Source organism: Protopterus annectens, chromosome 6.part0 (genome assembly GCF_019279795.1).
Source record: "Protopterus annectens isolate FY-2018-M chromosome 6.part0, PAN1.0, whole genome shotgun sequence".
In the NCBI taxonomy this organism is placed as follows: domain Eukaryota; kingdom Metazoa; phylum Chordata; order Ceratodontiformes; family Protopteridae; genus Protopterus; species Protopterus annectens.
Genome location: NC_056737.1, coordinates 1,154,844,106 through 1,154,916,194, shown reverse-complemented (window position 1 = coordinate 1,154,916,194; position 72,089 = coordinate 1,154,844,106). Strand labels below are relative to the sequence as shown.

At 38.4% G+C, this 72,089-nt stretch overlaps 1 protein-coding gene across 2 annotated transcripts; it reads left to right on the top strand.

Annotated features, from left to right (window-relative positions):
* Nucleotides 1–21,534: 21,534 nt before the first annotated feature.
* Nucleotides 21,535–49,240, top strand: GCG (glucagon). 2 transcript variants are annotated; one of them, XM_044073751.1, is made up of 6 exons: nt 21,535–21,654; nt 27,706–27,867; nt 28,532–28,539; nt 38,745–38,874; nt 43,211–43,351; nt 48,814–49,240. In XM_044073751.1, the coding sequence occupies exons 1-5, from the start codon at nt 21,560–21,562 to the stop codon at nt 43,344–43,346; spliced, it is 531 nt and encodes a 176-aa protein (XP_043929686.1). In that variant the 5' UTR covers nt 21,535–21,559; the 3' UTR covers nt 43,347–43,351; nt 48,814–49,240. The 2 variants fall into 2 exon arrangements, with proteins under 2 accessions (XP_043929686.1, XP_043929685.1); XM_044073750.1 differs by lacking the exons at nt 27,706–27,867; nt 28,532–28,539 and having other exon boundaries at nt 38,740–38,874.
* The last annotated feature ends 22,849 nt before the right edge of the window (nt 49,241–72,089 follow it).

The window sequence follows — 72,089 nt, the reverse complement described above, 5'->3', positions numbered from 1 at the left end:
AATCCCCCGAAGTAGCCCTTCAGATAACCTAGTCAGTGAAGGCTTAATCTACCTTCTCCACAGATATGACATAAAACCTTTGTCTACTTACATCCACTGATGGATCTTGCTAGGTAGGACTCTTTGGAAAACTAACCTACCATTACTGACACTTTGGTATGAGACTGGATATACAACTTAGATTTGTTGTTTAGTTCCTTAACTCTAACTGTTTGGGACCTCAAGGACTTTAGCACAGCAGGCTAAGATGCATAAGCCTTTTCACTATGACTTGGTAACAGCTGAGATGGGGCAACTAAAATAATTTTCTTCAAACACAGATGTTAGTTTACTCGCACCTTTCTTTGCTTTCCCATCACCCTTTATGCACTTTATTATTAGCCATCTGACATTTAATACTTACTTGAGTTTACTCTCTCTGCTTAGTACTAACTTGTTATTCATTTTGAACTGATTTTGCATAACTTACTCTTGCATGTTCTGTGCTGTATGCTCAATGGTATATTGCAGAAATGTCAGAATATTGTTTCTTGCAACCAGTTCCTGGTGCTCCCATTTCTAAAGAAAATATTTTGCAGAGGAAGTTAAACAAATTGTATGTTCACTGCGGGGGCTGCTTGACATGTTTTTCACTTAATAAATAACAAACTTATTTACTTAGCACTAAACTGAGTTCTCTTCCATTCACTTCCTGTGCTAGCTTGACATTTTAACGATAATTGCTTGTTTCTGTTTCATGCGAGCAGCTACAGAATGTACTGTCCGTTGTAATTCCTGTTTTTATAACTGCCTAATTCTGTTTATTCATCATTTTTATTTTTATTTTATTCAATGCTGGCTTCATTGTCATAGGTTTCATTTAAAGTAACTTGTGTTCTTACTTTCTGGACTTTAATAAAACAAATAACGATCAAACACCTGTAGGCGACCCCCCCCCCCCCAACCAGCCTCCAGCATAACGTGCTTGTATCACTCCACTGCATTAGCAAAATCTGACCACCTCAGTAACGACTCCACGTTTATATAGTGATACTTATTTTTGTCAAAGAGCTGAGAACCTTACTTATATCATACATCACTCTGCTTTCCCCAGTAATTACTTTAAGGTCCAGCACTGCACTTTCCAATGCAGTCCAAAGTATTAACTGTGGAAGGTTTAGTGTTAATAGACCTAAAATCCAGGAGAACAGATAATGTCAAAGATCACTCTTCCCCCTTAAACTTTTTATTTTTCAGGCCTCCCTTACAACTCCCAAAATTATACCTCAGAGAAAAGGAAATATTCTAAAAAATGACCATCTCGGATTTAGCATATATAAGTTCATTTTTTTGTCCAATCAGTCTACATGTTTCAGTATTCACTATAGCAGGTCCTGACATCTTAAATGGTTACCCCTTTTATACTTGTATGCTCATCAGGATTTTCAGTATATAACCTCAAAATGATTACTGCAATGTCTTGACCAATCTTTAACAAAAACACAACCATTGTTTTAACTTTATTCAGCAATCTGCCATCATTCATTTACTTAAATTATGAGTATAGTAGCATCTTCTTTCGGTAATTTACATTGTTGCTTTTGCCTTTTTTTCTTCCATCATTTCATATTAATATCTATTTGTCAATGTGGACTTCATTTTCTGAAGATAAAACTAGTGAAAGCGCTTACAGTTAATAAATAGTCCGTGCCGTTTTTTACCAGCCTGCTTCCGCTTTTTTGTTGTTTTATTAAGTTTTAAGTATTGTCTGATTATTTGAACACTAGTGTCACAGATCTAATTGCTGAGTTAAATATCTTCTGATTGCATGCAGTGTTTTTTCATTTTCATTTTTTCAGGGCACATTTTTTGAAACATTATTTAATTGAGTTTTTCATTAGCTGTGACTGAATGTTACTCCTCAGTCATGCTGGCATCATGAAGGATATATGGGCATCATACTACAGTGCCATCCTTTTACAAAATGGGCTTTCTTCTACCTAGGCTTAATTCCACCACCCAAGCATGATAGGCAATAATATTAATTTGTTATAAGCTCCCATGCTTCTAAGCTATATTATCCACTGCAGAATCACTTGGCTGCAAGGTAATTAAGCATGGAGAAAAGAACCAACTATTCATAGTCCATCCTTTCCAGCCGTCTCCCACTTAGCTCTTTGTTCAAACTTAGGTCAGACACATCGTGCAGAGAGAAATTCAACTTTTGTAGCAGAGAAAAGCCTACTGGCTGTAACCTTTTGTCAATGGCTTATATAAAACAGTCTGCATATTATAGCCTATTCCAAGGCAGGTGTAACCACTTTTTTATCCACAACAACAATTCTCCTATATAATTCAAAGTATACAGTTAATACTCATATGATCTCTGCGCATTAATTCTTTAGTTCATTCTGAAGTCAACTAATACAAATCCACAGACCTGTGTTTGCGGCATCCCTCTAAAAACACTTATCAAAACAGAACCAGTGCCTTCCTTCTTGAAATTTAATTGCAGTTTCTGTCACACTACTAGACTTCCAGGCCATAGGTTATACCCGTTTCTACCCTTAAACACTCCAGATGTTCCATTTTCACCCAAGATACAACCGGCAGTTTACTTCCACCCTTAGGAATGCTACAGATTCCATTTTCACCCACTCAAAATGAACTGTATGTTTATTTAGAGTGAACATCGCCTTGTACCATCACCTTACCATCATCCATCCCATGAATTTAATATTTTTACCTGTAGGCTATACTTTTTTTTCTTTTGGATTATCCTTTCTAATTGTAGCGGCTTTGTCAATGAGAAATAATCTATCTATGGCCATTGTAATTTACGTTTTTCACAGGGATAATTATCTCCATTTAGAGCTAAGTATGGACAATATAGTTAAAAACTTAGGAAAGAAATTCATTCCCTAGTTTAGCTCTACTGAGCTCTCATCAAGCGAAGTCAATGGAAATCTGTCACAAATCACAAACCTATTAATAAGCAAACTACTTTCAGGTATATTATGGTAAGAGGAACAATTTCATTTTAGAAAGTGACAACTAATTTGCACAAAGTCTTTGACAAGAAACTGCAAACGTTTAAACATTGCTTGGATTCCAGTTTATTTTACATACAAATCAATTTTTGTGGAATTATTTAAAGGACTACTTACAACTGCTGTCTGGGCTGATCACCTACAAAGCAAAGAATAATGCTGAGATGCAATGCCAGTCCAATGGCAGGCAGGTGCAGGCCAAAGATAGACTAAACGCTAGTAATGAGTACTGATTTATGGGATTAATAATTTCTCCTCAGTGGTAGAGAAGGAGCTGATTTTTGTGTGAGAAGTTAAAAAGGACAATCTAGAGATGGCAAATCTTATTGTTCTGCAGAACATTGGTCCAGGAAACAGACGTGTTGAAAAAGAGTGACTTCTATCCTATGCTGGAGGTGACTTCCAGGAAAGAGTCTGAGTGGCTGTGGGGATGCTGCTAAGGCCTTGGCCTGGTACAATTTACTTGGAGTTTGTGCCAGTAAATGAAATGGCAGCCTCAATGAGATTTATGTATTTATTTTGACATTTCTTGACCAAATTAGTCTGACTGAGCAGCAGCCCTTTTTCAGTGGAGGCCCGAGGAGAAAAGCTCCAGATGTATAAGTAAAAAAGGTGCTTGCATGAAATAATATGACATAATAAAACAGAAAATAAAAGTAATTACATACAGATTACATAGAATTTAACAAGAAATATGCTCAGGGTAAACTGCAACATTTATACAAAGCAAAATATTTGTAGTACAGCCTATTGTTAGGAGCTAGAGCAGGATTTATACAGAAGAAGGTAACGGATAGAGAGGATGTGTTTGGAGGTAGAAGCTGGAAGAATGTTATGTATCATTAAAGGTAAGGACAGGTTACGTGTATTGGAAGGGAGGGGAGTTTAAGATGGGTTGGGACATAAGCAGCTTTAGCAGGCTGTCTTTTAGAGATTTTTTGAAGCAGTTAGTATGGAGATAGCTCTTAAACATAGAGGCAGTTTATTCCATGCATTTACAACAGAGTGATTATAGAGGAGTTTTCCTATGTTTTTATTAGGTTTATAAATTTCCAAGAAGTGTTAGTCAGATCTTCAAAGTGTACAATTGAGAGCGTAGAGAGAGATGAGGGTTGAGAGAGTAGGACAGAAGGCGGGTTTGTTTAGGATGGAATGAGTCAGGTGTAGCTGAGATAGCAGTAGTTGGTGGAATTCTAGCCACTGTAGACCTTTCAGAGATAGGCAGTGGTGAAACTGATAGGGTTGATTTGCTGCAAATCTAGCAATTTTATTATTATGGATTGTTGGTTAGTCAGAACTGGGGCGGCATAAAATAGGCTTGCAAGTAGGAAAGCTTGTGCCGGAGAGAGTTTAGATTCATTTGTGAAGAATTTATTTGTGCCGGTAGAGCAAGCCTAGTTTTTCATGAGCCTTTTTGATGTACTATTGAATGTGGAGACTGGATTTTAGTCGATCATCAATTGTGACTCCTAGTAGTTTTCTGTGAGGTTCTACCGTGATAGTTGTGATATTGAGGGAGGCAACAGTGAAGGTAGTTTTGTGCTGTTGGAGAGATTTTGGGAGAAAGAAGAGGAGTATGGTTTTCTTAAAGTTGAGTAGGAGTTGGTTAGTTGTTATCCATTTTTCAACTAAGTGGAGAGATTCTTGGGTAAGGGTGAGAAGATGGGAGAGATTGTTAGAGCAGGAGATAATTGTAGAGTCATCGGCATATTGTATTAAAGAAGAGTGGGGGCAGGATGTGTATATGTTGTTAGTAAAAAATGTTAAATAGTAGGGGTCCAAGAATTTAGCCTTGGGGAACCCCTGTTCAGACTGGGAAGAAGGGGAAGAGGCAGAGAGCTATTTAATGGACTAAAGTCTGTTGGAGAGGTAGCTAGAAAACCAGCAAAGTGCAGAGATGGAGAGATTAAGGCTAGTTAGTTTAGACAGAAGTAATTTGTGAGAAACAGTGTGAAAGTCCTTAGAGAGGTCAAGTAAAAAACAGGAGACTAACTTATTGTTGTCATGTGTTGTGGTTAGGGTGAAAGCCATGTTGGATGGGGTTAGAAGATTTTCTTGTAGAAGATTATCAAAAAGCTGCTTATGAATGCACTTTGCAAGTATTTTTGATAGGGGAGACAGAATGGCTATAGGCCTGAAATTCAAAGTCAAAGTAAAAAAAAAAGTTATTGTCATTCAGAACTACACAGCAGTGTAGCTGAACGAAATTACAATGCTTCGTTCTCAATGCAGGAAACAGCTGCACATATAGACAGAAAAAATAATAAACTATCACAGTAGAAATTTAATAAGTAGCAATTAGTAAGTAAATTAGGACAGTAGTGACCCACACCCATCCCAGAACAGGAGACAAGGAAGACAAGGAACACTATGAAGGTAATATTGTCAAAGTAAAATTGAAACAATAGCAGCATATCTATGATTAGACTGAATTATTGCACAGTTTGTATGCACTTTAGAGTCCTTCAGTGTGTAGGTGAGCTACCTTAGTATTGCACAAGGTTATTGCACATCCATAAAATAAGCCACTTGATAGACTAGTGATGTAACAGAAGTCATGGTTCATTTTTCCCAAGAGTTCAACAGTCTAAAGGAGAGTGGAAAGAAAGTGTTATTTAGTCTGGTGGTCTTACAATGCAGGCTTCTGTATCTCCTGCCTGAGGACAGGCGAGTGTACAGACCATTGGCAGTATATGTTGGATCACTGGACATCTTTTTAGCCCTGTTGATGCACTGACATTTCTGTAGATCTTCCAGAGGTGTAAGGGAGGTGCCAATGATTCTTTCTGCCAGCCTTACAACTTTCATGAGAGCCTTCCGATCCTGATTGTTACAGCTCTCATACCAGACTGTAATGATGTTGCTCAGGACACTTTCAATGGTGCCTCTATAAAAGGTCTAAAGTATGGAGCTTGGTAATTCTGCCTTCCCTAAGTTTCCTTACAAAGTGCAAGCGTTGCTGAGCTTTTTTAACTGTGCTGGATACATGGACTGACCAGGATAAGTTCTTAGTGATATGAACATCCAAGAACTTTGTACTCTTGTCCCTTTCCACTGTCATCCCTTTCATCACTAGAAGTCTGTGCAGTACTTGAGATCTTCTGAAATCAACACTCAGTTCCTTTGTCTCGCTGACATTCAGTGCTAGATTGTTGTTGTCACACCAGATCAGTAGTTGATCAATTTAATTCCTGTAGGCGTCCTCCTCTCTGTCTTTGACCAGGCCTGTAACAGTGGTGTCATCCACAAATTTGATGATCTTATTCATCTCATGTCTGGCCATGCAGTCATGTGTCAGCAGAGTGGAAAGGTGAGGGCTTAGGACACACCCCTGTGGTACTCCTGTATTCAGGATGATACATCTGGAGCTGTTGCCTCCCACACAGTAAGGAAGCTCAGAATCTAATTGCATAAATGAGAGTCTATGCCCAGTTGAAGTAGCTTCCAAATCATAGGTTCATAGGTAGGTACTAGGCTATCGGCCCTGGGGCCTATACAAGCCAAGCCAAAAAGGTACCCTGGCTTTTGCCACCCAAGAAAATTATCTTCCTGTTCCACTGTCGAGCAGAGCCACAGAGGTGATCCCCGGGGGTGAATTTCCTATTTCTCATCCAATCATCAAGATTTTTCTTGAAGAGTGCTAATGAGCATCTTTGTTTGATATAGATAGGTAGTATATTCCAGAGTATGGGAAGTCTCTGGGACAGGAATCTATCCCTCCGGCATGTTCTGTTTATTGTTTTGACAAGGTTTAGGTCCCTAGAGCGTACAGATTCTGACAGATGACAGTGTTGAAGACAGAACTGAAATTGACGAATAGCAGTCTTGCATAGCAATTTTTCCCTTCTAAGTGAGTCAGTGTTTCATGGAGAGCTAGTGAGATGGCATTCCATGTACTGCGGTTTGTCCTGTATGCAAATTGCAGTGTGTCCAGCGTCCCAGGTAAGATTGAGGCTACATGATCTTTGGCCAGACTCTCCAGGCACTTCATTACAGTCAAGGTTAAAGCAACTGGTCGGTAGTCATTCAAAGTTGTTGGCCGTGCTTTCTTGGGTAGAGGAATGATAGTCATCTCCTTGAAGCATTTTGGAACATTGGCTAAATGGAGTGTGGTGTTGAAGGTGTCAGTGAGTACTGGAGCCAGTTCTGTAACACATTCTCTTAGTACCATGCCCATGATGTTGTCAGGACCAGCTGCTTTGCTCAGGTTGACACGTTTTAGGGTTCTGGTGACAGAGATTGTATTGAAGCTCAGCACCACTGCGTCCTTGTCTTCAGGGATTCTGCATGCTGTTGTTTTGTTGTCAGCATCAAACCTACTGAAGAATTTGTTCACTTGGTTCAGAAACTCGATACTGTCATCACATGAAGCTGATGTAAGCTTGTAGTTGGTGATGGTTTGAATTCCTTTACATAGTCGCCTTGTATCCTGGTCCCTGAATTGGCTTTAGATTTTTCTGCCATAAGATCATTTCACCTCTTTCATATCTGTGTTCAAGTTTGGCTCTGGCCACATTTAAAGCTTCCATATCTTGGGATTTGAAATTGGAGTGGTCAGTAGAATTTCCACTTTGTGTAAGGATATGATGTAGAATTTCATCCAGATTTCTGGGACTGTGTTTTCTCAGACTGCTCTATTGATTAATATGGGGACAGGATATGCAATAGAATTTGCAGCAAGTTTAAGGAATAGAGGAAGGAAGTTAGCAGATGGTGAGCATGTTTTAAGTTTGCTGAGATGTGATCTAATATAAGCTGTAGGGGTTGCCTTAAGAGAGAATGAGGTTGTGTGGCTAGAGGGAGAAATAGGGGAGTAGGTATTATTATCTTTTTAGCTAAATTGTGGATTGAATCTATGAAGAAGGAGTTACGAAAGGTGTCAGTATCTATGGCAGACCTGTTGAGGCAAGGGTTTGGTGTAGAAGGACTGCCTGGATGTAGTTGCTTGTTTACTGTATGCCAGAATTTTTGGGGGGTTGAAGTGAGGGTTATTTAGTGGCTTTTGGTAGAATTTTTTTTATCGATCTTGACCAGTTTTTTGGTTAGGTTACAGAGTTTCCTATAACTTTGAAGATTAGAAGGGGATTTGTTTTTTTTTTCCAGTTTTTACAGGCACTATCTCTCCTGATATAAGGTTGCAAGTGGATTATGTTAACTAGGACAGAAAACTGGATTTTATTCTAATTTTCCTGATGGGGGCCGGGAAGTTTAGCGTGTTTAGGAAGATGCTATTAAATTTTAAGACAGCTTCTTCAAGGGAGAGGTCATGGAGGATGGAGCAGTTTATTGAGGACAACAAATGTTTAAAGGTATCTTGGTTGAAATTAGAGAGTTTGTGACAGTCTTTGTATCGGTGGGATTTGTACAATTGGAGGGAGTGCCTTTGAATCAAGGTGGGAAGGTGGTCAGTTAGCATATCAGACAGTATGGTGGAGTTGTGGTATAGGTTAGGATTGGAGGTGAGGATCCAGTCAAGCGTAGTGATGGTGTGTTTGTTCAAACATGTGGGGGTAGTGATTAGCTGGGAAAAGCCATAGAGGTTAATACTGGTGTTTGGAGAGTCGGTCGTTAGTGCATTTCAGTCTATGTTAATGTCTCCCAAAGTAATAGTTTCACAGGAGATGGCTTGTGAGATCCAGAAGGCGAATAGTTCAAGACTTGGGATGTTGTTTCCTGGAGGAATGCAGATAGTAGCCTTGGCTAGTTTACAATTTACAATAAAGACTTATTCTGGGTGGAAGTTAGGAAGAGATATTGGTAGAGGGTAGAGAGAGAGTTGTTCTGAGTACAGAATACGTCCCCCATTTTTCTTAAGTCTATCCAGGCAGAAGATATTGTAGCTGACGGGAAGGATTTCAGTGTCAAATTTGTGGGAGTTTAGCCAGGTTTCAGAAAGGACCTTTAGGTAGAGTCCCTGCTAGGTGTGCAAGCCACAGAAAATTACCTAAAGCTACAGCCAGAAAAACGCAATGCAGTTTTATAATTCCACAGTTAGAATGGGGTTAGGATGCCAAGAAAAATGCATGCAATGTATTTTAATACGGTTCTTGTATGGTTATTTTTTCTTTTTTACTTTATCATTCTGATGGCCAGTAAATTCATCGGTATTGGGCTGGCAGGAGTCCATTTGGGATTCTAGAGCCTTTAACTGGTCTGCGGGAGTAGGTCATGCAACTAGAGGACCTAACTAAAGAACAGGGTAGAGGAAAAATATTAGATAGTCTTTAGAATAGGTAGTGAGGGTGAAAAAGAAAAGAAAAAAGAAGACCGAGTAGGGAATAGTAATTTGGACATAGAAAGAGCAAGTATTAGAAAATATATTTGTATAAAACTAATATATGGGATATGTTGAGAGAGCAGAGGGAAGGAGAATCAGGATAGTAACATCGTGTTTCAAAATGATGCAGCTCATCAAAAACTGTAGAATACAGTTCCTGTTAGATAACTTTGCTCCTAAATCAGTTCAAACATTGCAGTTCAATAGATTGCAGTTTTGATTAATCAATGATTCTTTCAAGGCAGTTTAAGGATTGCTGTTTATTAAACAAAACAACAAAAACAAGAGTGCACTTCTAGATCGATCACTATTCTGCCATAGGACTTGAAAAGGATATAGTTCATCAAAAATGGTAAGCACTAGGTAGCCTACCTACCATGAAAGGACTGGTTTCTGGCCCAGAAATTGTAGTTTATTGGCTGTTTGGGTAGTTTTTCCATCTCTTTCAACTTTCTGGTTTAAAAGCCCACATCTGTGCTTGTTTCCCACCTTTTCTGTAACTAGTCTAGTCCAGATACAGATTTGCTGTATCCAGGACTGTTTGTAAGCTTCTGAGCAGTGCCAAAACGTCTGCTCTTCAATTTTTCCCTTAGATCTGCTAGTTCTCTCCTCTCCTGCACTTTTAGTAGCTTATTAGTCTAGCACTTTGCCAGACATCTTGTAGCAATTATTATAGCACACAAAAGTGCTATCAGCACTAAACGTTCTACAAGGAAACAGCTCCAGTACTTATTATTAATGCCCACGCCTCCAAGCATGTCTAAAGGTTGGTTCCCTGTGCTTTCTCCTATTAATCTAGTGAACCTGGGCATCCTGAGGCAATGTAGCAACTGCCTCATGTAGACTGACAAATCTCCCAACACTCAGACATGCAAAGATGCACTTATATATCCAAATTGGAAGCCACGCACTCTCCAGCCAAGACCAAAATAGCTGGCCAAGAGGAGAATGTCAACAGTGGCACCACACCACATGGAACACATAGCCCTCCAGAACACACACCAGCGCTGCCTTCACATAAAAATACAAACCGCACACCCACCTTCGCGGAGGCTCTCAATAAAAATCTACCCAAACAGCAGAGACTTCCAAGGCAGAAATGCACACGACCAGCACAACACTAATAATGAGACACATAACTCTCCTAAACAGTGTTCCCCTCAACCAAAGCTCCTAAGGCAAAACAGCATGCCCAATACACTAGTCATAGGTGACTCGATAGTGAGGCACATTGATGTCCCACTTACTAGGTTGAATAAGGAGAAAGCAACACTCAGTTGCCTGTCAGGTGCCAGGATCCACCACATAAGGCATGCACTCGGGTCCCTCACTAACAGGTACAAATATGACTCTGTTATTGTACATGTAGGTGTGAATAACCTGAGACATACATCCCTGGACTACATGAAAAGAGACATGGAGTAGCTCTCGGATTATGTAGCCAAGGCAGGTATGACCCTATCCCTGAGCAGCCTCCTACCATCACCCAGAATGACACCACAGCAGAAAATGATTGATTTCAACAATTGGCTAAGTTTCTGGTGTCATTCTAAGGGGATCCAGTATCTGTCTGCCTGGATGACATGATTAACAGACCTCAATGCTTTGCTAGAGATGGCCTGCATCTGTCACACTGGACCTCTGGATACTGGCCAAGGCTCTTGCCACCCCATACTGCCTTTTTAGGCAGTGTTCCAAAGACCAAATTACCACTGTAACAGCTACAAACAAATGCAATCCGAGGGTCATGCTGCTCAATGCTAGAAGTCTAAATCTCAAAAAGCACTCTCTTGAAGCACTTCTTAAAATGGAGAACTTTGACATTTGTGCTGTAACACAGACCTGGTTCAAGGCAGCAGAAAGCACCCCTGTACCACCAGGCTATAACTCATTCCACACCTTTCGGCCCCAGAACTTGGATCGAAGCTCCAAAGACAGTGGTGTTTTCATATTCATAAATGATGCACACACCTCCAGACTGATAGCCCAGCATAACGCATCAGAGATACTTCAGGTGCAGCTAACATTGGCTAATACAGCCATCGCCTGATACAGGTCCCCAACCATGTCCTAAGACTCACACTCCACGTTCCTAAACACTCTAGAGAATATTAGGGTCCATCTTAACAGTCTCATAATGGGCAACTTCAACTACCCCTCCATTAACTGGGAAAACTACTTATGTACCAATACAATTGCCCAACATTTCCTGGAATTCATTAATTCTGATGCCCTGGACCAGCTCGTTCTTAACCTCCACTAGAGGTAGCATCATCCTTGACCTGGTCATTACTAACATGGATGACCGTTGCTCTACACCAATAGTCAACTCCTCCCTGCTTAGATCTGACCACAAACTAATCAGCTTGGAAATCCACATCCCTCCCAACCCCCTGCAAAGGTAATCACCATGAAAAACTTCAACAAAGCTAACTTTGGGCTCCTAAAACAGAGGTGGCTAACTTCATGGCACCCATGCAAATGGCGAATAGTTGCATGACCACAGAATCATACACCAGTGCACTGTACGAGCACATACACAAATGCATGGATCTCACCATACCCAATAGAACCAAGATGCTCTCCTCCAAAAAAAGGAAGCCAATCTGGTGGTCCCCTGCCAAAAACAAACTCTACAATAGAAGGAGGAAACTGATGTGGAATCAGGTAAAGTCCCAAGACTGGAAAAACTCCCTTTTCAGCCTCAACAAAAAGTTGAGATCCCTCATCAAATCCTCTAAAGCTAGCTATGAAAACAGAATTGCAGCAGATAGTAAAGACAACCACAAGGCCTTCTATAGTTATGTAAAGAATCTCCATGTCAATACCCAGATTTGCTCTGAGCTACTGCACAATGGTACCTCCTATACCGAGCCAACAGATATTGCCAATATACTGGCCGACAGATTCACTGCCAACTTTACCCCTCCCCTAGCAAAGCACCAATCACAATACCAGTAGATTGCCAGGCACCCAGTATTACTGCTGCACAGGTTAAAACAGCACTGTCCAAGGCCAACAATAAAGCTTCGATGGGACCTGACAATATCCCTGGCTTTGCTCTACATGAACTATAGAGTGAACTGGCACCTCACCTGTGTGCCCTGTTCAATCACAGCCGCACATCAGGCTTTGTCCCTACTGAATGGTGCACTGCTACAGTCATCCCTCTCCACAAAGGAGGAGCGACTACAGACCCTGGAAACTATTCCCCCATTAGTCTGATGAATCTGATTTGCAAAGCTATGGAACATATCATCATGTACCTAATAAACAAGGATAAAGGGAATCTCCAAACTCTGGATCCCACACAGTTTGGTTTTGTGAAGGGTAGATCATGCCTGCTCAACCTGGTCAATTTGTTTGAGTCAGTCACCAGAGCTGTGGATGAAGGCAAGGTGGTTCATACAGCCTACCTTGATCTGGCCAAGGCCTTGGAACCATTCCCCACTCATAGAAAAACTCACTAAGTTAGGCATCAACCCCTATATCACTAGATGGGCTGCAAACTGGCTCACAGATACAACCCACAGTGTGAAAGTAACTGACTCCAAGTCAGACTGCCAACCCGTCACAAGTGGAGTCCCACAGGGATCGGTCCTGGGTCCTCTTCTGTTTGGTATCTACTTCTCTGAAGTCCAGGCCAAAACAAAGGGACTCTGGCTGACAAAGTTTGCAGATGATTGCAAGTTGGGAGCTATTATTAACTCCCCAAGTGATGTTGACATCCTACAAAATGGCCTCACTGAGACCAATAACTGGTGTCAGAACCATGGATTTAAGCTCAATGCCAAAAAATGTGTCATCACCCCCTTTGGGAAAAACCTGCTTCCCATGAATTATCACATTGATGGTAGCCCACTGAACACAGAAGGAGTTATAAGAGATCTGGGAGCACAGGTTGACAGCAACCTCTCTTTTGACTACCACATTGCCACTGTGGTCAGAAAGTCCTTCTATGTGGCACATCTCATTACTAAGGGTTTTGCATCCAGGAAGAAAGAGGTCATTGTCTCCCTCTACTCTTCCCTCATTAGGCCAGTCATTGAGTACAATGCCCCATTTGGCATGTACCTCACTAAACACCTGCAACAACTGGAGAGGCCACAAAAGTACTTCACAAAGAGGATCCTAGGCCTTAAACACTTGTCCTATATGGACAGACTCAAAAAACTCCAACTATTCTCTGTCTCATATTGCCTACTTAGAGGCGATCTCTGCTTGACTTACAAATCCATGTCTGACCCAGCTCTGTTAGAAATGCTACATCTAAAGAAATCCCAATCCCTCCACACCACATGCTCCAGAGGCCTCAGCCTCATTACCACAATCAACAGAACATGCTGGAGGGACAGGTTCATAACCCAGAGACTGCCCATGCTATGGAATAGACTTCCCATACATGTCAAGCAGAGCACCTCACCGACCCTCTTCAAAAGAAATCTTGATGAGTGGATGGGAAATAGAAAATTCACCCCGGGGATCACTCCAGTGACTCTACTCAACAGAGGCACTGGGAACTAAGGTCGGGTGGCACGATGCCAGGGTAATCCTATGGGCTAGGCTTGTAAAATTTCCAGAGCCATTAGCCTAGTACACACCCATGAACCTATGAAACTAAAATGCAGTTTAAGTGTTTTTTTCTCTCAGAGGCAGTTAACCAGTTTACTAATACTAATGAGCAGCTTAACCAGTTTACTAATACTAATGAGCAGCTTAACCAGTTTAATAATGCTAATGACAGCTGACAACCTTAAATCTTTCATATAATGACTACACATAAGATTTGTTCATTTTAAGACTAACTAAAGGATGCAGTTCATCAAAGATATAGTGAAATTAAGCAACTTTTCATAATAAACAGTTGAACAGGTTACCAAATATTATCAATGAGCACCTTGGTCTGTCCATTTTATAACTTAACACATGGAGGCTATATGCTAATAGTGCAAAGGCCTGAAACTATAGAATGATATCGCTATTCAGAAAAACAACTCACTAGTCCTCATATAAAGCTAGAAATAAGCACAGTAAGACTAAGCACAGGCAATAAATAGGATATTAATGATTTTATTTTAGCTAAACAACTTAGAAAGCTTTTTAAATAAAATAAAAGATAGTATCTTAACTGTCGAGCACTGCATGTAGGGGAATAATCGGATGATGTAGATTTGAAATCAAACTCAAAAATGGTGCCCGGGTAGGAGACCAATATTTATCATTTCAGGTCAGATGGGATCCAAAGGAAGCTGAGAGCCAGACTGGCCAAAAAACAATCAGTGAGAGCAGTTCAGAGTTGGTCAGGTTTGAGAAAATAGTGAGCAGGTAAATTATCAAAATAAACACAGCAAAAAATTCTACTCAAAGCCATTATGTTAAATTGTAAGTAAGGGAGTCTGCTAATCAGAAATGGTAAGTGTTGGCCAAGTGTATATAAACGAAGAGGAATGTAAAGCAAGTAGGGGAGGGGTGAATCGCTAGGTAGAGTCCCTCTGCTATAAGAAAAAATAGGTATATTAGAAAATATATTTTTCAAATCTCTATCTTTCTGACAATATTACAAAACAGACTTTAAACATTCTGCATATAACCACACCAGCAAAAGCAGACAAGGTAATTAGTTCACCAACTGTAAAAGAGTAAAGTCCAAGCACATTAATCAGAGTGACCAAACAATGGCACAGATTCCTATTAAAGCACACAGTTCAAATAAAAGGCTGAAAACCATTTATTGTGAGCGCTTTCTTAGTTAAAGAATACCGCTTCATCAGACAAAAATGCAATGCATAGAACCAGTTAAATACATCAGTCAACCAATAAGATCACTCCAACTCATAATTGGGTAAAATAATTCAACATATAACATTTAAAAAACATATAAACAAGTTTAAAAAATAAACAAAAGCTCATAACTTTTACTCATTCAAAACACTGGATCATAAAAAACACAATCGCATGTCCAGCTCTGCAATATTCCCATCAGGTAAACTCCTTGTCATATGATCTGAATGAAAATTAGCACTATACAAACAATTATTAGAATTACCAGGTTTGTGATATAACTTTGTTTTTATAGCCAACCTTTCTTATTATTACATCAAAAATGTTTTTGAATATCACAATGATTAGTAAAATTCAAACCAAGCCTATTATTTTTGAATCATAAAAAATTCTTTAAAGGTATCATAACCAATTAACAGTGCCTTCTTTTACTATAAAGTGTCTATCATCAATAAATCAATAATATGTAACCACATAAGTTTTAAAAGAGGCATGAACATAAATCTCCTTATAAAGATATTGGAATAGTCATGGAAGTATGTCAGCGATGTCAACTTGTGTTTAGTGGACAGGGAGATATGATATGGCTGTGTACCATAGAATGCTCTGTGGAAAGTGTACCTATAGTAGGGTTTTCATGACCAATGCTGTATACTGCTCATTCCCTGTACTTGAGGAATGAGAACATTTTTGACATTAGGTTAAGAATTTTCTAGGTGGGTGTTCATAGGTTCATAGATTAGTACTAAGCTAACTGCCCATGCAAGCCATTTTAAGCCTAGCCAATTATCCCTTGTGAGACTCAAACCCTGCACCTTGTGTTTGTAAGGCAAACACCTTAACCATTAGGCCACCCTCCTAACGACTTTTCTCTCCTCCTGATTGTGATTTTTCTAAAAGAAATATCTTGGTACAGTCGAAGTCTGAATAATTTCCAGTTTGGGGATGTGAAAGTTTTATTTTTTGTTGTCTGCAGATGATGTTGTCCTCATAGTCTCTCATGCGTTGGACTGACCAACTGCTGAGTTTGAAGAAGCATCTCCAAAATCAAAGATCATGGTTCCCTCCCTCTTCAGGACAATGACCTCAGGTGGAAGAGAGACCATTGGAGCAGGACTTGAGAGACAGTACCAACTACAGATTCTGATCATCCATCTGTTCTTGTCATTGTCCCCCTCAGACAATGGCACATCCATTAGATTCAAGATCTTTTTAATGTGATTCTACCATGTTTTGTTTATATATCTAAGAGTTTTGTTCATTAGTGAAAGAAGGGAGATTAGGAGACAGAGCAATAGGAACCTGACGCAACAGTACTAACACAGGGGCACTTACTTACTGCAGTGGTGAACTGAGACCTGAGTCACAGAACAAAGTTCTCAAGTTGCCCGACATTTATGCTGTTATTCTGATCTATGGTCATTAGCTTGGAATAAAAGCTGAAAACATAAGATAATGGATGCAACAGTCAGAAATGAGGTTCCTTTGCTAAGTAATTGGGGTACCCTGCCATGGTAGATTGATGAGCTTGGCAGTCCAGGACAATCAGAGTACATTCAGTGAGCCTCACCTCTGTGTTGAGATGGAGTCATTTGAAGTGCTCTGGCCACCTTGTGAAGTATCCTCCTAGGGTCCTTGCATGGGAGGTTCAGCAGGCATGGCCCACTGGAAGGATGCCAAGTGTAAGACCTAGGATAAGTTAGTAGGATTAGATCTACTAGATTGATTAAGAACAACTAGGAATAATACAAAATGAGAAGAAAAATGTTAATAAAAATGATGATGTCTGGTATACCCTGCTGAAGTGCTACCACCATGACACTTATTAGGATAAGAGGTTTTGGTAATGGATGGACGGATGGATGGATGGATGGTTGGATGGATGGATGGATGGATGGATGGATGGATGGATGGATGGATGGATCGATCGATGGAAGTTGGCAATTGATGGATGAATAGAGGGACAAAGGACCTGAATTACAGCTGCCATTTTAATTGCACTGCTGGTTGTTTCATGATGATCCTTTCAGGCAGTTGAAACACAGAGACACAACATGAGGAAAATTACGAGTAATAAAATAAGGTCACTACATTTCTCTATCTTATCAAGCTAGTTTATAATTAGTGAAATGCAGCCTTTATGATGAAAATTAAAATCAAAAACAAGGCTAAGATTATGCTTCCTTTCCTTATTATCAGAAAACAGGTTATTGTGTTAGTTTGCTTACAGTGAAACAACCCAACTGTTTACATGACTGATGTCCATAGACTGTGAGATACCTTGTTCACAGATTAAACATTTAGAGAGATGGGTTGTCTGTCTGGTCAGCTTTTCTTCCTTTATAAGATAACGTTATAGGCTAGGCTAAGTGGATTTAAACTCGCTATCTCTTGGAAGTTACTACTGCAACATGTCATGGCAAAATCAGAGCAGGTACCTCACAGCTGCATCTGAATGTATAAATACTTCAGTGGTACTAGTGCCAACTAAAATTTAGACACGTGACTAAAAGGAGTGACCCATTAAGATAATGGCACTTGTGTTGAACACATACTATTGTCAATCAGAAATACATTGTTTTGGAACATTATGAATTTTTATTAAAGGTACTTGTAGAAATGTTAAAAATATAGGACAGTCTGACAGAACAATAATGCTGCTGCCAGATGTTTATACTAGGAGGGTAACAGATTTTTTACTTGCTTTAATGTCACTCATACAATGGAATATGAAAATTCTTTTAAGTTACACTGCTATCCATTGGGCTATCAGATTTGGTCTTGGGGCCTCTACTGTTTGAGATATATTTTTCTGAGGTGCAAGCTAAAACCAGTGGTCTGTGGCTGACCAAATTTGAAGATGACTGCAAGCTGGGAGCTGTCTTCAATTCCCCTAGTGATGTGATGTTAACATCCTCCAAGAGGATCTTACCCAAACTAATGACTGGTGCCAGAAGCATGGCCTAAAACTGAATGCCAAGAAATGCATCATTATCCCATTTGGGGAAAATGTCATCCCCACTTATTATCACATTAATAACAATGGTGGTGGTGTTGCGGTAGCGTTGTCACCTCACAGGAAGACGTTGTCCTGTTCGATACTCAGCTAAAGCGTCTTCTGTGTGGAGACAGGCGTGAATGGGCATACCTTCGTTGAAGATTGTGCATCGGTGCTGGCAACTCAGTATGTAAAAAATCTACTGCCAATCATTAGCAGACTGGAGCTCCACTGTGGCAACCCCTAACCGGGAAAAGCCAAAAGATACAACAACTAAGCATGCAATCAGTCATGAGGGACTTGGGCACCTAGGTTGATAGCAGCCTGACTTTTGACCACCACATTCCCTCCATTGCACAGAAGGCTTTCTACATGGCCCACCTCATAAGTAAGAGTATTTCATCCAGGAACAAGGAGGTCATAACATCCCTGTACTCCTCCCTTATCAGACCCATTATCGAGTACAGTGCCTCATTCGGCATGTACCTTGCCAAGCACATGCAGCAGTTGGAGAGACCACAGAGGTTCCTGACCAGGAAAATCCAGGGTCTCAAACAGCTATCCTATACAGATAGGCTAAAAGCCATCTCCATGTCAAGCAGAGTACCTCTCTAGCCGTCTTTAAGAGGAACCTGGACGACTGGATGGGAAACAGAAAATATACCCCTGGGTTCCCACCTGTGTCCCTACTGGACAGGGGAAACAGGTGATGACTTTGAGGGTACATGGGTGAAATTCTTGGCTAGGCTTGCTTATAAGGGCCCCTGGGCCAATAGCCTAGTATATTCCTATGAACCTATGAACCCAGTTGCAAACTATGATAGGAGTGAAAAGTTCTAGTTACATGTCCTCACCATTTAGTTAGGTACAGGATGCAGTACAGTGTGATGTTGGTAAGTGTTTTTCCAAAACAGAAACAGTTCCTAAGATACCACCTAGAGACTTCGTCTCCATTCCTCCTGCAACAGAAAAATGTCAAAAGCAGCAGTGAAAAAATGGCTAAGCTGGTGAAAGGCCGGATCTGTTAAGAGTACACTGAAAATTATCATTTTTAGAACAAAGTGAGTAGTGATTTTGCATAGTACAATTAACTCTGAAAAAATGAATAATTTTATAACTGAATAAATCATTATAAACACATTCAAAATATGTATTTTATACTATAAGGGGTATACTGTGTGTATGTGTGATTCTGTTCAGTTAGGCATCAGTAGTATGGTTTTAGAATATATATTTATATATATCTTAGCATATTTCTCGAATGCCCCTGATTTTCATAATATTTCTAATTTTGCCTCATATTTTTTTACCCCAACCCTCATATATATTTTTTTATTTTCTGGTAAATCACTAAGGGTTACAGTTAATCAATAATTCTACCTCTTCTTGCTCAGAAAATGCATGTTTATACAGATTGCATTGTTCTCCCAACTTTTTAAATGAACACTTAAAGGAAAATTAAAAAAATTTCCCTCAGTTCGGACTGTTGTTCCCCCAATACTTTTGGCTTTCTCCAGAATTCTTGAGCAAAAAAAAGTTGATTGTTATGTATATTAAATATTTCTCACACGCATTGTGCGAGATATTGGAACAAAATGGCCGGATCTGGGAGCAAAATAATTTTTTTTTAATCTTAAATGAGATTTAATTCAAAATGAATTAAGTATTAATACAGAGACATAATATATCTGGCACATGTAAGTACACAGACTCACACACGCACACACACACACACACACACACATATATATATATATATATATATATATATATATATATATATATATGTGTGTGTGTGTGTGTGTGTGTGTGTGTGTGCGTATTTTATCTATGTGTATACATTTTAATATCTTTAGATATATCGAGATATATAGGTTCATAGGTTCATAGGTTAGTTATACATATCTTGTATGTATGCATGTGTATGTGTGTGCATGAGTGCACATATGACACTAATTTGGATTAAATGACAGTAGAAAGGTAAACATATATCACAAACATTTATTTTTTGTCCAAGTATTTCTGCCTACCTACCTGTTTTCCTTCTTTCTTGTCTATCAAACTGCCCATATCTGCCTATATTGCTGCGTTCTACACCTTTGTACATATCAATTTGCTTAGACATTGTTTGTCTATCATTTATCTCTCAAACATCTGTCTTATTTATTCATTCATCCTTTATCAACCCATCAGATATCATTTTCATTTTGACAACTGTTTCCTGTTTTTTTTTTATTTTTTATTTGCTTGTCACAGTTTTACATCTTATCTCAATTTGTCTGCTGGACCAGGTTAAGCAATCAAATGTAAAAGACACAGCAAAAATAGAAAGTGAATCAGTGTCTGCAGGAAAAAGTTCACGTAACCTGTCAATGATGCACTTCTGTTATTACCTAGTTGAGCTGAAAAGTATATAAGCTAGGAGGCTGCAGGCAAATTCATAGAACACAGCACAAGGCACAGGACGCCCATCAGCAAGTAAGCAGTTCTTCTGTGTTATTTCCACTACAGTACTTTGGGGTCATAATATTAATAAACTGGTAAGGAAGACATTTTTAATGATTTTACAGCTTCAGCTGGGACCAGAAAAAAAGCAGTGATATGTGTTAGAAATATAATTTTTCCATTCATTTGAAAATTAATTCTACTTGGTAACTAATACAGAAATCAAAATAATGCTAAGTTTATTTCTAATTAAAATGATGATCAGGGAAATATTAGGAGCTAGTAAGCCAATGTAACATGCAAACAGAACAGCTTCATTTTTTTATCTTACTGATTTGTTTGCCAAGTAAGATCCACTTGACACAAGTGTCTCTTTCAGTGGTAATGTGGGTGCGCTCTTTGGTTGAGTGATTTGTTAATCATCACGCAGTATGCAAGCTGTGCTAGAGTGAATGAAACTAGGGGATACAAGATGGTGATTATTAGCATCTCATAGCCTTAACTGTCTGTGATAAACTGCTAAATTCTGCCTAAGTAACTATATGTATGTATAGTGCATGCAATATAGACAGCAGCAAAAAGTCTGTGCTGTGTAGTAGGAGATATGTACTAGAAAATACAGCTTGACGGAAAATATGACCTAACAGAGCAATGACACGTCATTTGAAATAGTTTAAGATTAAAATGCCATGAGAAAAAAAAACAGACAAACAAACAACAACAACAACAAAATAAATAAATAAATAAAAATACAAATATTTATGGTTAGCAAATATAGATTTAGAGACAAATTGCATAAAATCAAAATTCATTTCACTGCTGTGATTATAATGTTAGTTATCCCAAAACGTATCAGTATTTTTCTGGTGCAGTCTAATGTGCTCATTGTATCTTACTACATAAATAGCATTCATAATACAGTAGCATATGCTATATATTTAATTCAGAATGTCTCTGTATTGTTTCAAGTTAACATTTCTTGTATGTTTACATTCAGAATATAGCCAGCCCTTTTAACAAGAGAACAGTATGAAAAGCATTTACTCAGTGATCGGACTGCTGCTTCTACTGCTAATACAAGGATGCTGGCAAAAACCTAGTCAAGATGCAGAAAAGGAAAGCAGGTAACGTATATGCCTAGTCTGGGGAGACTATATATCACCTTTTCTGTCAATCCAACTGTTTCTGTTCTTTCTTTGTAATTGCTCTCTCACTGTATCACTGTTGAGCTGCAAAACCTGGATAATATCCAGCTATATCTATATATAAATATGCAGTGATATGTGTTAGAGGTATAATTTTGTCATCCTTGCCTGGTAACCTATACAGAAATCAAAAGAATGCTAACTTTATTTCTATTTAAACAATATATATATATATATATATATATATATATATATATATATATATATATATATATATATATATATATATATATATATATATGTGTGTGTGTGTATATTTATATATATATATATATATATATATATATATATATATATATATATATATATGAAGACTTTATAATCTCAAAATTCTGAAATACCGAATTTCAGAATCCAGTGGTCATAAAGCCAAAAGTTCTAAATACCGAAACCCCAGAAGCGCAAATTTCAAAATCCCGATGTTTGGAGATGTTGAAGTAGTGCTTCTGGTATTGCGGTGTTTGAATGGAAGTTCAGGTAAGTGTATGTATGTTTAAGGGTGTTGGTTAGGGGCTTTAGTGTGTGTCAGTGTGTGCTGTGACTGTGATGTGTGTGTGCAAGGGGAATGTAGGTGTGTGGTGGTGTTTTCGTGTGTTTGTCTGTGTAGTGCGACCCTGGAGTTAGTATATTTAATTGGGGGGGTGTGAGGGGTGCAGCCCACCACATGGGGAGTGCAGGGGGGGCTTGTCCCCCTGCTTGTATGTAGTGTAGGTTTCTGTGTTTGTGTGTGGGGGGAGGTGTGTGTTTGTGTATGTGTGTGGTGTCTGGTTAGTGTAGGATTTGCGATTTCAAAATTTGCGCTTTTGGAATTTCGGTATTTAGAGCTTTCGGCTTTATGGTCTCGAAATTCTGAGATTCGGTATTTCAGGATTTCGGAATTATAAAGTGAATCCATATATATATATATATATATATATATATATATAGAGAGAGAGAGAGAGAGAGAGAGAAATATAGATATACATAAGGCACTATTTTTGTCGAAATGTATGTTAATATCTGTTTAGGCGACACAATTTGGTCAACTAATCAGACGGTTGATACCTGTTGACAAAAGTAGCAGAATTTGACCGTTCCCAGAGAATTGTGCAGTCTCAGTTAGAATATATAATTAGCGGAGGGCGCAGGGGGCTTACCCCTGCAAAAAAATATCTTTTCTTTTGAATTTTGTTTCAAGGTTGTTGCATGCCCTGAAACTGATGCTCAGTGCATGCTTAGTAGTGTGCTGATGTATATAATGTTGATCATTTGGTGTTGACACATCGATATTAGTACTATTCAATAAAGGTAAGGAAATCTGTATAAATTGTTCTTTTAGTAGTGGTGAATTCAGCTTGAGCAATGCAAACAAACAAACATTCTGCTAAGCATTATTCTGAGGGCCAGTTTCACAGCTTCTTTTAATATTTGCATACGATTGATAGATAAGTATTTGGAAATTACTATAGAGATTATATTAAATGTGAAACAATTATTAATATAATGTTAATGTAACATCTGGAGCATTTCTCCCAGGCCTCCGCTGTAAAACAGGCTCTGTGGAACCTAGTCGGACTTTCCCGGTCAACAAATGATAAATAAAAAAAAATAAAAATAAAATATTTAATCTATATAACATAGACAACATTATGGTATAATAAAGTGTAGTTATTCGAGGAAAACAGCTTTGAATATGTTATAAAATTAAATACAGGTAAAAGTTTTCTATCTACATGTAAACCTTTTATAATATTGTTATAACTTTGGTTGTAAATTACTTAGGTGTGCTCATCCCAGGCTCATTGACAATCATCATTTGGTTAGATCTACAAAATCAAATTAACACAATATGCTCACAAATAAAATAATGTAATGCAAACAAATACATGTATTAATTCAATAACTTCATTGCGATTTCAAATGCAACTTACTAAAAAGTTTATAGCTCAGGTTCTTATTAAGAATATTAAGATAAGGAACATTATTGTTTTATCTGTGGTTGTTGTTTTTACTTGTAGAGATAGTCTGCATGGCAGGCAGATCTAAGACCATTAGCAAGATGGATGAAATTGTTTGAAAATTGCATATAAATATGGGTTAAAATGACAAAGGGTGGCTTCCTTGGTTGAAAGATGGATCCTCTTGCTGCAAAATTAAAATTTGTCTGCATCATAATGTTAATTAATACACCATCACATCAGTAAGTTCCCACCACTGTCTTCAAAGGCCGATGATTTGAGGCAGTTTTTCTTTGAACTGTACACAGCTATTAGGTACTTCATTTGCTTTATTCCAGAGTAAAGTAAATGTGAAAAAATGTTTGAAATTCTGTTTTCTTATAAACAAATATTTTTGATACTATTTTAGTGCTGAAACCAATACTCTAACCCTCTACAAGCTCCTTGAACAATGAGCTAGTATTGTAGTTTTGCTTTGGTAATTTGTCTCCTCTGTCATTATTTATTCTTCATACAGTTTCTTTTTACTAATGCCTCTGTAATCATTTGCATTTTGTCTGGCCTCTTCTACCAGCTTTAGGTTTAACTCTTTATCTGAGCTCTTGTTTGATAACATATGATTTCTACTTTATCTGTGATTTCATCATTATTTCATTTTGTGTGTGAAAGTACCTAGTGTTATTTAAAATGACATGTTCTTAACTAATCTCATCACATGGATGTCAATTTTTCCTGAAATGTATTTTATGCTCAAGGCATGGTCGCGAGAATAAATCGTCATATTTGTACCTGTTGCATTTCACATTTAATCTTTCCTGTATGAGGTGTAAATATCACGCCTGCCTTGTGTTAGTCAAAAAGGCATTCCTTTTTTTTCCAAAGTCAGTTATTATAAACATAGCAAAAAACATTAGTTCAAACTGAACCATAGAAATCACAAACAAAATAATATTCAACAACCTTTAAAACACAGTTTGGCTTATTTCAGATTTCTATTTTACTTAAACTTACAAAAGTGCAAACAGGCTATTAGTGTTACTGCCTTTTAACTCTTTTGTCAATATTCAATTCTGGGCTCCAGGTGTTATCTGATTGGAGTGCATATCTTCTTCCTGTATACTTCCAGGTATTCTCTAGGCACCTGTTTCCTCTCACATCCCACAGGTACATTGATTACCCAATCAAAATAAAATAAATAGCAACTGCCTTTGTATTGGTGATGTTGTATTTCCATTTATCGCATACAGATTATTCTAAAATAAACTTAATCAATTAATATAAGTGTGTTCTATAGTATTTCTATAATGTTTTGTGTCCAGAAACATAAATAAATATTTCATTTAAACTTGAAATATGTTTCCTTGGTTGATAAGCAAGACCCAGATTCACTAAATGGTGCTCTAGTATCTAAAGACTTTCATAGTCATAAACATAATTATCACTGTGGTGAATTGTTGAAGTGGGACATTTCTTAGAAAACAAATGTTTTTCTAGGCCCTCAGATAAATTGGCGCAAGAGACTTGTTCCACTTTGTTTTCCTCCCACATCCCAAAGACATGCTGCAGGTGGATTAGACACTCTAAATTGGCCCTAGGTGTGAGTGTGTGTGTGTGTGTGTATGTGCCTTCTGTGGAAGGTTGGGTGCTGGGCTGGCAACTCGACACTGTAAAACTCCACTGCCAATCATGAGTGGACAGGTGATCTGCTGTGGCGACCCCTAACCGGGAAAAGTCGAAAGAAGAAGAAGAAGACTTGTTTCACTTTGTAATCAAAGAACAGCATCCATGCTGCAGAATATTAATTGTGTCATTATTTCTTATCATATTAATATATTCGCTCCAAGATATATTTGTTTTGTGCAGTGTTTACATGTGTTCCACTCAAAGCGTTTTGCACACAGCAGATAGGTTAGGTACGAATTTATTTTTTCTGCTACATTCACTTGCCCAAACAAGCACACTCCTACCAAATTCAGAGTAGGTGTAACCTTTCCCATCACATAAGTACATATTGATGGTTGTTCACAATAAAAATAGTGTTCACAGATTAGCACTATGCTAACTGCCCTTGTGGGCCATTTTAAACCTAGCTAATTACCCCATGTGAGAATCAAACCCTGCAGCTTGTGTTTGGAAGGTAAACACCGTAACCATTATGCCAACTTCCCATCTGGTGCTCTTTATTTTAAACATTGACTATAGACATATTTACATAAAAATAAGGAAACACATATATAGCTAGTATATAAGGCTAGTGAGTTACATGTAAAAAAATCATTATTGATATCACTACCCTTCCCCCATGATATGTACCTCATTAGAACACTATACATAAAAGTTTGACTACCACCAGCTGCTTAGCTATGGGAAGGCACAGCATGGCCCATGTTTTTATTAAGTATCTGATTAAATATCTGATATACCATGTTTAAAATTTCTGGCAAGAAATCTCAGATAAATTCTGTGATGCAGAACTGGGGAAGGAGCTCTAAAACTAGCACAACTGGTAGGAATTATAAAATTGAAACATGTCCTGCAATGGGGTAAGCAAATGATTTAGAGCTTCTAAATGCTTAGTGCAATCCCTGAAATAAAATCCACTTTGAGTATATTAATGCTTATACTGTTATCAACATAACAAGAAGTATTAGTATGAAGAAAAGAAGCCCAGGTATTAATAATAAATTATTCAACAGACCCCTGACAAGGCAAATTATGAAAGTATGGAAGCCATATGCATTGCTGTATGACTGCACAGAGACACATCTTCATGGCGCAAAGCTTCACAAAATACTAATCAGACGAAAAGGTATTAATATCAGTAAGGAGTTATACCACAAAACTAAACGGTGGCACACATTAAGGAGCATGTTACCTATTTCCTGGTTTAAATTATTTTATGCATATAATACTGGTTTTGAAAGATTTTTTTACTGTTTAGAGCCACGTGTCTATATTTTTGAATATTACTAGTTTTTGTGTATTAGCTGATGTAGTGTTGCACCTCTTGTGGAAATGTTTCATTTGCCAGTGTTTTGTCATGAGAAAGAACTACTAGACCAGTATAACATGTACACTGCTTGCTTTAATTAAAAACTTGCCTCTTGTTACTGAACGGAATATTTTTCTTATCTGTGGTAATTCCATCACCATTTGCTAACTGCCAATCAATCTAGACAGCTGGGGGGCTTTTATTTTGGTATGATTATGGATAACCTGACAGGGCACTGTGACACAGCATAACTTACATTCCAAGTCTGAAAGTAAACGTAAGTGACATAACCAGAAGCTTGAGGCCATAGCTTTCTTTTTCAAAAGAATAATTAATAGCCTTTTATCCAGTGCCAGAAAATATGTTTTAAGTGCAGCCTGCAATACAGAGATGAAATACAACATTTTTAAGTTTATATATTTTATCAAAGTAACACTTGAATACCAAGAGTACGTGTGGCCACCTGCCTGTATACTTTTCACATGTTTGGAAAGGGGTGTAGGAAATGGAATGGAAAACAATAACAATGGTAAAGTAAAACTGTCTGTACCAGCTGGTACTGAGTCTGTCTGCTATGACATCTTCTACCTTCTTTGCTCGTCTGTCCGGGTACTCCCTCCAGCCATCTCCCCACTTCCTCCTCTCTCTTCACTCCGTTTTTTTTAATTAGGATGGTATTTAGAGATGATGTGCCATGACATGCCTAACTTAAAGCAACAAATACAATTCTTGTCTTTTGTTTTTCCAGAACCCAAAATGAACTTTTATTGTAAGACACAAATGGAATGGCTGTAACTATACATTTTTTGTTATTACTGTTATCTTGGTTATTAATGAGAGTTCTGATATTATCCATCTAATCGGTGTTTAATTAACAGCAATTTAAATTGTGCCATACTGTTCATCTCTTCTGCATTGTACAGTAATATATAAATGTATGCACCGACTCCTATTAATTTTAATAACAATAAGTATATGCTGAAAGCACTGTATACATTCCCAGACATATGTTAGTTTGTCATAAAATCGTATCGTTGACAGGTTACTCAGTACTTCAGAGATGGAAGCAGTAGATGAATCTAGAGAACACACAGAAGCTAAGCGTCATTCACAAGGCACATTCATGAGTGATTATGCTAAATTACTAGAAGCCAAACATGCGCTAGACCTTGTCCAGCGGCTAATGAGCACAAAGCGAACTGGGTAAGTGCATAACGTAACAATGTAACAATACTAACATTACACTCACCAGTCACTTCAGAGTGTCGCTCTTCTAAAGTGCATTTTCTCTACAACATCAAGCATTAAATAATAGTAGCTACATACGAATGTTAAAGTAAGTGCTAAACTTAGGCTGTCTGAAGACATTAAGTGCTTTTATATCAATAAGGTAAGAATAAATCAAAGCATCAGAGCATACTCTCTCAGTTGTTCAGACAAGATGGTTCAGTTCTTAGCTAAAGGGCAAATCACAAACTCTGTGTAATCCAACCCACATCATTCTTCACACTGTAAAAGGCTTCTTTGCTGCATCATATTTTTTCTTTATATTCTTAAATAAATAACATGATGGTAATGTGTTAAATATTTACTGCTGCTAGATCTGTCCAATGTTTAAAGCAATCAGCAGTGTTTTGTCACCAGTTTTTGCTAGATCTTTTTCAGTGTAAAGAAAAAGTTTAGTTCAGCCATGACTGCCTTCAGCTCCTGCACACAAAACACACTTATTTAAATATAAAATATTCTAGCTGAATGAACATGTTTGTAATCTGTCACTCTCCCAATGTTATCTAGCATAAGTTTTACAGTAACCCCAGTGCAGTGTCGTGAAAATGCAGGATTTATCTGCTTTCCTGCATAGGTCTAGTAATGACAGTCCTTGTTGTCTTTGTGTGAATATAATACTCCGGCACTCTTACCTGGTTATAGCCTAACTGCATGCCCTCTTTCTCCACTTTCTCTGCATTGGCGAGGATTGTTCTCTGTATGAATAAAACTGCTTTCTGAGCAGCCTACCTTCTGTATCCTTAACATATTTTACATTTTGCAACCTTCTCCCAATTTTTTGTGTTCTTTTTTGTTTTAATTTTACTATGCTGTAACATTTGTCTTTTCTTACTGTTTCTTACTTTCTCATGGATGAGAAGATAGTTTATGCTTTTCATCTTCTTTTCTTGCAAATTAAAGAAAACTTCCAAACTGTTTTTTTACATGCCCTTAATCTCTGTGACCTTATCAAAGCATATCTGTTTAACACAGTGGTTTTGTTCCTCTAAACATTTCTTTATTTCTGTCTTTCTTTTTCTTTCTTTCTTTCTTTCTTTCTTTCTTTCAAGTTTTCTAACTTCTCATGTATGCAGGTCTTTGTACCTGACCATCTTCCACTTTCGGATATAATTCTTTTTTCTATCTTGCACTATGTGAGTAAATACGTCCTATACTAGCCATTAATTGTGCTTAATACAATTTCCATTAATTCTCTAATTACATGATTAATCCAATACAATGTCACGGGGAAATGGAGCCCAACCCAGTTCTCAATATGTGCAAGGCAGAGAAACTTATTATAGATAAGATACCAGTCTATTGTAGGACGAACACACACACACACACACACACACACACACACACACACACACACACACACACACACACACACACACACACACACACACACACACACACACACACACACACACACACACACACACACACTTATTTTCAAATGGCCTTGCCCTTATTAGAAATGTGGATGTCACCAGTTCACCTATGGCATGTGTGGGAATTTAAAGGAAACCAAGGCACCCAGAAGAAAAAAAAACTTATTATTACCACAGGGGTGACAGTCATGCTATGAAAAGAAGGCAATCCAACTGAGAAGTTATCTGAAGACCCAAGCACTGTGAGACAGTGATGGTCTCTACTGTGCCAGTGTGTTGCCCCCTGACATGGTCAGTGATGCTTTCTATTGTGCCAGTGTGCTGCCCCCTAGTATGGTAGTACCATTTAAGGACCACATATGCTTCTTGTAAGGATATTCCCAAGTTCATATAGCAATATAAAGCAAAAATGTGTCATTGAGTAAAGTCAAAGCAACCTGCTTGAAGTACACGATGTCCAGTATGATTCAGACGCTAACCCCAATGAAAGTTTACTAGCAGCATTTATATATACCAGCTGAAATATTTCAAATGCCTTTCATCATTCCTCACTGAGTAACATGGAGATGGGAAGTGAATGCTCTCTTCACAAAAAAATAAAAAAAATCCATGTAGCAGTATATGCAAAAGAGCACTGTTGTTTTCAGCAGGTCCTTTCTTGTCCTCAAAATGAACCTTCATGGTAATATACAGTAGCTGTTAACTTCAGGAGTGCAAACACTGTTAAGTCCAAAATTACACTCTTTTTGAAAAGTGGAATTCCCCTTTTCCTGTGATATAGTGGCCTGATCTCCAAGTTAATTATATCAAGGAAGAGATCAGAGGAGCAAAATCTCCTGCAATGAATGTGTATGGGGTGATGAGATGGGGGAGCTTCACCTTTATATAAAAATTGCATTTAGAATTCCTCCTCGTGTTCATTTTTTCAAATTTAAGTTCAATTTGAAATCATGTCTTTTGTACTCATACCAGAGAACAAAGTATTATACAAGTACTTCAGCGTCCTTATGGTATAACGGTTTTATAAGTGCTTATTTTTAGTTTCCAGTCATGGTATGAACGTATCAGCTTGTTGCTCATCTGAATTATTTTCTGTGGTGTACAGAAAATCAAATTTATATCAACTTTAAACCATCTATGTTTCCTATAGCCCTGAATATTCAGACAAATCAGATGAAAAGAATTTCAAGTAAGCATAAAAACAAAAATATTTATCTTATTATTTAAAAATGTTTTACCTTATTTAAGAAATCATACAAATATTTTGTGCACTCATAAAGTATTATAGAATACTAATTTTGCTGAAAGACATAAAACAATTATTATATCAGGATATTTTTATAAAGTACAGTGAGTAACATATTTGCAAGTTTCATACTGCAAAGAATATTTGCTGGGCTAGTCACTTTATTAGGTCTCTACTTGCTATGTATACAAATTTGGAGGTCCAGTGGAATTTTTCAGACAGTGTTTGAGAGGGTATTTATGGTCAACATGGGGATTTTGTCCAGAATTCTAAGAGGAGCTCTCCTGTTGTCTGGTGAACACAGATCATGTGATCTCTAATACCTACCTGAACTTTCTCCAGAATGATCAAACTTGATGTCACTTTAGCATCACTTTTGAATTCTGCCATGTCAGAAGTGTATCTATCCCTTCATGCTACACAGAGCCCATGGCTGTTTTATCCTCAGCATGAAAAGTGAGTGTATTGCATATATTGTTGTGGAGACATGATTCAAACTATACACTACATGATGCAGTATCTTATAATGGAGCACAGTACATGGAACTAACAGAATCCTGGAACTTTCTAAGCACACAAGGCTGTTTGCATAAAATGTTTCATTGAATATTACGACTTAAAGGACGCTTGAGAGAGAGAGAGAGAGAGAGAGAGAGTGCATAATAACAATCTATTAGGTAGTATTTTCTTTGACAGCAACAGATGTCTTCTTCAAGGCGTGTTATCAGGTATCAGAACAAGGACTAAACATTCTGATTGTTACCACTAAGTACTGTTTGAGGTTTCACAGTATTGCTTCTTCTTTTTATTTTTTTGTTAGCTCCAACAGAAGACCTTTTTCCTTTTTTTCTTAAGCTGAAACAATACATGATTACTGTCTATTATAATGTACTAACCATGTTTACTGCATGATCTAGCACTATTTTTTTGTTTTCAGCATTTAGTCTAGCAATTTCTGCTGCTCAAGCAAACTCTTTGACTATTATATACTGATATAGCAGGAAAATCCTTAAGACTGTACATTTCAAAAGATGATTTATTTTTTTCATAAGGAGATTTTAAAAGGCAAATGATATGTTATTGAACTCAGATGCCTAAAGTTCATACATTTATGTAGTTTCATTAGTGATACATTAATGTTGTTGAATATCCATTTTTAAAACAAACCACTGTGTATTTGTTCTGTGTCATGGTTTTTAAGTCAGGAGATAATGATAGGCATTTGAATTTCAGACTTCATATCTTTCAGACAATCAGTGCAAGTGCAAAACCTGTTATTCTATCAACTTTCCAAGTTTGTATGAGTAATATTTAAAAAGTGTCCCTATTTTTGGGCCTTTGTCCTATCCATTATTTACAGCTTTGTCCAGAGTTCTCGCTCTAGGAGGTTGAGAGGTATGGTAGTGACTAGAGAATTTGGCAAGGCATTCCAAAGTTTGGAAATGTAGTTGGAGTAGAGAATTTCACCTGCTACGTTTTTTGCTTTGGTGACTTGGAGAAGACGTTTATTGTTGGAGCGATATTTGCATTGGGGGCTAGCATAATGGTTAAGGCATTTACCTCATAGACACATAGCACAGGGTTTGATTCTCACCTTTGAAAGGGAAATTAGGTAGACTTAAAATGGACCTGAAGAACTACTCGCCTATTACTTATCCGTGGAACACCAGTTTGAATGTAGCCAGGTGTAGTGTACTATTGTTGGGGGTTGGGGGTTAACATAATGGTTAAGGTGTTTATCTCAGATACACAAGATATAGAGCTTGATTCTCACATTTTAGGGAAATTAGCTAGGCTTAAAATAGCCCACAAAGGCAGCTAGCATGGTACTTACCTGTGAACCTACATTCTAACATAGCTCTTAACTCTGCAACAAAATTACACTACTTTTCTATCTAGTGTTAACCTCCTTAATGCTGGAAACAATTTTTGCATATGGATTACTTGCTAGCCTTATAATGCTTTGCAGATTGATTGCTTAATACCTACCTGTGAATGTAAAGCAAAGTCACTCTGATTAAAATGCATTCAAGTACTGTCTGTCTTAGCCAGTGCTATGGTGTACAGGGATAAAGCCCTTACTATGGTGACCCATGTTTGGATAGTAGTTCAAGAGTCTGTGGTATTAGCAGGGAAGATGCACAGGTGCATTCCGGAAGGTAGAGAATAGAACGGAGGGAAGAAGGAAGCATGTGGTTGGGTACACAAAATAACTGAAGCTTCCTTACAGAGGACAGAAAGACAGTCTTGGAGTGATTTCTGTAAGATGGATGGGAGCACCTTGCTGATGTCAGCTCCATGTTGAAGCATGGAGTGAAATGTCCACTGTTTGCTCTTTGAACAACGTCAGTCAGGGAGTTATTCGTTGACACTGGAATTGTCTTAAATGTAGAAAATATTCCTCAGAAGTCGAATGACATATGGTCCTGAGTGCCTTACATCTCCATCCCAAACCTGCTCCAACCATGTGAGAAAGAAAGTCCAGAGATGCTTCTAGGAGGGCCAGGTAGCCTTAGTGATGAATGGAGGTATAGGAATGCATGCAGATACTTGGTGCCTTGGGAAAAATAAAGATTACAAAAAACGGCTCATGCGTTAAGAATAATCCTACATAAAACCACCAAAATATGAAACATTCTGTTTCTTAGCTACAACTACAACCTCTCAGAATTATAGAAAATGCATTGCTCAGTAATGTCAATTAACCCAGATATGTGTTTGTTAGATATTGAAGACTAAACTCTGGGCCATTAACAAAAATCACATGTTCCTGGAATTTGGGTTAGCATGTTGATAAGTAAGTTATGAACAACATCATTATAAACAGATACCGTAAGATCCCTGTAGTTACATGCCAAGGCACTGTTCAAAATCAAGGTATGATGCTGAAAACAGGTGTGGGTTTCTAAAATGTCATCAGTCAGGTAAGTGGAAAATCAGCACAAACAGGAAGGGATCTGCTAAAATTAAAAACCTTATCAAGCAGACACTCAGTTATACACCAGAAGTTACCTAATAGGTACTAACTCTTGTCAGCTGTGAGAGCTCTGTTGTGCATCTGTGCCCTTTGACAGTGAATGCTAGTGCATGAAATTTTAGTAGATACGCCTCTTTCCGTGCTAGTGATCAACACTTGTGAACATTCACCTAGGGTGGTGACATGCATATGTCATATCCACAAGCACATGAAGAAGCAATACCCATGTGGAACACAAACAAAAACCTCAGCTCATATTTCCATGTCCACTGCAAAGCTTCACAACAAGCTCTCCTTTAATTTATACCATTACTGTAAAAGTTCACTTTAGTATCTCATTTGAATTCTGCCATGTCAGAAGTGTATCGATCCCTTGTGTTATCTGTCTAATATCAAATAAATGCCTTTCAGAAGGGTGCAGTTAATTTAGTAATATTCACAAAGATTTAATTCATCTGCCCAAACTTAACTGTAAATCTTAAAGATATACATGATTGTTTCAGTAAACATTTGCTAAAGCTTTGAGACCTACCACTGCTTCAACAAAACTGCTCTTTCTCCACTATTTACTCATTATGTGGCTCATAGGCTGAAATTATGAAGTAAGACTGATCATATCCATAGATATGGTATGAGTTCCCACCCACGTTTTCTGCTTACTTTGTTGTACTGGGTCATTCTACTATAAGGTCATTCATCTGCTCAGTGCTTCTGGTTTACTCTTGCATTAAAGTACTGGCACCAGTTTTGAACTATCAGTTACAAAAGAAAAAAAAATAGTAATTGATTGGTTGGCTGACTGACTTATTTATTTATTTATTTATTTTACATTTGTTGACCGGGATTATCCAACTGAGCTGAGCAGCCCCTTTTCAGCAGAGGCCTGGGAAAAAAGCTCCACAATATTACATCAAGTTTTCAAATGAAAGACAAATGATGAAATAGGTTTTACAGAGCATAGTGTGTACAGTGGCAATTAGAGAAATACAATTTTCAGAATTTCACTGCAGATGATAGTCAACATAAAACAAGCAATCAAAAATCACAATTTCCTTTTATGTCTGTTGTAGTGTTATACCATAGCAGTAAAAGATCCTGGTTAGAGACATTTATAATATAAAATACATGGCAGTAGAGATACACAAGGGCAATAGTTGGACTATCTAGGGTTAAGGAGGTTGTGTACAGAGGCAGGACCATTGAGATGTTAGTTACTCTCTTGCTTCAGCTTTGAACTGATTGTTTTTAAGGAACCTGATTTCTAGTGGAAGTTTGTTCCAAGATATAGAAGGATGGTAGCTATAGAGTTTTTGGCCAGTTCTGTTGTTGGGTTTGTGTATTTGTAGCAGATCATGTGAGAGCTGCGTAGTGGCCTGGTGGGGTTGTAATTTGAAATGAGAGGAGATAGACTGGGACAGTGAGATGTCTGGTAGAGGACTGAGTGCACTATAAGGAGCAGGGAGAGAAGTAACTGGTGGGGAAGCTCCAACCAGTTTAAGTGTTTTAGGGCAAGACAATGGTGAGATTTGTAGGTATGTTGTGCTGCAAATCTAGCTACCTTGTTATAAGTTGTCACTATCTTGGCTCGTAATGTAGAGTTAAGATTTGTAAGGATTTGGGAGCTGTAGAGTAGGCTAGGTAGGAGGTAGGCATGTGAGAGGGTAATTTTAGCTTTGGTAGTGAGGAACTTTTTGTTTCGATAGAGTAGCCCAAGTTTCTGTTGTGTTTTTTGATACAGTTGTTTATATGCATATCGAATTTAAATTGGTCGTCAATTATAACTCCTAGAAGTTTTGTGTTATTTTCAACAGTGATGGACGTATTATCAAGGGATAGTATAGAAAATTTAGTTTTGAGGTGGCTGAGGTTTTTGGGAAGATAAAGAAGGAGCTTAGTTTTTTTTAGGGTTAAGAATGAGCTGATTTTGAGAGAGACGGGTTTCTATGGAGTGGAAGGATTCTTGGGTAGCAGAGATGAGCTAATGAGGAGAGTCTGAGATGGTGATGACTGTAGAGTCATCTGCATATTGAATGAGGGATGACTAGGGGCAGGAGGTATAGAGAAGATGAGTGAAGATGTTAAAGAGTAGAGGGCCAAGGATGGATCCTTGTGGGACACCCATCTTGACTGGGAGAGGAGGGGAGAGTGTTGTGAGCCATCTCACTGATTGCTTACGCAGAGAGATAGCTGGAAAACCAGGCAACAGTAGCAGTGGAAACGTTGAGGTTAGACAGTTTGGTTAGAAGGAGGGAGTGGGGAGACAGTATCAAAGGTTTAGAGAGGTAGAGGAAAAAACAGGAGACACATTTATTGTTGTCTCTTGCCAGAGAGATAGTAAGGATGAAGGATACTAGGGCAGTTGTAGTGCTGTGTTTTGGGTGAAAGCCATGCTGGGTGGGAGTGAGCAAGTTTTCCTGTAATGGGTGTTGCATGACTTGCTTGTGAATGCATTTTTGTAATGTTTTTCAGAGAGGTAAGAGAATAGCAACAGGTCTGAAGTTAGACATTTTGGTAGAGATGCCTCCTTTATGTATGGGTAATAATGTGTAGAATTCTGTCCAGATAGAAGGGACTTTAGATTCAAAGATGGAGTGGTTTATTAAGATAGGTGCAGGGATAGCGATGGACTTAGCAGCTGTCTGTAGGAAATAGGGTGGGAGATTATCAGCAGAAGAGGAGCAAGGTTTAAGTTTGTAGAGTAGAGAATTAATATAGCAGGTGGGAACAGGCTCAAGAGAGAGAGAGAGAGAGTTAGCAGAGTTTAGACAGGGGGTGATGAAGAGTAGTTGTTTGAGTTGGTAGAGGAGGGACTGGGGTTTACCATCTTTGATATGGATTTGATGAAGTAGGTGTTAAAATTGGTGGCAGTTTCTATGGGTGTGTTATTTGGGTATGGGTTGGGGGGAGAAGGGTGACCTAGGTGCAGAATTTGATTTACTGAGTTCCAGAATTTTTGGGGGTTGGACTTTTCAGCGATCGGGAAGGTTGAGGTAGTAGTCCTTCTTGTCTTGGATAGTGTGCTTTTTAGCCAGGTTTCTAAGTTCTTTATATTTTATCAAGTGGACTGGAAGTTTAGTTTTTAGCTATAGTTTCCATGTCATGTCTCTATTTTTCATTATTGTGCGGGTATCATATGTTAACCAGGGGGCTATATCAGTTCTAATTCTGACTGTACAGAGCGGAGTGAGTGAAATGAGGATGATTAGGAAGGTAGAGTTAAAGTAGTCGACAGCTTCATCTAAGGGGAGGATGGTTAGGGGGTGACCAGTTAATTCTAAAGAGGAGGTCATTAAACGTAGCCGGGCAGAAGTGTAGTAAGTTTACGACAGGTGATGTGTTTGTGTGGCCTACAGGAGTGAGGTGTGTATCTTAGCACTTTTACGGGGGAGTGATCGCTCAGAGAGTTTGATAGGGTTTGGGGGTTATGGTACTTTAGAGCATCGGAGACTAGAATCCAGTCTAATAGAGTACTAGGATTAGGAGATCTGTTAGGGTGGGTAGGTGCTGAGACTAGTTAAGTAAAATCATACAAGTTAATACAACTAGTAGAGTTAGGAGCCTGTAGGTTTGATGATTTCATTGACTGATTGGTTGCCTTTTCTGTCCATAACTTTCATCATTCCTGACAAAGTATTCATAAATAATTGCACTATATTTCAGCAACTTCTGCAATTTAGTTGCACACTTGGGTGTTCATGCTCGGTAAAAAGTCATGCCTGAAAAAGTATACATGACAGAGTAATGCTGTAGGAAACTAATATGTTTCATACTGTGGAGGACCTGGTCTGCAAGCCGTGATTGAGAGCTCAGAGCTTTACAATCCTCAAGGAGAAAACAGAGGGGCAGAGCAGAATAATAAACTTAAAAATGGTCAAAGGAAATATGCTGGAAATCCACTCCTTGCTAATTCCCAGGAACCACAGCACTACATAATTGCCTGTGTATGTAAATACTTTTTGGATGAAAACTTTTGGGCAGTGAGAATTTCATCACATTCTAAATACAGCAGAGTTATCTACAAAACAAAGATGGATGTCTACCAATCACACATATTCCAAGCACTATTCCTATTACTGTGGATCAGGTCAACATGGTAGTATTGCTGACATAGGAAAGTTCTCATCTGGACAAAAAAAAGGAGTAAAAGCGATGAAAGGTTAGTGATTAAGGCTGCAAAAAGGGTAATTCAAGGTAGCTATCAGAAAATTATTAAAATTATTTCATGGAATATTGATAATTAAATGGAAAGTGCATGTACAGAAAGGTGAACCGATATGGTATAGGCAGCATTTACACTTGTGATGCATGATGGGAAGTGAGGTATTTGTGCCTGATGACTGGCACTGTGCGGTAGCAGCACACATGACATCGGGCTGAGCAAATGGGGTAATTCCTTAGAAAGGAAGATTGCTTTTTATATTACTATATTCATGCTTATGTATGAATGATGTCAACAGTATGTCTAGTTTCACCTTGTAATCATGGATAAAATTTGCAAATGGTATAATGAATACCAATGTTATAGATGTCTGAACTGGATTTCTTGGAGGACTTAATGTGAAAATTGCTGAGGAAATTGAGAATACCGAAATGGTGAGAAGTCTGAGACAGTTTATTACACAAGCCTTGAGATAGGAAATAATTAAGGGTGATATGGATGGGGGGACGATGACAGCCTCATCACATTTGGGGGTCTATGCACCTTGCCACCACATCCAGAAAAAAGGATAATTTGTATTTTCTAACAAGATTAGTCTTTATAGCCCATCAACATTTTGAGTGTTAATTACACATTTTGTTAGATAAATCCCATGGAAATATGAGGGTTAGTAATAATTATTCTATAGTTTATTGACTATGTTTATTTTACAAAAGTTTTATTGTTTGACATGCACTTCTGCAAACATTTTGTATACAATCACTTATTTATTTATTGTGAAAATCAATAAAATGTTACAAAAAAGAATCTTGAGTGTAATTAAGATTTCACTCATTCAATCTGCAACTGTTGGCACAGTCATTAGATTTTAATCATCTGACACATCAAGCAGATCTTAAATTGCCCTCTTAAGGACCTGTGGAAAATTTTTTTTGAAATTTGCTAAACTATGCATTCATAAATAAAGTAATGGAAGCTACAATTAATTGCTTCAGTAAAACTGCAATGTTATTTATTTATTTTTTTTTTACAGAGCAGTATCAAAACGTCACAATGAAATTGAAAGGCATGCCGAGGGAACATATACCAGTGATATCAGCTCTTACCTGGAAGGACAGGCTGTAAATGAATTTATCAGATGGTTAATGAAGGGACGAGGGCGAAGAGAGTAAGTGTTTCTCCACTTAACGGGTTTTTTATATAGCCCTATAACTCTAAACATTATCAGGTTACGCCCTGTAACTGTAAACATTATCAGGCTAAACATTATCAGGTTACGCCCTGTAACTGTAAACATTATCAGGTTACGCCCTGTAACTCTAAACATTATCAGGTTACCCGACTATTATTAAATCAGAATAATACTGCACTAAATAAAAGTTCAACTACAAAACATAAGAAATTGAAAATTAATATAAATTAAGTGCGAATGTGTTTGCCTTTGCTGTAACCCCCAAAATAATATATTAAAAGTTTATTTGCTGCATTACAGAAATTAATTCTGAAAATGTTTGCATAATATAACTAAGGAATATAAATGTCCCCTACTATTATATATATATATATATATATATATATATATATATATATATATATATATATATATATATATATATATATATATTTTTTTTTTTTTTTTTTTACTGAATTTTATTGTCTTTTTCATATTTGCTGAACTCCTAGCTAGATTCCCATATTTACGCAATTCTACATAATGAGGTTCTAAATTATTTTATACTTTTTAGTACCTTGTTAGTACTAACCTGTCTGGGTCCTTCCTGAAGAAAAGGTGACAAACATATGACCTGTTTCTAATGCCTTCTTCAAGGGTTATTTCTTTATCTTAGCCTAGAAAAAGAATTATGGGTTACTAAACATACAGTTGATTGCAATTTTTATAATATAGTAATGAATTCTATAGATGCACATGTGCAACAGGAAGCGTTAGATAAAATATGCACCTTGTTCGACAGCGGCAGTTTTTCTTTCAATATTAAAAATGCAGGATAGCCAAATATGGGAAAAAGGAAACAGAAATTGACTATAACACAGTGGAGCAGTCATTAAAACTGATTACTGCATTGCAGACTTTGGACATTACTGGATAACAACTCAGGTTCACCAAGGTATAGCCACAGTAGTCAAAAAGGTTTACGGAGTTGCTTATAAAGTATTCACGTCTATGCCTAGCTGAACAAAGGAATTTATTGTCTCCGATATACACCCCATTAGTTTGCTCCATCACTAATGATAGCATTGTCTTATGTTGATTTAAAACTAAGCATATAATGGACATATTAAGGTTTAGCAATTACTAATAAAGAAAATTCCTGGGTTAGAAAACAAGAACAATTTAGAAAGACAAGCTGAGCTGTTACTGTTCTCTGTGTCATACAGACTCTTGAGGGTAATCTCTGTTCGGTCTTCAAAGTAACAAATGATCAGGAATTATTTAAAACTCTGTGAGTATGGTGAGGAAACACTATCTTAGGTCATCATTTGCTAAAAATTAGCATTAACAATGCTAAGAAAAGAACAGAGTATACTAAACAGCAGCTGCTGATACACTGCAACAGGCTTCCCACCAAAGTGAAACAAACACACACATATATATATATATATATATATATATATATATATATATATATATACTTGCACCAAAAGTACTTAGGGAAGGGTAACAGCAGTCATACGTCTTGATGGCCAGTAGGCTACAAACTTGATAATCCAATGTATGAGCCTGAAAAATACAGTTCACTATCAGATTCATTTACCTTTTTTTTGTATAATTTTGGAATTCTTCACTGTGACTAACCTATCCACCCACACCAGAATGCTACCAGAGTTTGATTGCTAGGTTTCATAATGTCTTACAACACTTTACTTACTTTGCATCTCAGAACCTTGTATTAAATGTGTGATTAAAGTGTATTCCCAAAAAGAATATGACTGGTTATACAATGCAATGTGGAAAAGTATGTGATAATATCTAAACATATATTTGTGTGCATATATAAACATGTTTATATAATGTATAGATAGATATAGGTATAGATATAGATATAGGTATAGGTATACATATAGACATAGATACAGATATATATATATATATATATATATATATATATATATATATATATATGTGTGTGTGTATATCTGGGATTACCTGAGCTAGTCAAAAAAGCATAATGTTGATTGTATAAGGTCAAAAACACCAACACTGGTGCACTACTATGCATGCATCAAGAAACAAACTTGGTACATGCAAAACTGAAAAAAATATTTAGTTACTGCACATTCACTCATCTATGTTTGATGGAAATTAGCTAAAAAAAAAGCCTTCTGGAGTGTTACCACCCACTTTCTTCACAGACCATTGTGATTACAGATTTAGAATTTAAAAATTAGGGGTGGGGACTCTAGCCTGATTTGGGAAGTGTGAATGGTTTAGAGCACTTTATAAAATTCAGGTTTTGTAAATAAGTTGCTGTAGTTGTGTTTTGCTTACATCAATGTATGACTGTACTGGTGATGTCTTGATGTTTTTTTCAGCTATGGAAAGCATTCTCAAAGTGATTAATCAAAAATGTATTTCGCACATGCTGCATTTTGAAAATCTAAGTCAGTGTTTAGGTTTCTGAAGTCTTCTAGTGAAGGAGTATATTGTTCTGAGTTGTTAGTATTTTTAGTATGTTATTTCTCTGTTTATATTCTCAACCCCTCATTTCTAATTTGTATTGTTCACTGATATTTGTTTCAGAAAATTAAGTTTTGATGAACCTGAAAATGGGAGGGGATGTGGCTGGTAAATGGCCTATTAGACCAGAAAATTATGATCTCCAAATTTCATCCTCACAGATAAATAAAAGAAAATAATATAAATATATAGTGCATGGACTCATAATTACCATATACTTCAAGATAATGTTAAATGCTTGCTTAGAGTCAGTAAATCACAAATGAGCCACGTCACTCGTGGTTGCATTTACTCTGACAATGTCCATAAGGCTATCTGAAGCAGCATAGCTTTTAAGACCCAGTTAGTGGAGTAAGGCTGCATATTTACTTTTTGTTTCTTTCTGATACACTTCATAAATGTAGACCTTGCTTGAAGGTGTCCATAATTGCACAGCTCAGTAAGCTGATTGCATGAACCACAGAATGGAACATTACCAAATGTAACTTCAGTGGACAGACTTGCACGTAGTCTGATCTGCATGAAATGGAAATGGAAACAGGTAGAACGAGCGTGTCTGTGGAAATATGGAAGTGAAAGGACACAATTAGCTCTCATCTGAGATAAGACTCCAAGACCTACAGCAGTTCATGCTGGTGTCACAAGTGTCTGTGGTTTCACTTACTGTTGACACCCTGGCAGGAATCATGTGTCATAATGCAGACGTTCATACTCAGTAAGTATAAACGGATAGGACTGGCTATGATGTAGCATATTTCAGCCTATTATAGTTATTCAGAGTACTGTGATCTTGCAATAAATAAAGGAATGTTGGAGAACCAGAGGGAGTGAAACCTACTCAAGGAAGGTAGGCGGAGTTTGCCACCCCATCACTGTCTTTGTTAAATGCAGCTTTTATTATTTTGCTATTTTTCTGCACTTTTGCCTAACTGTCCTTCACTGAATCTGTCTGCCCACAAACTAGTCTGATCACTCTGTTGCTTAGTCATTTGTCTCTTGGCAGACCATATACTTCATTACACAAATAGCTTGTTAAGATATTTAGGTAGGCAAACCTTGTCAGCCACTTTCTGTATCCATAGTTTCATAGTTATATACTTAAATAACCACCAGGGCATTTATACGCCTAGCCATGCAATCCAACCTAAAGGTGTCCCTATATTTTGTGGGAATTTATTAGGAGTGGGTATGTTAGTTAGGACATTACTGTCTGCTTCTGACTATCAGAGTCATGGGGGGCCTGACCCAGGGTATATTTCAGATTTCCCATCCATTGGTCAAGCTTACAGTTAAATAGGGTTAATGATGGACTTCACATGGATGGAGAGCCTGTTCCAGAGCAAGAAGATCCTGTGAGATATACATTTGTCTCACCAACATGTCTTATTTATGTCACAAGCAAAATGTAAATCCTTAGAACTCATGGTTCTGATGATGTTCATTTTGTGGATGTCCAAAAGTTCCAACAGAGCTGGATCTGTGTGTGCCTTTTATGCCAGGCATAGATTGCCTCTCAGTACTGAGCCTGAGTATGGACACAGGGCTTTAAGGTGATCCATACAGAACTCTGAATTGTTCTGGTAAGGAAACTTTGTGGGTGTTCTAACTGCTCCATTTATTTTTAGTCAGGTATATGCCGAAGGGGCTATATAATCAGCAATGAGTCTGATAAGGGATGAATAAAGTGGAAAGCTTATGATACTAAAAACAGTGTTTGGAAAAAATTACAGATGTCTAAAGTTGGAATTACTGTAATAGTTGTGGGTGCAAATAGAAGGCTTCATATGTGCAATGTTATTCTTGATAGTTTTTCAGAAACTGATATTGAAGAAATGGACAGAAGACATGCTGATGGAACAGTGACTAGCGATATCAACAGTGTGTTAGAAAGCATTGCAACCAGAGATTTCTTAAACTGGCTTATCAATGCCAAGAGTTCTTAAACAAGGTAAAAAACGCTGTCAAATCTATTTGAAATACAGTATTCTACAGTATATGTCATATCTCAATTTAATACATTGTTGCAAAAAATCAAAACATAATAAATTATCATTTAGTTATTTCAGTATGCATGCATTCATCAAGTCAGTATGCTCATGAATAAATTTGTGTATTACTTTAAGTTTTAATGTTCACAGCCATACAAGTGCACATATACTGACATTCTATGTAGGCAATATGGTCCTTGTTTATACTCTTAAATGTAGTTCTGTTCTGAAATAAAGTAAAAGAAGGTTGCTACATAACAGCATATATGCATATATAGGTCTACTTTTAAAGCTCAAAGTTTCAAAATTTTGAATTTCTTATGGTAGAGACCATAAGACCAGAGTTTTGAAACTTCCAAACTTCAGAAAAAAATAAAAACAAATGTTTTTATATTTTTCTGCACTCTTCACACCCCTACTAATTAAATATACAAAGTCTGAGACAGACAATGGTGCTTAGCATGCATTCCTAAGTAAAGGGAGAAATAAGGAAGTATTATTTCACATAAAGGTTGGTGTAGGATTAGACCAACCTGAGAGGTATTAGGCTTAACAGCAGTAGCTAACTTAAATAGTTCATGAGACAGGACAGGGATGGGAAATAGGAAGGTTAGATGTTACATAAGTGGGACTTCCAGCTTTTTTACTTAAAAATAGACATATTATGTGGGTTATCTGGCCCTTATTTGTAATTAGAAACTTAGTTAATATATTTCTTTGAGATTAGTTGGGTCATGCACAAAATTATGGAAACATTGTATATTTGTTGTAAATATTATTTTCCTTAACAAATATAAGAGCAACAGTTCCCAATCAAAAAAAAACACATACAATTTTATAGACATTGAATACAGTATGATACCAAAAACGGATCTGAGGCATACCTTGATTAGTCACACACTAGATTGATCCTTCAGTATGTCACACTCTGATTTATGCAAACTTGAGACAGAAAAGGGTATGTAGCACATTACTAGCACAAAAAATATATTTGACAAAAAAGGGAAACTAATTTATTATCCATAGGCTGTTTAAGTCTGATATGGCTCACATTTTTTAAAGAAGTAAAATTAAACAAAGAAATAAACAAATGAACAAACAAACAAACAAGCAGATACATGAGAAGGCATGTCTATCATCTCTGATGCAGGTACTGTGGCATTTCTAACTGCAGACAGCAGCAGCAGGAAGATATGAAGGCAGCTGCCAGGCCAAGACCACAAACTGTGAAAAAGGAAGCATGGCCTGGCATTGTAATTACTCAGAATAATATTATTATAGTTTGGCTATGGTGAGAACATTCTTAATGTTATGCCTTATTATATACACATACTGGGTATACCTTTCCTGTCACTATATATTAAATGTCTGCTGGAAATTATTTAAATCTTCGGAAACGTATGTCACCACTGATATACTGCTGGTTCCCATGAGCATCTGAATGAATACTCATCCAGCTAATGTTGCAGTGGGGTTATCATGTCAACTAATAATACTCTTTTAACTTTACTTAACATTACCAGGTAGGCTCTGCAGATGCGTCCAACCAATGTCTACCTTTATAGACTAGGCTGTGAAAACAATCAACCATTCTATTAGCATGCATGGCCTATGGTAATAATAAACCTTCACTTAGCATTCAGGGCTTATGGCAATAATAAGTCAGCCACTCAGCATTCAGGGCCTATGATAAGAATAAGCCATTCACTTCGTATGCAAGGTCTGTGGTAACAATAAACCATTCCCTTACCATGCATGGCCTGTGGTAACAATAAGACATTCCCTTATCATGCATGGCCGGTGATAACAATAAGCCATTCCCTTACCATACATGGCCTGTGCTAACAATAAGACATTCCCTTAACATGCATGTCCTGTGGGAACAATAAGCCATTAGTTTAGCATGCATGGCCTGTGGTGATGATAATCCGTTCACTTAGCGTGCAGGGCCTGTAGTGATGATAATCCATTCACTTAGCATGCAGGGCCTGTGGTGATGATAATCCATTCACTTAGCATGCAGGGCCTGTGGTGATGATAATCCATTCACTTAGCATGCAGGGCCTGTGGTGATGATAATCCGTTCACTTAGCGTGCAGGGCCTGTGGTGATGATAATCCGTTCACTTAGCGTGCAGGGCCTGTGGTGATGATAATCCGTTCACTTAGCGTGCAGGGCCTGTGGTGATGATAATCCGTTCACTTAGCATGCATGGCCTGTGGTGATGATAATCCATTCACTTAGCGTGCAGGGCCTGTGGTGATGATAATCCGTTCACTTAGCATGCAGGGCCTGTGGTGATGATAATCCGTTCACTTAGCGTGCAGGGCCTGTGATAACAATAAGCCATTCGTTTAGCATGCATGGCCTGTGGTGATGATAATCCGTTCACTTAGCATGCATGTCCTGTGGTGATGATAATCCGTTCACTTAGCATGCAGGGCCTGTGATAACAATAAGCCATTCACTTAGCATGTAGGGCTTGTAGCATGCAGGGCCTATGGTAACTGTAAACCATTCCCTTAGCATGCAGAGTCTATTACAGCAGTGAAGAAACTTGCTTATCATTCAGAGGCTCTTGTGGCAGTGTTCTGCAAGTGTGTAGAATCTTTCATGGCTGTAAAAATCCAGAAAGTAATCCAGCCCTGAAAAGGATGGTGCTTCTTTATAAAATCTTCTCTGAGTACATGCATAGTCCATTTTAGTGGGCTATGTAATCTATGGGTCTATGGTAGAACACTGACTTTTCAAAAGTCGAACTTCATATGGTTGAGACCATATGATCGACCTTCCAAAAAGACGAACAAGATAAAACAACAAAAATCTATGTTTTTGCAAGGGGGGAGGCACAGCCCCTTACACCTCCTGCACATTTTATATAGCAACTCCTATATCACACTACAGTGGGACTTCAAGGTTTTGGAAAGTCGATCATATGGTCTTGACCAGATAAAGTTCAACTATCTGAAACTTTGATCTTCTGAAGGAGACCTATTAAATATATGCTAAGTACTTGTTCATTGTGTTCAGCCTGTCAGCCTTTAAAAACTTTGGTGGTAACTAGATACTGAAATTGCAAATTTCAATATCTTGAGATGAAAGTGTTGAAAGTGCAGTTCCCCTAAACTGCATATTATCGAACTTTGAAATGTCAAATCTGCGGTTCTGGTGGTGCGCTATGTGGAGTGTGGTTTACTGTGTCTGTAAGGTGTAGTGTGATCTAGGATATGGGGGATGGCTGCCGATGGGTGGTTATAGCTGGAGATTCAGGTAAGTGTTTTTTTTAAGGGTTTTGGGTAGGAATTTGAGTGTATGTGAGTGTGTTGGGAAGTTTTAGGTGTAGGTTAGGGTAGGTAGGTAGGTAAGAGTGTGAGTGTGTAAGTGTTGAAAGTGTTTGTACATATGTAATGTATGTTTGTGAAATGGGAATGTAGAGTGTGTAGCAGTGAGTTTAGTGTTGTTTTCTTTTTAGTGCGACCTCAGAGTTTGTATATATAAGTAGAGGGGGTGCAGGGGGGGTTGAGGTGCAGGGGCGTTTGCCCCCCTGCTTATATGTAGGTTAGGTGGGTTTGAATTTTTGTGTGTGTGTGTGTGTGTGTGTGTGTGTGTGTGTGTGTGTGTGTGTGTGTGTGTGTGTTTTGTTGGTTTGTTGTAGTGTGGGAAAGAAGGTGTATGTGTGTTTGCTTGTGTGGTGGAGGGTGCATTTTAAATTAGAGCATCACATACTGAAAGTTCGATATTCTGAAGTTTCAGTATTGTGATGTTCGGTTTTATGGGGTTTCGTGATTTTGTGGTTTCGGTACTTTCGTCTTGAGATACTGAAATTCCCGATTTCAGTATTTTATATATATATATATATATATATATATATATATATATATATATATATATATATGTGTGTATATATATTCAGACCACCTTCCATGCACCCAAACCAGTGGTCAGCTTGAGCTGAACTGACTAAGAAGACAGGTTTGGGCACCAAGCCCTTCAGAGTTTTCTTGCCACTGAGAAAAGCATTTCTTTGTGGGCTTTTGAGGATCAGCGGTCAGCTAACGCTGTTCCATTGGAGAGCAGATAAGTTCCCTTCGGGGAAAAAACTTCCACATTACTTTTAAAGTTATTTAAACTATGTTTTCTGAAAAAAAAACAATTACTTTTAAGCTAAGGAAATGTGTTTTAATTGACTGTCTCTTTATGTGCTTTTAAATGGGAGCACACAAACAGTTTCTTCCTTTGATGTAAACCCTGTTGACTGAGGATGTCCACCAGACAGGTTTGTGTTTCCTTGAGGAGCAGGTTTTAATTCTGTTGGGTATGGCTGAGTCCATGCAGTTGTACAGGTGCTTGTATACTGCACTGGCGTACTGTTCAGCATAGTTGTCTGCATCGTCTGAGGGGGGTGGTGGTGTGAAGCTATTGATACCCTCCCTTAGGAGGTTGTAGTCAGCTTTTGAGACATTTTTAGACTGGTTACAGCTGGGGAAGGGTTGGGTGGGATAGAAACTTTGAATGAGACAGACCGATGATCTGATCTCACCAGGGAAGAACATACTATGGGAGTGGTGCAGTGGTGGCTTGTGTTATGCTTGTTACTTCTAACAAGTTCTCATGCAGGGCTAGTACTAATAAAGTACAGGTACAGTGTCCTAAACCAGTTAATGTAGCACATGGTTTGTTTACTTCACTACCATTTTGTCACAGCTTCTAAAATTGTCATGTTTACCCTGAGTCAGTCGATTACCTTGTACTGTACCATGCTAAGTACCTCTGTCTATAAACTGATTATTATTTCAGAACTTGGCTGACTATCAAAGACTATGTTCACACTTCTTTACGCACATCAGTGTCCTTGATTAACTTCTTATAATTGTTTAAAGAAAATATATTTAGAATATAGTTTTAATAACTGTGCTTCCTATGTATCGTAATTAATGCTGGCTTCATATGCAATTATTCAATTCTCCATCATTTTTAACATTTGTATTCAAGTAATATCGTAGCTGTATATTCTGATAATAAAGAGATATTTTGGAACAGAAATATTGCCAATATTGACTAGAATTGCTCAATTTCAAAAGCAACTTAAAATGTAAATCAAGCAGCACTGAACATTTCAGAATAATTTTGCAGCTAATTTTCTTTCATTAGTTAAACTTTAGGGGGCCTTCAGAATCTTTAATTTGATGACTGCCAGTCATGTACAGAATGTTTAATATGTGTTTAATGTAATATTACATTTGCTAAAGCTAGATCCTGTTTTTCTTGGTTAATTGATAATGACAATCATTTGCTTGAAACTTACACTTTTCTTAAGGTGATCTGTTGCTTGACAGCACAACATTTATCTTATGATTAAACTTGCTGCAGAAAATGAAGAGATTACATTTTACAAGGGTATTTTGTTTATCTTTTATTTCAGGGATTTCATCAGTGTGTGCACCAAAGAAGGAATGCATTGTTACTTAAGATATGTCATCTCCCAACATCCACTTCAAAAAATCTTGAAAAACGTGTTTTGAATTTATAACCTGTGCCATATACATCAGGCTATCATGTATGTCATACAATTACTTTTAGTATATTGCTGCCTTGCCAAAGAAATTATACAAGGAATAAAATATGGATGAATATTAAGGTTTTATTTTGAAATATGAAGTACAACCTCGTCAAATTTACATATGCATAAGCCAAAAAAAAAGACTACTCACACGCTATCACATTTTCTGAAACTATTTTTCTATTCAACTGATTTGTAAATTTTATATACCTGCATAAATGGGTCAGTTGATGTCAACGTTACTAGTAACAAGTGGGTGGTAAACCAATCAGAAACACACTGTTATTAAAATATGAAAAGCTTTTCAGATGTTACATGATAGACAAAATAAATATTTTTCATGTTATTCAAAACTGATGTTTACTTTTATTTCAATCAATAACAAAATGACATGATATCAAGCATTTTAATTTTGTTCTGTTTTGTGATAACAGTTTAGTAATCTTTTCCCACAATCACCAACTGAATGCATAGTGTTTTGATCATGAGAACCGCTATTGGAAGCAATCTTAAACCACTTAATTTGATTGTATCTGTAATTTGATGACATTTATATTGCAGTGTCAGTGCAGTGACAGATAGCACTCCAGTCATTGGCATAGAAGGCTGTGGGCTGCCCTCCCGCATCAGGTATATTGATAGTTAACACTGCCATGCAGCATAAGGTGGGCACGCCACTTCTTAGTGTGTTGTTCATGTGAAATGTTAAACTAAGGTCTCATCTTCTTAAGATGGGCGTAGCTTTGGTGGATGTAAAAGATCCTATGGCACTTACTGAAAAGACTAGGGAAGGTCTCCAATTACATAGTAAAAACCATTCCACCACATGAATAAGAAAAAAACAAACAGCAAGAAGCAGGACCACACAGCAAAGAAAGTTTGAATTTTTTACTCCGCCACTGGGACCTCGGCCATTCACCTTCAACGGATAAAACACAGTGCCAAATAACCAACATTTATACACAGGTTCAAACCCCAATTAATTCAATTTAGCACATTGATTAATTAAATATACAACGCATTTCAATTGTTAAAGTTCCACAATTTTTTTTTAAAGCAAGCAGCATATACATTAAATATAACTTACTTTTCAAGTTTCATCGATATTTTAAATAACCTAACATTAATTAATTCATTTTAAACATTTTGAATATTATTAACATTTTAATTTTAATTATTCTTTAAATATTTTTTGAAACCATTTAAATTCAAAACTATTTAATAAGCATGCTAATTCATAAATTTACCTCAAGGTTAAGACCCCTAGGAAATAGTGTTCCATAATTAAGAATAAACTTACTTTCTAATTCATTCAGCTTTTTCACTATATCACCCCTCTAAATAAAACAGGCAGGGTGGCCTAATGGTTAAGGTGTTTGACTTACACACTCAAGGTGCAGGGTTTGAGTCTCACAAGGGATAATTTGGATAGGTTTAAAATGGCTTGCAAAGGCAGTTAGCTTAGTACTAACCTATGAACAGGCACTCCCCCATGGGTGTTCACAAAATTCATGTTCCTATTATTAATGTCCCTCAAATGATCCATAATCCTGGCCTTTTAGTTTGACCAATATACCATTTTACATTAGCACAACCATATCCTACAATATAAAAATCCACAAAGTTTTCCACTTCTCCGGACAAATTTCTCTGAGTAGTATAAATACCACCTTGGGTCTCACCTGACAATAGACCACTTGCCTAGTGGTACTAACCCAATCAACAAAGTATAAATAAATATGCATAGGAATGCAATACAGGAGCCTTATTTCATTTATTGACTGGGAAAGTCCAACTATGACAGAGCCTATTTTCAGCAAAGACCTGGGGAGAAATGCTCCAGACACATGTCTTTGGAATGTGGGAGGAAACCTGAGCACCCAGAAGAAACTCACCCAAATGCAGGGAGGACATGCAGACTCCACACAGAAGGCTCCCCAACCAAGAATCAAACCAGAGAACCTCTTGCTCTAAGGTGACAATGTTAACCATTGCACCACTTATTACAAGTGTTTCTTGGGATCCTGAGTATCATGGGCATCTATATGAGGAGGTCATGTTAGTAGGAAAGTAACTAATAGATTTGCAGGGGGATGCTACTTAGGAAATTACTTTTCTTATTGATGGCCTATTCCATAAGGGACATGGGAGCCAGATTGAGGTAAATTTATGATTTCCCATACAGTTGTCAAGGTTTCATTTTAAACAGAGTCAGGGATTAATTTAATTTTACATGGATGTGGAGCCTATTCCATAGATTGGGGATCCTTTGGAACATGTAGCTGTTTTCTCAAGCATGCTCTGTTTATGTCACAAGTGAAGTTCAGATCCCTGGATGTAGTGTTTCTGGTGCTGTTTATTTTTCACATGTACAACAACTCTGTCAGGACTGTGTCTGAGAAAGACCTGTAAGCCAGGCAAAGATCCTTCCTCAGCAGTCTGTAAGAGATTGAATCCAGAGAAAGAGCCTTTAGGTGATCTGTGTAGGACAGGGTATTCATGCTCTGAATTCTCCTGGCAAGAAACCTTTTTAGGCACTCCAACTGTTGCAAGTGTCTTGTTATGTATATACCAACGGTGGCATTGTATTCAGTGATAGGTCTGATAAGGCTAGAGCAGATTGATACTATTGGGGTTACATGCCATACCCTTACCCATAAGTTGGGTGACATAGAATGGTTTTCTTACTATCTTAACTATGTGCTGGTCAAAGGACAGATTGCTGTCTACATATGTTCCCAGATCCCTTGCTACTGGGTCAACTCTTAGGGGTGTTTTGTCTGGGGAGTATTTAGCTGAGTTAACAGTTTCCCAAAGGGCATTATAATGCATTTTATGGCATTGAATTTTAGGCCACGGTTTTGACACCATTCATTTGTCTGTGTTAAACCCTCTTGCAAGATGTTGGTGTCTTGGGGAATCTATAGTAGCTCCCAATTTAGAATCATCTGTGAAATTATTAAACCAGAGGCCTTGAATATTAGTCTGGACTTCCAAGAAGTAGATGTCAAACAGGAGTGGACCTAGCACAGTGCACTGCTGATCTGTCTCTTGGTGAAGGTGGTCTCACTGATCCTGACCTCTTGACCCCTGTCTGTGAACCAGCTGTGACTGCAGCAAGTTATGTAGCTAGCTCAGAGAGCTTGTCAACAATTCCTGAGTGAGGTATTGTACAAAATACCTTGGCCAGATCAACATACACAGTCTGCACTGTTTTACCCTCATCCATTGCCTTGCTGACCCTCTCAAAGAGGTTTACCAGGTTAAGTAAGCATGACCTTCTCTTAATAAAGTCAAATTGGGATGGCTCCAGTGTCTGTAGGTTCCCAATATCTTTGTTTATGATTTCCATGATAATTTATTCCATGACTCTGCATATTATGCTCATTAGAGTGATGGGCCTGTAGTTCCATGGGGCAGTTGATTGTCCTCCCTTGTGAATGGGAATGACTGCCGCAGTCCTCCATTAACTTGGAATGTAGCCTCAAGTGGTTCTCATAGGTCATATTTTGGACTGGTCAGGAGGTAACTGGGATGTTTTCAGGACCCCTGGAGACAGTGCTCTTGATTTTAGCAAGTGCCACCTTCACCTGGTCCCTGATAATAGTTGGGGGGAGTATGTTAGAGGGGATTTCACTTGGAGGAGCTGGAGGGAGTGAGGGGTTAAAATATGAGCTGAATTTATCAGCCAGCAGATTTTATATGTCACCCAGATCAGTGAAGTTGTTACTGATCACCACCAGTTCATCATACGGCTGTGTGTTATCTTTAAGGTTGCAGACAAAGCTGAAAAGGCCTCGTGATTGTCCTTAGCTTGCTAGGCTATCCTGACCTCATAGCTGGCCTTGTTGGACATAATTACACCTCTTAGTTTCTTGTTTAGTTGTATAATAGAGCACTTTTCTCTAAAGGAGTTGTTCTTCCTGATTTTGGCCATGAGTTTTTTCTTTTATTATTTACCATGCTTAGGTGAGAATTCCACTAATAGGATTTGTTTTTAGTGTTTGTTTTGGGTTTACTTTTAGGTAGGTATGGCAGCCTCTGTGCAGCTATTCACATATTTGTATAGGGAGTCTGTGGATAGTCCTGCATTGGTAGCTGTAGTCTCGGGGTTAGGGGGAGCCTTGAATTTTGACAGATTGTCACTTAACTGGATGTCGTTTGTCTTATAATACTTCTTAATTCTTACTGGTTTAGCTAGGTTTTCTGGTTTGAGTTTTACATGAAAGGATGCAAATCTTGATCTGAGCTCACTAGTGTGAAAATAACACTGGGGCTGAGGGCAACGCTTCCCCATATTGGTGAGTTCCAGATCTGGTATGTTTGATCCTCTAGTTAGAACATGAACTATTTGTTCCTAGGTGCTTGTATTAATAAAGTTCAGGTGTTTCAGGGTGTATGTGTTGATAAAGTCCAGGAAGAGTTGTGCGTATGAGTTTGAGGCATTCAACGTTTCCCAGTCTATAGAGGGGTAGTTAAAGTCACCCATGTGTACGTTGTTTAGTTGGATGATGAGCACTTGTACTAGATTTAGGTAAGAGTCATGAGACTATAGGGGCATAGATGATGACCTACAGCTAGCCATGATATGGTGTGGGACCTTATCTGTGGAGACTTGTATGTGGATGACCTCCATGGTATCACCCTGTTTAACCAACATGGGGGTATGTTTGTTTCTAATGTAGATCGAGACACCTCCACCTTTGACCCCAGTCTGTGCTGCTGGAGTAGTTTCTATGACTTTAAACCAAGTGTCAGTTATGGCACAGATGTCTATATTTTCCAGAATGAGTAGGGCTTGAAAGTGTGGAGGTTTTTGTTTAGGTTCTTAGAATTCACCAGTAAGAACTTAAGGTTGCTTGGAGACTTCTTTACTAAGTTGGTAGTTTTGTCTTTTGGCATTGCCTAAAAAGACTCTAAGGGGGTGGACAAAGTTTTAGCCAGAATCTGAAAGCCTAGGATGGACAGGTGCAGCCCATCCTTGGCAAAGCAATGCAGTCTGTTAACCATATCATCTCATGCTGACAGATGCTGGATCTCCTGGAGTGACACAAGAAACTAAGTCACTTATTAAAAACAATTATTTTATGTCTGTATTATGGCATCATCCTTGCTGAAGTGGAATGCTGCTCAGTGCAAGGTTGATACCTGTCTTTGACACATATTCCGAGGGATCCATTTAGTCTCTTTTCATGTAGTCCAATGAGATACATCTCAAGTCATTTGCACCCATATGGACTATGTTAGAATCATATTGGTACCTGGGGTGAGGCGACTTGATTGTGTGCATGATATTGTAGATACTGGCTCCAGACAGATAACTAGCCATTGCCATCTTGTCTAACCTGGTAATTGAGGCATCTGTGTGTCACACAAATAAGTCCCCAATGACAAGAGTATCAGGCAAAGTCTATGCTTGCCTTTTGGGTTTTGTTCTTTGGTGATCATTGGGTGCAGGCTTATGTGAGATGTTTTGTGTTGTTTTGGTGTGTGCTTTAGTAATTGGTGAAGAGATGTGTTGCCATTAAGCAGCTTTGGAGGTCTTTGCAATTTGGGAAGGTTTCTTTTAAGCATGTCTTTATAAGTGTGTAGTTAGAGGTATTTGGAAGAGATGTAGTGAGAGTATTCTTGTTTGTATGCAATATTTTTGTCACCAAGGAAGTTGTGTATTTACACTGTTCACATACTGTTTTATTTTCATGGTTAACTGATTGTCTGAGAAATTTGAGACAATTGCTACATTGCCTTAGTATGCCTAAATCTACTAAGCTGGCCACAGAGATATTTGGAGATTTCATATCCATGTTTTCCAGTACTGTAATAGATGGGCTGTTTAGAATTAAGGATTGGGTTTTAACAGGACTCTCCTAGGATAGCTTCTGGGATTAAGGACAGGATGTTGTATGATGCTAGGAGATAGTAGTGGAATTAGATATGCAAGCGAGCTGTTCTAAGCTTAATTCACCACAATGCAATGCTATTTAGCAGGTTTTGGACATAATCCTAACTTTATAAGGAAATGTTACTATCTAGGCATTTGATACTGTACATGGCACTGCTAACCACCGGTGCACAGTGGGTAGCTTCACACAAACTCACCTGATTTATAGCAGCAATAAAAAGCATGAAAATGGACTCCTGTGCCATCTGGTAAATAAACAACTACACTTTCAGCTTCCTGGAATGCTTTCAACTCAGAGAGACCAGGTAGACAGCTTTTGTCATAAAATGGATGATCCCAGAATTTCTTAATGTAAAACTACAGCAAAAGTAGCTCTCATGTTCAGATTGAACAACAAACAATAGATATATGGATCCAACAGCTTATTGAATATAATATCCAGAGAATGGCAACTGATTTAAAAAAAAAGAAAAAAATATTTTTTGCAAGGGGGGCAAGCCCCATATGGATCTATATTACCTTATCGAAAAATGTCTTCATCGAATACCTCTTCACCGACTAATAAACAGCAATCAAATCTCTGAATGGGCCCTTCAGCAAATTTTTTTCCCCAGGGAAAAAAATTGCTTGGCCAACCAAAAACCAAACAAACTTTCAAAACTACAAAGTGGGGGGGGCTTCCCCCCAACACCCCCTAACTAAATATACCAACTCCAAGATCGCACTACAGTGGGGAAAAGGGCAAATTCCCGAAGACGGTCAAGTGTTTTTTCCCCTGGGAAAAATTCGCTGAAGTGGCCTTTCGGAGATTTGGGAGTTCATTGTTTATTGGTCGGTATAATGGGATTTACAAATAAGTATTAAGCTTTGACATTTTCCTAGTTTGAAATGGAATTATGATGGACAGAATTTAAAGAATGAATAAAAGAACAAATGCCATGCCAGGTACATTACAATCATAATTACAAACCATCATGTACATAAAATATTTGACCAATCTGATTGTAGAGAAACTATACATTTTTATGGACATATTCGGCAAACAACTGTGAGGATACATTTGTCTCATGCTCTCATATAGTTGATTTTCTTTTGCACAGATCACAATGATACCAATATACTTTGGGAACAAAGAAACCTTAGATTTTGAAGAGTAGCATTTTCATTTCATAATATTCTACATTTATGTATAGTAAACTTTAAAAGGGTCACAATTAGGGAGTGTCATACTGTTCAGATATCTCTGGTTTTGGAGATGTCCTTAACTTTGGACCAGAGCTTTTCTTCTTCTATTTCTGATTTTGTGCGTATGCAAAAAGTGTCAGAAATGACTGTTAAAGGCTTTTTCCCTCTTACATAGCCATTTAATCCAACTCCTATTGCTCGACCAATATTTTAACTGAACTGTGCCAGTATGTATCCTTGGTTTATGACCTTTGTATTTGATTGTTTTGATTTTTTTTTGCTGTGATTCATGGTGTAACAGATTGAGAAGTATCTGCACTTAGGACTCCTTTGAGTATGTATAGTAGCAAACCTCACATGCATTTAGACTGGATCTTCACTGATTGTGTTAAACATCACTCTGGTTACTTCTGACTATCTTCTTCATCCTTGTTTCAGAATGGAACAACAACAGAAACACCCAGAAAAGTTTGAAATTCACCACCGTAACAGGTACAAGCAAGCAAAATCTGAGGGTAATGTTACTCAATGCTAGAAGTCTAAACCTCAAAATGCACTCACTCAAGGCACTCCTTAAAATGGAGAACATCGACCTCTGTGCAGTGACAGAGAGAGCACCCCTGCATTGCCAGGATATAATTTATACCACACATTTCGGCCACCTAACCTGGACCGAAACACTAAAGGCGGAGGTGTGTCCATATTCATTAAGGATATCGACACCTCCAGGCTAGTTGCTCAGCATAATGCATCCGAGATTAACCAAGTGCAACTAACTCGGGGCAAGACTGCATTACAAACTATAGCTTGCTACAGCTTCCCCACCATGCCCCAGGATTCCCACTTCTCATTTCTTGATACACTGGAAAATAATATGGTACAGTCTAACACCCTAATAATGGGTGATTTCAACTACCCCACCATTAACTGGGAAAACTACTTATGTATCAACTCTTTTGCTCAACGTTTTCTGGAATTCATAAATTCCAATGCCTTGGATCAACCTATCCACACCCCCACCAGGGGCATCAGTATCCTATACCTGGTCATTACTAACATGGGCAACCGGTATTCCACACCACAGGTCAATTCTTTGTTCGTCAGATCCGACCACAAGCTAATCACTTTAGACATCCTCATCCAGTCCCCACCCCTCATTAGGGATACGACCGTAAAAAGTTTCTCCAAAGCCAGCTTCACGCTTCTTAAGACAGAAGTGGCAAACTTCATGACACCCATGCAGATGGACAGTAGTGGTACGACTGCTGAATCCTACACAAATGCACTTTATAAGCATTTACATGAGTGCATGGATCATGCAATCCCTAACAGAACCATGATGCTGGAAGCCAATCTGGTGGTCTCCTGCCATAAACAAACTCTACAACAGAAGAAAGAAATTGTTGCAAAAAAAGAGTAAAATCCCATGATTGGAGGAATTCCCTGGTCAGCCTCAGTAAGAAACGGAGATCCCTCAAAATCCTCCAAAGTTAGTTACAAAAAGAAAATCACCACTGATTCTAAAGACAACCACAAAGCATTCTATAGCTATGTCAAGATCCCAATGGCAACACTCAGATCTGCTCTGAGTTACAGCACAATGGCAATAAATATACAGAACCAACTGATATTGCCAACATCCTGGCATATAGGTTCAGTGCTAACTTTACCATCCTCTCACCCCGTAAAGGGCCCATCTCTATATTGGAAGAATGCAAAGTTCCTGTAATCACTGCTGCACAGGTAAAAAACACACTCTCCAAAGCCAAGAACACAGCATCCATGGGACCTGACAACATCCCAGGCTGCGTTCTACATAAACTACAGAATGAACTGGCACCCCACTTAAGCACCATGTTCAATCATAGCCTTACCTCATGCTTTGTGCTCACTAAATGGCGCACAGCGACGGTTATCCCACTCCACAAAGGGGGAGCCACCACGGACCACGGGAACTACTGCGCCACCAGCCTGCCGAGCCTGGTCTGCAAGGCTATGGAATGTATCATCATGGAACTTATAAACAATGACATTGGTAATCTCCAAACTCTGGACCCCATCCAGTTCAGGTTTGTAAAAGGCAGATCATGTCTCCTAAACCTGATAGACTTCTTTGAATTGGTCACCAAAGCCGTAGATGAGGGTAAGGTGGTTCACACAGCCTATCTAGATCTTGCCAAGGCTTTCAACACCATCCCCCACTCTGGAATTATAGATAAACTCACTAAACTAGGCATAAATCCATATGTCACAAGATGGGTTGCCAACTGGCTCACTGACAGAACCCACACTGTGAAAGTAGCAGACCGAATTCAGACCAGTGACAAGTGGAGTACCACAGGGTTCAGTCCTGGGCCCTCTCCTGTTTGGTATCCATTTCTCTGAAGTACAGAAGGTCTTTGGCTAACGAAGTTCACAGATGACTGCAAACTAGGAGCCATAATCGAAACTCCTAACGATGTGGACATCCGACAAAAGGGCCTCAATGAGGCAGATGCCTGGTGTCAAAGCCATGGCCTCAAGCTCACTGCCAAAAAGTACATTGTCATCCCTTTTGGTAAAAACTGTGCACCCCTGAACTACCACATAGGTGGTAGTCTACTTAACACTGAAAGTGTGATAAGACACCTTGGGACACAGGTGGACAGTAGTCTCTCCTTTGATAATCACATCACCACAGTAGTCAGGAAATCCTTCTATGTGGCACACCTCATCACAAAAGGTTTCTCATCCAGGAAAAAAGAGGTCATTGTTCCCCTCTACTCGTCACTCATTAGACCCATTATAGAATACAGTGCCCTTTTTGGTATGTACCTCACAAGACATTTACAACAACTGGAAAGGCCACAGAAATATCTCACAAAGAGGATTACTGGCTTCAAACAGATGCCCTATGCAGACCATCTCAAAAAACTCCAGCTTTACTCAGTCACATATTGACTACTCAAAGGTGATCTCCGCCTTACATACACAGCTATGTCAAACCCAGAGCAATTGGACATGCTCCACTTAAAGAAATCCCAATCCTTCTGAGCTATACGCTCTAGGGACCTAAACCTTGTCACCTCAATAAACAGAACATGTTGGAGGGATAGATTCCTGTCCCAGAGACTTCCCATACTCTGGAACAAACTACCTATCTATATCAAACAAAGCTCCTCATTAGCACTCTTCAAGAAAAATCTTGATGATTGAATGGGAGATAGGAAATTCACCCCAGGGATCACTTCTGTGGCTCTGCTCGACAGGGGCACAGGAAAATAATTTTCTTGGGTGGCGAAAGCTAGGGTACCTTTTTGGCTAGGCTTATATAGGCCCTAGGGCCAATAGCCTAGTACCTATCTATGAACTTATGAACCTATGAAATACTTACAGGTGGACTGGCCTACGAGAGATACACAATTCTTTTGTACAGTCAGTTGTGCAGATCTGAATTCAGTTCCAATAACCTCCATTTTTGTACTGCACAACAGGGCTATTCCCTGACAAATGATCTGGTCATATTTGTCTTAATTGGTTCATAGTTATGAAACAGTTTTTTGAGTTTTCAAATTCATGTAGAACTGTTTTACTGATTTATTCTTGGTAAAGAGTCACATGATTTGCCTACATTTATTTCCTTCTTTACATTCTGTCGTCTGTATCACAGGAGCTTAATTACAGGCTCAGCCCAAATTACAAAAACAGTAACATAGAGACAGTAGTGGTACTATAAACATTTGTACGCATATACTAGAAGGAATGATTTACAGAAGGCTAACAACAATAACATATTATGTAGAAGCAGTCAACAAATTTCTGTATGCATACAATTGTAAGACAATTTTATAGCAGGGGAATATATAGACACTTTCCTTCCAGTGACCCTCAACTTTCCCCAAGCACCCATATGAAATGCCAGTTGCCGGAAGTGGCTCAACAGTGCAACTAGCAGAGCCATGCCAAAGAGTACTCTTTCTTTTCAGTAATATTCCTGTTTTGGTCTACTTTGGCTGTTCTGGTGCATTCGAGCTTTTGGAACAATGGCTGTTGGTTTCTTACAACTTAGCATGCCCTTTACCTTTTTTTTGTTTGTTTGTTTTGTATTTTCATTCCTCCCGATGCTGTAGCCACATTATTCATAAAGAGGCCTATAAATCACTGAATTCTTGCACATTCTACTTACTTATTCCTTGAAACGTCACTATATCAACAATGAGCGATAGCCTTATGGTCTGCCTACTTCTTTCTTCCTTTCTATGCTTGAGAGAACTCAGTTCCGCATAGTAAGATGTGTTTCGAACTGCAGACCCTTAGATAATTCATACAGAAAAGTCAGCAAAGAACCTTTTCAGTTTACTTTCTAACCTCCCACAGGACACACAACACAAACATTTACTGAGAGTGAAGTGTCAACTGCCATATCTGTAACACACAAATCAAAAAGATTTCTTAATTTTAGTTTTAGTTTTTCTGTGTAGCACATAGGCTGGCAGTACTTACATTGCATTTCTTCATGTCTGTTGTTAGCTTAAACACTTATATGCTGAATTTTCTGGTATTCTCTTTTGGGAATATCTTAAGGTACTGTTTTCATTTTTCAAGCTTCTAGAATCAAAACTGTTGATATTCTGGGATCCTGAACATCCTTGAATAAATATTACATCCAGTGTTTTTTAATATTCAAATCTAAAATGTTTTGAAGATCCTTATATACAAAAAGTCCCAAGTGCTTAAAATGTTTAATGCTTTTAGCTGTTATGCTTTGATTTTGTCTGTTGTTTGAATACTAAACAAAACGTTTCCTTCATGCCATCTTCTGGCCACTTTCTGCATTATCTTAGCACACCCCTTTAATGTTATAATTGAACTTAACTAACTAAAAATATACTACGTTTTCTTTTTTCACCTTGGATATAGCCATTATTCCAAATTCTGCTCATTCTGCTTTCCTTGTTTTCATCTTTCTTAGACAATCTTGCATTTCTCTCATTCTGTAGATTTTAAACATTTCTTCTGGTGCCATCACACATGGCAAGAAATGTACCATGGGTAATGTCTCACTAGCAATGATCTACGGCGATATGATTATGTTTAAAATAATGGGCAGTTGATTCTGTGAAATATTTACTGGTTGCATTTTTCTGAAAGTAATGAGTTGTATATAATGGACTTGCATCTTATTTCTAGTCCAAGGTAGTAAACAATTAATAGATAGCCTTTGAGACTGACGACCTATGCCATAGTCACCTGGTTAGTACGGAAATAATGTCATAATTTCCTCCTAATATATAATCTCAGACAAGTGGCACAGGAATAAGTGCAGTGAATTAAATGATCCCCCAGTCCACACACACACACACACACACACACACACACACACACACACACACACACACACACACACACACACACACACACACACACACACACACACACACACACACACACACCACAGATACCACACTGTGCTTGCCTTCTATGGCTTCTCAAACTATATTCTACAGCACACAGATCAGTTCACCAGTTTCCCTGCAAGCCACAGTGACACATAATGCTACCTTGTGCAGGTAAAGGAGAAGTCAGGATAAGGCTATGCTAGGCAGAAAGGTCAGTATGAATTTATTCGGCTGTTTTTTGCACTGTGATGTTCAGTGACACATTAGTGGGAACCTGATCATGTGGCCTAGGAATCTGGCCACGTGGCCCTGCCATAGCCCATCCACTAAGCAGCAGAGCTTGGTAGCAGTCAGTCCTTAAACAAAATAAATTATTTTGATTTTTGTCTGTGTCCACTACTACAAAAATGTAGCCAGAGTGAAGGAGTCATTCAATGAAAATGTGTAGCTGAGTTACTATCAATGACAGATGTGGAGGAAATGAAACATACTGACTGAGCACTTAAATTCCAAAACAAAAACTTAGTTACTGCAGCTGATGAAACCAGTAAAAAGAAATCACTAGTCCTTCTACCACTGACTGAATTTAAGTTCATCCCATTTTTCATATATTGGCAAACTGGACACATCCGAGAACAGTCAGTATGCCCTAGACAGCACTGCCAAGATTCATTCAGGAAAGGAACTGGTAGGTAGGGTTGGGGGGTGTCATATATATTTTTGTGGTCATCAACCATGTGATGCAAGTAAAGGAGCAAGCCAGTGAAAAGATGCAGATGGTTTGCAATAAATGCATACACAATGCCTGAAGAGAAAATTTAAATCAAAGTTTGAGACATTAGAGACACAATTGGCATATATAACAAAGGAAAGGGATGTACTGTGGAGGTAACTGAACTTTGTGAACTGACCAGCCTAAAACAATCAGAAGGTGGGGTGGGGGTTGCCATAATGGTTAAGGTGATTACCTTGCAGCACAAGGTACAGGGTTTGATTCTCACCTTTGGAAGCACGATTAGGCTTAGAAAGGCTTCTTGGGGTTATTAACCTAGTAATTACCTTTGAACCTATAAAAAGGTATATGCTTAAAATTAAAAGGAAAGTATTCATGGGGATTAGCAGGAAACATTCTGCTCATAGTCTCACAATAACGATTACACTGATATTGTAATGATCTGTGTTGTTAAAGCATGTTTACATGCATGCAGACATTTTACAGAACCTGAAGGAGCCACCTATACTGAGCCAGAAGATATAGCAAACCCCCTGGTTGATAAATTCAGCTCCAACTTTACTCCCCTCTCCCCTTCAACCTTCCCTCAGGAAAAATCATCAAATATAACTCCCCTACTATCACTATGGAACAGGTCCTTAATGCTCTCTCTAAGACCAGGAACACTGGATCAATGGGCCCAGACAATATCCCAGTATGCCTTCTAAATAGCATGAATCATGACCTATCAGAGCCAATTAAATTACTATTTAACTGCAGCCTCTAAACAGGATTCGTGCCTCATGAATGGAGAAAGGTAACAGTCATCCATCTGCACAAAGGTGGGCCATCTACAGACCCTGGAAACTACATACCCATAAGTGTCACTAGTCTTATATGCAAAGCCATGGAAAGAATTATCATGGAGATGATCAATAGAGATATAGTAAATCTCCAGACACTGGATCCAACCCAGTTTTGGTTTTGTAAAGGGCAGATCATGCCTACTCAACCTGGTGGACTTCTTTGAGAAGGTCACCAAAGCAATGGATGAGGGCAAAATCGTTCACACTGCCTACCTTGACCTAGCCAAGGCATTTGACACAATACCCCTCTCGGGAATTGTTGACAAACTCAAGAGGTTAGGTACAAACCTGTATGTCACCCAGTGAATAGCAAACTGGCTCACAGACAGAACCCAGGAAGTTATAATTGGGGAGTCCACCTCTACAAAGAAGCCAGTCACAAGTGGAGAACCTCAGGGATCAGTCCTTGTACTGCTCCTTTTTGGCATTTACTTCTCAGAAGTCAAGCCCAATGTCAGTGGTCTCTGGCTGACTAAATTTTCAGATGATTGCGAATTAGGATCTGTGATTGAATCTCACACTGACATAAATGTTCTCCAGGTGTGGCTGACACAGACAAACAACTGGTGTCAAAGTCATGAACTAAATCTAAATGCCAGGAAATGCATAATAGTAACATTTGGGAAGTCATCCATCCCTGGTAACTATCATATTGACAACGCATCTCTTAGAGTTGACCCAGTAGTCATGGATTTAGGGACACACATAGATAGTAATCTAGCCTTTCATCATCGTGTGTCTGCAGTGGTGAGGAAATCATTCTATGTTGTGCAATTTATAAACAAAGGTATGGCATCTAAGTCCAAGGATGTCATTGTTCCACTGTATTTGGCATTCATCAGACCTATCATTGAGTACAGTGCCCCCTTTGGTATGTACCTAACCAGGCATATCCAACAACTGGAATGTCCACAGAGGTTCATCACTAAAAGAATACAGGCCATAAGTAATATGTCCTGTGCAGACCACCTCAAGGCCCTATCCCTGTATTCTGTCTCCTACAGTGTTTTGAGGGGAGATTCTATACCTGGCATACAGAACATTGTCAGACCCCACTCTAATGGCCCTCCTGCATATCCACAAAACAAACAGTGCAAGAATTACTTGTTCTAAAGACTTAAACCTTGCCTGTGATATAAATAGGACCTGTTGGAGAGATATATATGTATCCCAGAGACTACCCCATCTATGGAACAGGCTCCCCATCCATGTGAAGCAGAGTTCCTCCCTAACCTAATTCAAGTGCAACTTGAACAATTGGATGAGAAACTGAAAATTCATCCATGGTTTGGCACCTATGTGTCTAAAGCAAACAGGTAACCTTTAAATGGTTCATCTTCCAGGCCCATGCTTACACCTATCAAGGGTATCAGAACTTGTTAGAGATTTGGGATGCATGGCTAGGCTTAAAAAGGCCCTTGTGGTTGTTAGCCTAGTAAACAACTATGAACCTATGAATCTATATGTTAAAGAAGCAGAGATACTATATCTCTGCAGGGACACAGGACATATAGAGTGGGGAGGATAGCTCTATGTTAGTAAATATAGTAAAGTAGTACATGCCCAGAAAAATAACAATAGTGACTTAAACTCTTCAAATTGATGTGTATCCTGTACTACTGTTAGAGAAAGTACTCTGCCAGCAGAACAGCATGCAAATGGCACTCTGATGTATTCCACTCCATATTAGGGCCCAGGGAAACAGCTTGCTCCACTCCATATTAGGGGACAGGAAAACAGCTTGCTCCACTCCACATTAGGGTCCAGGGAAACAGCTTGCTCCACCCCATATTAGGGGACAGGGTTCAGGGAAACAGCTTGCTCCACTCCATATTAGGGGACATGGAAACAACTTGCTACACTCCATATTAGGAGACAGGGAAACAGCTTGTTCCACTCCATATCAGCTTGCTTCGTCTCCCTTACTTCTTACCAGATATGAAGAATATTTTCTTTGGTTTGAGATACTTTTATAATGCCACATTGTGGGCGTTATAAACTTGGGTGTGAGGCCTATGGTGATCCAAAGTTTAGGAATAAGGGCATGTGGGCTAAGGATGGGCGAAATCCAGACCCTAAACTCTATGCATCATAGAAATTCACAAATTAAATGCTATCTGTTCTGTTTATAGTTTATCTACTTTTAAATATTACAGAAATTTGGGCAGACTGCTTCCCAAGCCCTTAAATGTCAAGTATGGCAGTATATGTAAGGATGCCTTTCTTGGTTTATTAAAGGAGTCCATGTTCTCTGTCCCATTAACTAGTTAAATCTCCCCTCCACAAATGTGCTCTATCAGCCATGGCTGGACTATTTCTGGGGCATATCCCAGTGGAATATATTTGATGATGAATTCTGATAACTTTCTACTATGTATATCACCCCAATATCAACTGAATTGTCTACAAGTATAACTCCTCATCTTGTACTTAAAGAATGCAATCAAAGTTCATTAGTTTGTACTACTACTGTTACTACTACTACCACAATTACCTCTACTACTATTACTGCTACCAGCTTTACATGTTCTGCACTATTAAATGCATCTGTTGGAAGTACAATAGTATAAACCTTCTGTTGTTCTTTCTATCTTTGTTTTCTGAATGTTTATGTGCAGCTGGCAGCTCCTATTTTCAAGAAAGCTCCACATAAGGAAAATCTCCAGACATAACAGTGGGTGATTCAGAACTCATACAGTAGTTATAATCAATAGCAGCAAACAGTAAATAGATATTAGTACAGTTATTTCAGATGTTACAGGCAAAATACTACATACAGCAATTGTGTCTTTTGGCTTTTCCCGGTTAGGGGTCGCCACAGCGGAACTCCGGTCCGCTAATGATTGGCAGTAGAGTTTTACGTGCTGGCTTGCCAGGCCTAACACACAACCTTCAACGAAGGAATGCCCGTTCACGCATGTCGCCACACAGAAGACGCTCTAACTGAAAATCGAACGGGCAACGTCTAACTGTGAGGTGACAACGCTACCGCAGCACCACCACTGCAGCAATATAGTAATTAAATACTAATGCTATTACTACTACTACTACCAGTATTACTACTACTGCTGCTGCTACTACTACTGTTCCTGCTATTATTGCTACCACTATCACTAACTACCACTATTACTACTACCACCACTACTACTGAAACTACTACTTCTGCTGCTACTGCCATCATTACTACTACCACTACTGTTACAACTGCTACTATTCCTACTTCTATTACTGCTTTGACTACTACTGCTACTTGTGTTACTACTACTACCACTACTACTATTACTGCTATCATTACTACTGTTACTGCTTCCACTACTGCTATTACTAATACTATTACTGCTACTGCTACTACTAATGTTACTATTGCTACTACTACTACTATTACTGTTACTAGATCTATTATTACTACTACTACTATTACTACTACTGTTGTTACTGATATTAACACTGCCACTATTACTACTATTACTACTATAATTATTACTGCTACAGCTAATAATAATAATAATAACAATACAGTGAAAAACTGCTACATTCCATCAGTGCAAAATTTATATATGATTAAAGAGTTTGTTTGTTGAAGGTTGTGCATTAGGCCTGGCAAGCCAGCATGTAAAAATCTACTGCCAATCATTAGCAGACCGGAGTTCTGCTGTGGCGACCCCTACGCCGAAAGACACAACAACAAAGAGTTTGTAGTACCCAGCTTTGGAGGAATAACAAGTGAGTTGTGACGTTATTAGTACAACATGTCTGACATACAATATACTTAATGGTACTATACAGAAATACTAGCACAATGGTAGGACAAGGGTTGCAAGTCAACAAACAGAATTTAAGATGTAAAAGGTGATTTGATGTAATAATATGAAGTTATAGTACTGCAGGACGTAATACAAATTATTGATGAGGGTTTCATTGTTAGTACACAAATTCATTTTTTTTCATAGATATGGTATTTTAATGTATTTTTAAATTACTTTCTAAAGGAATTCTACCTACTGAAGTGAGGAGGTTAGTTCCAGAGTTTGTGGATAGTAATAATAAATCATGAGTCATCAAACCTCCTTTTGGATTTAGGTATATCAACTAGCTAAATTACTTAAAATTAATTAAAATCTTGGAAAGTCAGAGGATGCCTGAGGAGTGGAGAAAAAGTGTTTTGGTACCTATTTTTAAAAATAATGGTGATGTGCAGAGCTGTAGAAACTACAGAGGGATAAAACTGATCAGTGACAGCTTGAAGTTATGGGAAAGAGTTGTAGAAGCTAGGTTAAGAAGGGAGGTGATGATTAGTGATCTGCAGTATGGTTTCATGCCAGGAAGGAGCACTACAGATGCGATGTTTGCTCTGAGAATGTTGATGGAGAAATATAGAGAAGGTCAGAAGGAGTTGCATTGTGTCTTTGTGGACTTGGAGAAAACATATGATAGGGTGCCTAGAGAGGAGTTGTGGTATTGTATGAGGAAGTCAGGAGTGGCAGAGAAGTATGTAAGAGTAGTACAGGATATGTACAAGGGTAGTGTGGCAGTGGTGGAGTCTGCAGTGGGAGTGACAGATGCATTTAAGGTGGAGGTGGGATTACATCAAGGATCAGCTCTGAGTCCTTTCTTATTTGCAACGGTGATGGATAGGTTGACAGACAAGATCAGACAGGAGGCCCCATGGACTATGATGTTTGCAGATGACATTGTGATCTGTAGTGAGAGTAGGGACCAGGTTGAGGAGACCCTGGAGAGGTGGAGATATGCTCTAGAAAGGAGAGGAATAAAGGTCAGTAGGACTAAGGCAGAATATGTGTGTGTGAATGAGAGGGAGGATAGATGAATGGTGAGGATGCAGGGAGTAGAGGTGGCGAAGGTGGATGAGTTTAAATACTTGGGATCAACAGTTCAGAGTAATGGTGAGTGTGGACGAGTGGTGAAGAAGAGAGTACAGGCAGGGTGGAATGGGTGGAGACAAGTGCCAGGAGTGATTTGTGACAGACAGGTACCAGCAAGAGTGAAAGGGAGGGTGCACAAGAGGGTAGTGAGGCCAGCTATGTTGTATGGGTTGGAGACGTTAGCATTGACAAAAAGGTAGGAGACAGAGCTGGAAGTGGCAGAGTTAAAGATGTTAAGATTTGCACTGGATGTGAGAAGAATGGACAGGATTAGTAATAAGTATATTAGACGGTCAGCTCAGGTTAGATGGTTTGGAGACAAAGTCAGAGAGGCGAGATTGCGTTAGTTTAGACATGTGCTGAAGAGGGATGCTGGGTATATTGGGAAAAGGATGCTAAGGATAGAGCTGCCAGGTAAGAGGAAAAGATTAAGGCCTAAGATAAGGTTTATGGTTGTGATGAGAGAGGACATGCAGGTGGTTGGTGTGACAGAACAAGATGCAGAGGACAGAAAAAAATGGAAACAGATGATCCGCTGTGGCGACCCCTAATGAGAACAGCCGAAAGAGATGAAGAGAAGAACTAGCTAAATTACAATACATTAATTACCTGAATTACTAAAGTTCAGAGTTCTTAGGGTGAATGATTCCACTAAAGGAGAGAGGACTGGGCGGAGTATGGGAATTTGTCTGCGAAAGAAATAATAAATGGGCCTTACCACAGTGACCAAAGACAAATGTCGATATTCTGTTATAGACCTAATTGAGCTTATATGGCAGATGAGCTGAGAGTTCAGGCAGAAGATATTCAAATATGAAAAGGAAGGTAGAAGGTAGGAGTTTACTTTTGCAACTCCATTTTTATCTGGAAGGGATATTTTAATTTTATATATTTGCTAAGATTCATGTTAATTTTTGTGAAAAAAAATTTTTTTTACATGTTAACAGAATTCAGTTATCTTTTATATAACAAAAGAGTTTAGTAGATGTACATTCTTCACGAATAGTTGAATTAAATATAGTGTTCATAGGTATTCTTACTTATGAGAATATACAAACAGAATTGCTAAAAAATTAACATACTGGATATATTTTCTTGAATTGTATGTCTCTATAATATGTATTTGTCTTTGTATATCTACTTCAATTTGTATTATGTAAAAACGTTCTTGACTTTCAAACTTAAGCTGATGTTATGTAAAAAATTCTGTGACTGCATGGAGCTTTTCTCCCCAGGCCTCCACTGAAAATGGGTCTTTGGGCCCAATGGACTTTCCTGGTCAACAAATGTCAATAAATAAATAAAATTCAAAGGTAAGCACTAGGCTAGTTGCCCTTGAGTGCCATTTTAAGCCTAGCCAGTTTTCTTTTTTGTGCTTGAAATAACCTACCCGTTTGGTTATAGACTGAACTTATCCATCCCGTGGTCAATAATTATGATGAATACGGACAGGGATGAACTTTGTTTTATGTGGATGGGGAGTCTGTTTCATAGCAGCAATATCCTTTGTGAGATATACCTGTCCATCCAAACTGTCCTGTTGATGTTGCAGAAGAGGTTTAGATCCCATGACCACGTATTTCTGATGCCACTTGACTTGCTGATGTGCAGTAAACTGATCAATAAATTGTGAGAAAATGCCTTACTTACAGGTTCAAACAAATAACTTGTGCCAGAAACATGGCCTCAAGCTGAATACAAAAAAATGCATCATCATCATCATCCCCTTTGGGGAGAGAGATGTCCCCACAAATTATCACATTAATAACAACATTCTAAGCATGCAGTCAGTCGTGAGGGATTTGGGCACCCAGATTTATAGCAGCCTGACTTTTGACCACCATGTTGCTTCCATTGTACAGAAAGCTTTCTACATGGCCCTCCTCATAAGTAAGGCTATCTCTTCCAGGGACAAGGAGGTCATAACATCCCTGTATTCTTCCCTTATAAGGCCCATTATTGAGTACAATGCCCCATTCGGCATGTACCTCACAAAGCACATGCAGCAGCTGGAGAGACCACAAAGGTTCCTCACCGGGAGAATCCAGGACATCAAAAATCTACCATATACAGATATGCTAAAAGCCCTATGCCTCTATTCTGTTTCATACAGACTCCTCAGAGGTGACCTCTGTCTGGCATAGAAGGCGATCTCAGACCCTGCCATGATGGAACTGCTGCATATCCACAAGTCAAGCTGCACTCGAGTAACCCACACATGCGGCCTCAACCTGGTCTGGGACATCAATGGGACTTGCTGGTGGGACAGATTTGTGTCCCAGAGACTCTCCTGTGTATGGAATAAGCTCCCTCTCCATGTCAAGCAGAGTACCTCTTTACCCCTTTTTAAGCGCAATCTGGATAACTGGATGGGAAATAGAAAATACATCCCTGGGATTCCACCCATGTCCCTGCTGGACAGGGGCATTGGGTGCTGATTTGTATATGCATGGGCTAAACTCTTGGCTAGGCTTATAAGGGCTTCACGGCCAGTAGACTAGTAACTTCTTATGATCCTATGATAAGTAAGTACTAGGTTAGCTGCCCTTGTGGGCCATTTTGTGTGTAGCCAATTTCCCTTTTTTTTGCTTGAAATAACCTTTCCCATTTGGTTACAGATTAGCTTTACCCATCCCGTGGTTGATAATTATACATTACCCACCTTTCCCATTTGGTTATAGATTGGCCTTACCCATCCCATGGTTGATAATTATACATTACCCACCTTTCCCATTTGGTTATAGATTGGCCTTACCCATCCCGTGGTTGATAATTATACATTACCCACCTTTCCCATTTGGTTATAGATTTGCTTTACCCATCCCGTGGTTGATAATTATACATTACCCACCTTTCCCATTTGGTTATAGATTGGCCTTACCCATCCCGTGGTTGATAATTATACATTACCCACCTTTCCCATTTGGTTATAGATTGGCCTTACCCATCCCGTGGTTGATAATTATACATTACCCCTTATGAGAATAACTAGGATCGTACTAGATAATTTGAGGGGAGACATGCATGGGATAAACATTTAGGAGCTGCCTTTGTCCATTAGTAGTACAGGGGACAATCCTGGGGTAAATTATGTTTCCCATCCATAGATTAGAGTTGCTCTTGAAAATGGACAGGGATGAACATTGTTTTATGTGGATGGGGAGTCTGTTCTAGACCAGTGGTATCCTCTACAAGATATATATGTCCCTGCAAAATGTTCTGTTTATGTTGCAAAAGAAGTTTAGATCCTTAGACCAAGTATTCCTGATGGCATTTGACTTGCTAATGTGGAGTAAATCCATCAGTAATGGGTAGGAGGATGCCTTATATGCAGGACAGGTCACCTCTTAGCAGTCTATAGGATACGAGTATAGTGACAGAGCTTTGAGTCGGTTAATGTAGGACATCTTTAGGCCTTGTATCCTTTTCATAAGATATCTCTGTGGTCATTCCAGTTGTTGCATGTGTCTGGACAGATACATGCCAAAGCTGGTATTATATTCAATGACTGACCTAATGAGAGATGAGTAAAGGGGGACAATGACATCACTACATGCAGATGCAATACCTTTATTTATAAGCTGCACAATACAGAAGGGATTTTTTTCTGCCAATAAACATGTTGGTAAAAGTTTGTTTCTGTCCACATATGTTACCAAATCCTGAAAAACTGGGTCAACCCTTAGCGGCCTATTGTCAATGTGTTAGTTTCCTGGGGTAGATGACTTCCCAAAGGATACAATAATGCATTTTTTGACATTTCGTTTCAAACCATGATATTGACACCAGTTATTTATCTGAGATAACCCTTCCTGTAGGATGGCTAAATCATTTGAAAATTATTATTTTGGAAAAAAAGCTCTGGCTCATCCATGGGGCACGTTTGATGACTTAGAGAAAAAAAATCTTCTTCTTAGTTGTTGATGCACCGTGCTTCAGATCCCTGGTGCTGAGACCGATTAGTATGGCCTTAAGGCAGGGTTAGGATGAAGTATGTGACTGAGACAGAATAGTTTGGACCTAAGGCAGGACCGAGGGATAGCATGAAGTATGTGACTGAGACAGATTACTATGGAATTAAGGTAGGATTGAGGATTAGCATGAAGTATGTGACTGAGACAGATCTGTATGGAGCTAAAGCAGGACCGAGGGTTAGCATGAAGTATGTGACTGAGACAGATCTGTATAAACTAAAGCAGGACCAAGGGTTAG

Coding starts and splice junctions, on each gene's coding strand:
- GCG (XM_044073751.1), top strand. CDS start 21,560: ATGAAAAGCATTTACTCAGTGATCGGACTGCTGCTTCTACTGCTAATA. Junction 21,655..27,705: donor GATGCAGAAAAGGAAAGCAG/GTAACGTATATG, acceptor TATCGTTGACAG/GTTACTCAGTACTTCAGAGA. Junction 38,875..43,210: donor AAGGGACGAGGGCGAAGAGA/GTAAGTGTTTCT, acceptor TATTCTTGATAG/TTTTTCAGAAACTGATATTG.